The sequence below is a fragment of the Mirounga leonina genome, unplaced genomic scaffold (genome assembly GCF_011800145.1).
Source record: "Mirounga leonina isolate KUSES-001 unplaced genomic scaffold, KU_Mleo_1.0 Mir_204, whole genome shotgun sequence".
Taxonomy (NCBI): Eukaryota; Metazoa; Chordata; class Mammalia; order Carnivora; family Phocidae; genus Mirounga; species Mirounga leonina.
Window position 1 is genome coordinate 8,109,721 of NW_023270513.1, and position 72,089 is coordinate 8,181,809.

Below are 72,089 nucleotides of genomic sequence, written 5' to 3' on the forward strand. Positions count from 1 at the left end.
CAGGAACCAAACACAGCCCACAACAGGCAAAGAGAGTCATTGCAGACATCTGGACTGAATGAAAAAGTGGCTCAGCCACAATAGCAGGGCACATGCAAAACACATAGTAGACACTCCTGAAACACCAGGTTCTTGTGAACAGGGGATACTGCACTGCAGGGCAGTACGGGATCTCTTCACAAGGCCACTACTTTCAAGAGTAGGACATGTAGCTGACTTTCCTAAAACAAGAAAGAGACACAGAGAGTTAGACAAAATGGGTAGCCAGAGGAATATATCTCAAATGAAAGAACAGGACAAAATCACAGCAAATGATCTAAGCAGAATGGAGAAAAGTAATATGTCTGATAGAGAATTTAAAGTAATGATCACCAAGATACTCATTGGACTTGAAAAAAGAGTGCAGGACATCAGTGAGACCCTTAACAAAGAGACAAAAAGAACCAATCAGAGATGAAAACCACAATAAATGAAATTAAAAATACACTAGATGGAATAAATAGTAGACTAGAGGAAGCAGAAAAGCAGAAAAATGAGACAGCAACCTGAAAAACAGAGTAATCATAAGTAAACAAGCTGAGCACATGAAAGAAAAAAGTAATGCAAAGTAAGAATAGATCTAGGGAGCTCAGCACCACCATTAAGCATATTATAATTCACACTATAGGGATCCCAGAAGGACAAGAGAGAGAAAGGGGGAGGGGAGAAAATTTATTTGAAGAAATAATAGCTGAAAACTTCCTGAATCTGGGAAAGGAAAAAGAAATCCAGATCCAGGAGACATAGAGATCTCCCACAAAATCAACCAAAGTAGGCCCACACCAAGACACGTAGTAATTAAAATGGAAAAAAGTAGTGATGAAGACAAAAATTTAAAAGCAGCAAGAGAAAAAAAAAAAAACACACTTACATACAAGGGAAACCTAATAAGACTATCAGCACATTTTTTTTTTTTTTAGCAGAAACCTTGCAGGCCACAAAGGAGTGGCATGATATACTCAAAGTGATGAAAGGGGAAAATCTACAGCCAGGAATACTCTATCTAGCAAGGCTATGATTCAAAATAGAAGGAGAGATAGAGTTTCCTAGACAAAAAGGTTAAAGGAATTCATGACCACTAAACCAACCCTACAAGAAATGCTAAAGAGGACTCTATGAGTGGAAAGGAAAGACCAAATATAAGAGTATGAATAATAGGAAGCACAAAAGCAGAAAAATAAGTATATCTGTAAAAATCAGCCCAGGAACTCACAAAATAAAAGAATGTAAAGTATGACACCATATACCTAAAATATGTGGGGGAAAGGAATAAAAAATGTGTTCAAACTTAAGCGACCATCAACTTAACATTCACTGCTATATGCACAAGATGTTATATACAAAACTAACAGCAACCAGAAATCAAATACCTGTAATAAATATGCAAAAAAAAACCCAGAAAAGAATCCAAGTTTATCACTAAAGAAAGCCAACTAATCACAAGAGAAGGGGGCAAAGGAAGAAAGGAGCAGAGAGGAACTAAACAAACATAAACCAAGTAACAAAATGGCAATAGATACATCTCTATCAATAATTACTTTGAATCTAAATGGACTAAATGCTCCAATCAAAATACATAGTTTGAAAGAACAGATAAAAAAGCAAGACTCATCTGTATGCTGTCTATAACAGACTCACTTTAGACCTAAAGACACAGGCAGATTGAAAGTGAAGGGATGGAGAAGTATTTATCATGCAAATGGATGTGAAAAACCACTAGTATAGCAATAATTATTGCTACAGACAAAATGTAAAACATTTATCAAGCAAGTGGGTGTGAAAAGAAAGCTAGGGCAGTGATACTTATATAAGACAAAATAGACTTTAAACAAATACTGTAACTAGAGACAAAGAAGGACACAAAAATCATAAAATGAACAACCCAACATGAAGATATAATAATTGAAAATATTTATGCCCCCAACATGGAAGCAACCAAATACATAAAACAGTTAATAACAAACATAAAGGAACAAATCCATAGTAATCCAATAATAGTAAGGGACATTAACACCCCACTTATATCAATGGACAGATCATCTAAACAGAAAATCAATGTGGAAATGCTGGCTTTGAATTAGACTAAATGGACTTAACAGATACATTCAGAACATTCTATCCTGAAACAGCAGAATACTTATCCTTTTCAAGTGTATATGGAACATTCTCCAGAATAGATCACATATTAGGCCACAAAACTAGTCTAAACAAATTAAAAAAAGATCCAAGTCATACCAGGCATCTTTTCTGACCATGATGCTATGAAATTAAAAATCAACGAAGGAAAAAAATCTGGAAAGACCACAAATATATAGAGATTAAATAACATGCTACTAAACAATAAATGGGTCAGCCAAGAAGTGAGAAAGGAGATAAAAAAAAATATGTGTAGACATGGGGGGCCTGGCTAGCTCAGTCAGTAAAGCATGCAACTCTGGGTCTCGGGGTAGTGGGTTTGAGCCCCATGTTGGGTGTAGACATTACCTAAAAGTAAAATCTTTAAAAAAAAAAACATGGAAAAAATTATTTTCCAGTGAAAAAATATAAAAAAATACATAGAGACAAATGAAAATGAAAACACAATGGTCCAAAAATCTTTGGAATGCAGAAAAAGTGGTCCTGAGAGGGAAGTTTATAGCAATACAGGCCTACCTCAAGACAGGAAAAATCTCAAATAAATTAACCTAAACTTACACCTAATTGAGCTAGAAAAAGAACAAACAAAACCCCAGACCAGTAGAAGGAAGAAATTAATAAAGATTAGAGCAGAAATAAATGATATAGAAATAAAAAAAAACAAGAAAACAAACAAAAACAACAAATTAATGAAATCAGGGACTGGTTCCTTGAAAAGATTAACAAAATCAATAAACCTCTAGCCAGAGACATGAAAGGGGGGGAGGGGAGAGAGAATTCAAATAAGCAAATTCAAAAATGAAAGAGGAGAAATAACAACTGACACCACAGAAATAAAAAAGGATTGTAAGAGAATATTAAGACAAATTATATGCCATAATTTGGACAACCTAGAAGAAATGTATAGATTCCTAGAAACATATAACCTCCCAAAACCGAATCAGGAAGAAATAGAATATTTGAACAGAACAATTACCAGTAATGATATTGAATCACTAATGAACAAAATCCCAACAAACAAAAGTGCCAGACCAGATGGTTCCACAGGTTATTTCTAAAAAATATTTAAAGAAGAGTTAATACTTATTCTCCTCAAATTATCCCCAAAAAATAGAAGAGGAAGGAAAACTTCCAAGTCCATTCTATGAGGCCGGCATTACTCTGATACAAAAACAGATAAAGACACTACAAAAAAAGAACTACAGGCCAATATCTCTGATGAACACAGATGCAAAAATCGTCAACAAAATACTAGCAGGCTGAATCAAACAATATATTTAAAAAATTATTCACCATAATTAGTGGGATTTTTTTCCTGGGATGGAAGGGTGTTTTAATATTTGCAAATCAATCAATATGATAGATCATATCAAGAAGATAAAGGATAAAAAGTGATCATTTCAATAGATGCAGTAAAAGCATTTCACAATGTGCAACATCTATACAAGATAAAAGCCCACAACAAAGTATGGTTATAGGGAACTACCTCCACATAATAAAGGCCATATATGAAAAATCCACAGGTAACATCATCCTCAATAGGGAAAAACTGAGAGCTTTTCCCCTAAGGTCAGAAAAAATACAAGGATATCCACTCTCAGCAATTTTTAAATTTTTTGTGTGGAAGTAATTTTTAATGAGATTATAGTCCAAATAAAAATATCAAATTTAAATTTGAGTTTAAGAGAAATGAAATTGCTGGAATATTATAATCTAAAAGATTTCTCTAAGCTTAAAAGATAACAATACACATTAAAAACTTGGAGTTATTATTATTATTATTATTATTATTATTTTAGTTTCAGGTGTAGAATTTAGTGATTCATCACTTACAACATCCAGTGCTCATCTCAACAAGTGCCCTCGTTAATAGCCATCACCCATTTAACCCATCCCCTCACCCTCCATTCCTGTAACCCTCAGTTTGTTCTCCATAGTTAAGAGTCTGTTTTCTGGTTTGCCTCTCTTTTTTTACCCCTATGTTCATCTGCTTTGTTTCTTAAATTCCACCTATAAATTAAATCATATGGTATTTGTCTTTTTCTGACTTATTTCACTTAACATAATACACTCTAGCTCTATCCATGTTGCAAATGGCAAGATTCCATTCTTTTTGATGGCTGAGTAATATTCCATTGTAGATATACACCACGTCTTCTTTATCAATTCATCACTTGATGGGCTTTTGGGCTCTTTCAATAATGTGGACAATGCAGCTATGACATCAGGGTGCACATATCCCTTTTAATTAGTATTTTTGTATCCTTTGGGTGAATACCTAATAGTGCAATTGTTAGATCATAGGGTAGTTCTATATTTAACTTTCTGAGGAACTTCCATACTGTTTTCCAGAATGGCTGCACCAGTTTGCATTCCCACCAACAGTGTAAGAGTTTTCCTCTTCTCCACATCCTTGTCAATATCTGTTGTTTCCTGTGTTGTTAATTTTAGCCATTCTGACAGGTGTCAGGTGATATCTCATTGAAGTTTTGATTTGTATTTCCCTGATGATCAGTGATGTCAAGCATGTTTTCATGGGTCTGTTAGCCATTTGTATATCTTCTTTGGAAAAAAAAGGCTATTCATGTCCCCTGCCCATTTTTTTAAACTGGACTATTTGGTTTTTGGATATTGAGTTTCATAAGTTCTCTATGTATTTTGGATACTCACCCTTTATCAGATACATTATTTATAAATAGCTTCTCCCATTCCAAAGGTTGCCTTTTAGTTTTGTTGATTGTTTCCCTTGCTGTGCAGGTTTTTATCTTTTTGAAGTACCAATAGTTTGTTTTTGCTTTTGTTTCCCTTACCTCAGGAGACATATCTAGTAAGACTTTGTTACGGTTGATTTCAAAGATGTTGCTGCCTGTATTCTCCTCTAGGACTTTAATGGTTTCCTGTTTCACAGTTATGCATTTCATGTATTTTGAATTTAGTTTTGTGTATAGTGTAAGAAAGTGGACCAGTTTCATTCTGTGAATGTTGCCATCCAGTTTATTCAACACCATTTCTTGAAGAGACTGTCTTTTTCTATTGGATATTCTTTCCTGCTTTGTTGAAGATTAATTGACCATATAGTTGTGGGTCCATTTCTGGGTTTCCTATTCTGTTCCATTGATCTATGTGTCTGTTTTTGTGCCAGTACCATACTGTCTTGATGATTACAGCTTTATAATAAACTTCAAGTCTGGAATTGTGATGCCTCCAGCTTTGCTTTTCTTTTTCAAGGTTTCTTTGGGATTTGGGGTCTTTTATGGTTCCATACAAATTTTAGTATTGTTTGTTCTAGCTCTGTGAAAAATACTGATGGTATTTTGATAGGGATTGCATTAAATGTGTAGGTTGCTTTAGGTAATATAGATATTTTAACAACATTTGTTTTTCCAATCCAAGAGCAAGGAATGTTTTTCCATTTGTTTGTGTCATCTTCAATTTCTTTCATCAGTGTTTGGTAGTTATCAGAACACAGATATTTTACCTTTTTAGTTATGTTTATTCTAGGTATCTTATAGTTTTTGGTGTAATTGTAAATTGGATCAATTCCTTGATTTCTTTTCCTGCTGCTTCATTATTGGTGCATAGAAATGCAACAGATTTCTGCATGTTGATTCTGTATCTTGTGGCTTTACTGAGTTTGTGTATCAGTTCTACAAATTTTTGGTGGGGTCTTTTGGGTTTTCTACATAAAGTATCATGTCATCTGCAAATAGTAAAGTTTGACTTCTTCGTTGCTGATTTGGATGCATTTTATTTCTTTTGTTGATTGATTGCTGAGGTTAGCACTTCCAGTACTATGTTAAATAACAGTGGTGAGAATGGACATCTCTATCTTGTTCCTGACTGTAGAGGAAAAGCTCACATTGAGGATGATATTGGTTGTGGGTTTTTCATATATGGCCTTTATGATGTTGAGGTATGTTCCCTCAATCCCTACTTTGTTAAGGGTTTTTATCATAATGGGTGTTGTACTTTGTCAAATGATTTTTCTGTATCTATTGAGAGGTCATTGGTTCTTTTAAAATAGATTTTTATTTATTGATTTGAGAGAGAGAGAGCTGAATGAGAGAAAGACAGAGAAAGAGAGAGAGATAGAGACACACAGAAAGAGAGCACAAGCAGGGGGAGGGACAGAGGGAAAGAGAGAAGCAGACTCCCCGTTGAGTAAGGAGCCTGATTCAGAGCTCAGTCCCTGGACCCTGGGATAATGACCTGAGCCAAAGGCAGAAGCTTAACTGACTGAGCTACCCAGGCACCCTGAGAGGTCATATGGATCTTATCCTTTATTTTATTAATGTGGTGTATCATGTTGATTGATTTGTGAATATTAAACTATACTTGCATCCCAGCAATAAATTCTATTTGATCATGGTGAATGATTCTTTTAAATATTGTTGAATTCGATTGGCTGTCTTTTGTTGACAATTTTGCATCCATGCTCATCAAGGATATTGGCCTATAACTCTCTTTTAGTGGAGTCTTTGTCTGGTTTTGATATCAGGGTAATGATGGCCTCATAGAATGAGTTTGGAAGTTTTCCTCCCATTTTTATTTTTTGAAATAGTTTGAAAAAAAATGGGTATTATCTCATCTTTAAATGTTTGGTAGAAGTCACCTGTGAAGCCATCTGGCCCTGGACTTTTGTTTGTTAGGAGATTTTTGATTACTGATTCAATTTCCTTGCTGTTTATCAGTCTGTTCAAGTTTTATATTTCTTCCTGATTCAGTTTTGGTAGTTTATATGTTTCTAGGAATTTATCTAGTTTTTCAGATTGTCTGAGTTGTTAGAATATATTTTTTTTAATAATTTTCTCTTACAATTATATTTCTGTAGTGTTGGTTGGTTGTTAGTTCTCCTCTTGCATTTGTGATTTTATTCATTTCGGTCATTTCTCTTCTCTTTTTGAAACATCTGGCTAGGTGTTTATCAGTTTTATTAATTGTTGCAAAGAATAAGCTCCTGGTTTCCTTGATCTGTTCTTTTTTTTTTTTTTCTTTAGTTTCTATATCATCATTCCTGTTCTTATCTTTATTATTTCCCTTCTTCTACTGGCTTTAGGCTTCATTTCTTGTTCTTTTCCTAGGTCCTTTAGCTGTAATGTTGTGTATTTTCAGTTTTTTCTTGCTTCTTGAGGTAGGCCTATATTACTATATACTTCCCTCATAGGACCATGTTTACTACATCCCAAAGGTTTTGGACTGTCATGTTTTAATTTTCATTTGTTTCCATGTATATTTTTATTTCCTCTCTGATTTCCAGGTTGACCCATTCATTTTTTAGTAGGATGTTCTTTAACTTCCATGTATTTGTGGTCTTTCCAAATTTATATTGTGGGTGACTTCAAGTTTCATATCATTGTGGTCAGAAAAGATGCATTGTATGATCTCAATAGTTTTGTACTTGTTGAAGTCTGATTTGTGACCTAGTATGTGATCTATTCAGGAGAATATCCCATGTGCACTTTAATACTGCCTCTTTAGAATGAAATGTTCTGAATATATCTGTTAAATCCGTCTGTTCTAGTGTCATGCAAAGCCATTGTTTCCTTGTTATTTTCTGCCTAGATGATGTGTCCATTGATGTAAATGGAGTGTTAAGTTCCCCTACTATTATTGTATTATTATCAATGCATTCCTTTACGTTTTTTTTTCCTTTTTAAAATTTTTTATTGTTATGTTAATCACCATACATTACATCATTAGTTTTTGAGGTAGTGTTCCATGATTCATTGTTTGTGCATAACACTCAGTGCTTCATGCAGAACGTGCCCTCTTTAATACCCATCACCAGGCTAACCCATCCTCCCACCCCCCTCCCCTCTAGAAGGGGAGTTTGTTTTTTCAGAGTCCAATTTGTTTTTCAGAGTCCATAGTCTCTCATGGTTCGTCTCCCCCTCCGATTCCCCCTCTTCATTCTTCCCCTCCTATTTTTTTCTTTTTTTTTTTCTTAACATATATTGCATTATTTGTTTCAGAGGTACAGATCTGTAATTCAACAGTCTTGCACAATTCACAGTGCTCACCATAGCACATACCCTCCCCGATGTCTATCACCCAGCCACCCCATCCCTCCCACCCCCCCACACTCCAGCAACCCTCAGTTTGTTTCCTGAGATTAAGAATTCCTCATATCAGTGAGGTCATATGATACATGTCTTTCTCTGATTGACTTATTTCGCTCAGCATAACACCCTCCAGGTCCATCCACATTGTTGCAAATGGCAAGATCTCATGCCTTTTGATGGCTGCATAATATTCCATTGTATATATATACCACATCTTCTTTATCCATTCATCTGTCAATGGTCCTTTATGTTTTTTATTATTTTATATATTTGTGTGCTGCCAAGTTGGGGGCATAATTATTTACAATTGTTAAATCTTCTTGTTGGATAGTCCCCTTTATTATGATACAGTATCCTTCTTCATCTCTTGTTACAGTGTTTGGTTTAAAATACCACTTTCTGATATAAGTATTGATACTCCAGCTTTCTTTTGACATCCACTTGCATGATCAATGTTTCTCTATCCCCTCACTTTCAATCTGCAGGTGTCTTGAGGTCTAAAATGAGTCCCATGCAGCATATAGATGTGTCTTGTTTTTTTTTTTTATCCATTCTGACACACTATGTGTTTGGATTGGAGCATTTAGCCCATTTACATTCAGAGTACATTATTGATAGATATGAATTTAGTCCCATTTTGTTACTTGATTTGTCAGTGTTTCTGGAGAGTTTCTCCATTACTTTCAAGACTTTGTCACTTTTGATCTTTCTTTCTCACTCAAAGAGTCCCCTTTAATATTTCTTGCAGAGGTGGTTTAATTCTCATGAACTCCTTTAGTTTTTATTTGTTTGGGAAACTCTTCTCCTTCTATTCTGAATCACAGCCCTGCTGGATGGAATATTCGTGTCTGCAGACTTTTCCCATTAGGCACGTTGAATATATCATGCCACTTTCTTCTGGCTTGCTACATTTCTGTGGTAAGATATGCTGCAGTCCTTATGGGTCTTCCCTTGTAATTTAGGGACATTATTTGTCTTGCTGCATTTAGGATTTTTCTTTATCAGTATATTTTGCACATTTAAATACAATATATCTTTAAAATTCAAATTCCTTGCTGGTTATTGGTCTGTTCAGATTGTGTATTTCTTCCTGTTTCAGTCTTGGTAGTTTATAAGTGTCTTGGAATGCATCCATTTCTTCCAGATTGCCTAGTTTATTGGCATATAGGTAATAAGTTCTAAGTTCTAATAATTGTCTCCATTTCCTTGGTATTGGTTATGATTTCTCCCCTTTTATTCATGATTTTATTAATTTGGGTCCTTCTTTTTTGGGGGGTAAGTCTGCCTAGAAGTTTATCAATCTTATTAATTCTTTCCAAGAACCAGCTTCTAGTTTTGTTGATCTGTTCTACTGTTCTTCTAGTTTCTATTTCATTGATTTCTGCTCCAATTTTTATTATTTCTCTTCTCCTGCTTAGTTTAAGTCTTATTTGATGTTTTTTCCTCCAGGTCCTTTAGGTGTAAGGTTAGTTTGTGAATTTGGGATTTTTCTAATTTTTTGAAAGAAGCTTGGATAACTATGTACTTCCCTCTAAGGACCACCTTTGCAGTATTCCATAGGTTCTGAACAGATGTGTTTTCATTCTCATTGGTTTACATGAACTGCTTAAATTCCTCTTTACTTTCCTGATTGACCCATTCATTCTTTAGCAGGATGCTCTTTAACTTCCAAATGTTTGCATTCCTTCCAAATTTTTCCTTGTGGTTGAGTTCCAGTTTCAATACATTGTGGTTTGAAAATATGCAGGGAATAAATTCAATCTTTTGGTATCAGTTGAGATCTGATTTGTTTTCCAGTATGTGATCTTTTCTGGAGAAAGTTCCATGTGCACTTGAGACGAATGAGTATTCTGTTGTTTTAGGATGGAATGTTCAGCATATATCTGTGAAGCCCATCTGGTCCAATGTGTCCTTCAAAGCTCTTGTTTCTTTGTTGATTTTCTGCTTAGATGATCTGTCCATTTCTGTGAGTGGAAGGCTGAAGTCTCCTACTATTAATGTATTTTTATCAATATGATAAAAATATGATTATTTTTTCTTTATTCTTTATTTTGGTTAATAGTTGGTTTATTTATTTATTTTGTTGGATAGACCCTTTAAGTATGATATAGTGTCCCTCTACATCTCTTACTCCAGTCTTTGGTTTACAATCTAATTGGTCTGATATGAGAATTGCTACCCCAGCTTTCTTTTGAGGTCCGTTGGCATGGTAAATTGTTCTCCATACCCTCACTTTTAATCTGGAGGTGTCTTTAGGTTCAAAATGAATCTCTTGTAGACAACATATGGATGGGTCCTGCTTTTTCATCCAATCTGAAACACTGTGCCTTTTCATGGGAGCTTTCAACCCATTCACACTGAGTGTAACTAATGAAAGATATGAATTTAGTGACATTGTACTGCCTCTAAAGTCACTGTTTCTATAGATTGTCTCTGTTAATTTCTGGTTTGTATTACTCTTGGGGTCTTTCTTCCTTTATAGAATCCCCTTTAAAATTTCTTTCAGGGCTGGCTTGATGGTCACATGTTCTTTCAGTTTCTGCCTGTCCTGGAAGCTCTTTATCTCTCCATCCATTCTGAATGACAGCCTTGTTGGATGAAATATTCCCGGCTGCATGTTCTTCTCATTTAGTACACTATGTATTGCCAGCCCTTTCTCACTTGCCAGGTTTCTGTGGATAGGTCTGATGTTATCCTGATTTTCCTCCCTCCGTATGTAAGAAATCTCTTCTCCTTAGGTGCTCTCAGGATAGCTTCCTTGGCTCTAAGATTTGTAAATTTCACTATTATATGCTGGAGTGTTGGTCTATTTTTATTGATCTTGGAAGAGGTCCTCTCTGCCTCTTGGACATGAATGCTTGTTTCCTTCCCCAGATTAGGGAAGTTCTCAGCTATGATTTGCTCAAATATACCTCCTAGTCCTCTCTCTTTCTCCACCTCCTCAGGGATCCCAAGAATTCTGACATTGGAACGTGTCATGGCATCATTGATCTCTCGAGGTCTGTTCTCATGGGCTTCTATCTGCCCATCCCTATCTTCCTCAGCTTCCTTCCTATCTATCAGCTTATCTTCTAGATCAATGATTCATAGTTCTGCCTCATTTACTGTGGCTGTTAAAGAGTATCCATTTTAGACTGCATCTCATTCATAGCATTTTTAAGTTCTGCCTGATTAGATCTCATTTCTGCCCTTAGAGATTCTATATTGTTGCTAATGCTTTTCTCAAGCCTAGCTATTGACTTCATGACTGCTACCCTGAAGTCTATCTCTGATATCTTGCTTATATCCATATCCATTAGATCTGTGGCAGAGGCCATTGTTTCTGGTACTTTTCTTTGTTGGGAGTTCCTCCTCCTAGTCATTCTGTTGAGGGATGGTTGAGGGAATGGACAGAGTCCAAAATATCAACTACTACTCAAGCAAAATGCACCCTAGAAAAAATGCAAAGTGGTTGGAATCTACCACAGATACACCACCAAAGCCAAGATGATCCAAAACAATAAAAAAGAAAGAAAAAATAAAAGAGAAAAAAAAGGAAAAAAAGAGGGGTGCAGGGAGAAGGATTATAATCTCTCAGGGTGGACACAGCAGGGTGATCTGTCTGTTCCTGCTTGATTTTTGGTCTGTGTGTTTGAAGACAGTATATCCCAAAATTGCAAAGAAATCAGAACTTATATATATATCAAGATAAAATTGAATAGAGTGAAAAACGGGCTGGTATGAGGCATAAATCTGTAAAACATACATGTGAAAAAAAGTTAGGAAGAGACTTAAAAATGTAGGTTGGGAAATAAGAATCTATTTGAAATGGGAGCAGGGTTTAAAAAAAAAGAATAAGAAAAGAAACTAAAAAATAAATGTAAAATGTTAGCCTGAAGTATAAGCAATTCATGAGGGATCACCTGGAGCTCCCTATATGATTTTCCCCTTGCACTGGAGTTTTACAGTCCTGTGGGAAATAAGCTTGCCTTTTACCTGTTCTTCCAGTCTGTCTTCTGGGAGAGAGGCTTGTAACCCGACTTCTCAGGCATCTTTGCCTGGGTGAAGTTGCCCCACCCCTTGTCAGGGGGATGGACTTAATGTGAGCTGGTTGGCTGTGGGGCTTTTGTTCTCTGGCATCTTTCCACTTCTCTTTAGAGGGTCAGAGTAAACATGGCTGTGCAGGAATATTTGACACAGAGCCACAATGTCACCGTCCCCCCCCACCCCAACAAATCTTCCAGGTCAATCCATTTCTGTACTGAACTCTACAGACTCCTGTAATTCATGCCCACCACACCTCTCCTGGGGGAGTCACGGGGACCCACAAGCAACTCTGTGCTTTGTGACTTTGCAATTGCTAGAGGCTGTGGGCTTGCACGTGCACCCTCTTCTGCAGCTCCTAGATCATGCTGGGTGCTGCCCCAGCGTCTCTTCATGGGCCACACTGCCCTGAGAGCTGTCCTTCTTGTGGGTACAAGAAGTTTTATATCTCCCCTAAGATGTTAGACAGCCTGCGCCTTCTATTCCTTTTCAGGGTGGTCAGGCAGAGGGCGGTTTCCCTATGGGCTTGACTCAAGGTTTATAGTGTCTGGAGCTGAAAGTCCCCTCTGGGCTCACTGACCATAATCAGTCTCTCTGATCCACTGCTTGGACATTCTATTGGTTCATTCTCCCCTGTTCTTTCTAAGTCTCCTGGAATCCTGAGACCACAATGATCCACCTAGAATGCTGCCTTACTCTCCCCCTGTGCCCTCTCAAAGGGGGTGCCTCTCACTAGAGTAGATTTCTCAGGGTCCCAATTTTTTTTGCTCCAGTGTTATATCACTTTCCGGCAGTTGGCTTATGGAGTCTCCCTCCCCCCTCTGCTTATATTCAGATATTTCCCCAAAAGATTCAAGGTTCCGCACCTCCTATCTCACAAAAAGTAGTCATTTTTCTGCTTCTGGAGATCCAGATAAATCTTCTTACATCTCACGTTGAATTCCTGTGTGTTCAGAATGGTTTGATAGATATCCAGCTAAATTCGAGGGACCAGATGTAACAAGGTCTCCTATTCTGCCACCATCTTGCCCTCTGATCTATTAATTGATTTTTATATTTGGGTGCTCCCACATTGGGGCCATAAATATTTACAATTGTTAGATCTTCTTATTGGATAGTCCCCTTTACTGTGATATAATGCCCTTTTTCATCTCTTTTTACAGTCTTTGTTTTAAAATCTAGTTTGTCTGATATAAATATGGCTACTCTGGTTTTCTTTTGATGTGCATTACCATGATACATGGTTTTCTATCCTCTCACTTTCAATCTGCATATGTTTTTTAGGTCTCAAATGTGTCTCTTATGGACAGCATATAGATGGGTTTTGTTTTCTTATCCATTCTGTCACCCTATGTCTTTTGATTGCAGCATTTAGTCCATTTACATCCAGAGTGATTTTTGATAGATGTGAGTTTAGTGCCATTTTATTATTTCTTAAGTTGTTGTTTCTGGGGAATTTTCTGTTCCTTCCTAATGTTTGTCACTTTTGATATTTCTTTCCCAAAGCATTCCCTTTAATATTTTTTGAAGGGCTGGTTTAGTGGTCATGAAATCCTTTTTTGTTTGTTTGTTTGTGTGGGAAACACTTTATCTCTCCTATGATTCTGAATGACAGCCTTGTTGGAGAGAGTATTCCTGGTTGCATATTTTTGCCATATGGCATGTTGAATGTATCATGCCACCCCATCTGCCCTGTCAAGTTTATTTGGAGAGATCTGCTGCTCACTTTATTTGTCTTCCATTGTAAGTTAAGGATTTTCTTTTCCCTTGCTGCTTTAAGGATTTTTTTTCTTATGTCTGTATTTTGCAAATTTTACTCCATGTCTTGGTGTTGGCCTGCTTTTGGTGATTTTGATGGGAGTTCTCTGTGCCTTCTGGATTTGCATGTCTGTTTCAGTACCCAGATAAGGGAAGTTTTCAGCTATAATTTCCTAAAAAAAAAAAAAAAAAAAAACCCTTCTGGCCCCTTTTCCCTCTCTTCTTCTGGGACTCCTATGGTATGAATGTTATTATGTTTTATGGAGTTTCTGACTTCCCGAAGTCTACATTCATGATCCAATATTTTTCTTTCCTTCTTTTTAGCTTCATTATTTTCCATAATTTTTTGGTCTATATGACGGATTAATTCTTCTGACTCTTCCATCCTTGTGGTCATTACATCCAGTTGGTTTCACATCTCAGTTATAGCATTTTTCACTTTGGCCTGACTAGTTTCTAGGTCTTTTATCTCTGTGGCAAAGGACTCCCTGGTGTCTTCTGTGCTTTTCTCAAGCCCAGCTAGTATCCTTATGATTGTTGTTTTAAATTCTGGATCAGTCATATTACTTATATCTGTTTCAATTAGATCCCTGGACATGACTTTTTCTCCTTCTTTCTTTTGGGTTGAATTCCTCCATCTTGGCATTTTGTCTAGGTCTCTGTTTTCTTTGTGTGTTAAGAATGCCTGTTAGGTTTCTTGCTGCTAGGAGTAATGGCTTTATTCAGAAGAGGTCTTATACTGTCCAGGGCCTTGGTGCTTCAGGAAGTGTCTCTGGTGCATGCTGTGTGCACTCTGTTAATGTGATTTGGCTGCTCTTTCCCTCAGGTCAGTCCTCTGCAGAGTTTCTCCTTGCCTGAAGAGGTGAGTGTTTGGACCTTGGCCAGAGTGTGGCGAGTTTTAACTAGATGTGCTCTTGTCTGCTTGTTAAATGAGGCCTGATCTTATTTCCTCTAGACCTGAAGCTTGTAACACTCTTGGTCAGGATATGTGGTGCATACAGGGGGTTTGTGCCAGTCTTCTGAGTGAGAAGCCTGTTGCTCTTGTTCTCAGGTGCACTTGCCCTAGCAATGAAGCCCCTACCTAGTGCGGGGGTAGAGTCGGTATAAGCTTTTTAGGTCTCCACTGTTGGTGCTGTGCTGTTCACTGAAGTCAGCCTGTGTTGATGGGTGGGGGATAAAAATGATGTCAGCCCATTCTTTCATCCCCAGATATGGGATTTTGTACAACTGCTGTCTGGGAAGCCATCATAGAAGAGCAAACACTCTCCCCTCATGTGTCCCAAGCATCCCTCAGATACCTGCCTTTACCTAGTCTCTGTCCAGGTTGTCTGCCCACTGGACAGTGCAGTGTTCCTGGTTTTATCCCAGGCACACTGGCTGAGTTTCAAAACTCTAAGGTTAGGGACCCTGCAGGGTGCAGACCCATCCTGGTCCTCTGGGGGATGGTCTTGATGCATTGGGGCTGGTGCTGGTTTGTCCTAGAAGTGCAGTTGCACCAATGTGCAGGAGCTTGGAATTTAGAATACAGTACAGCAAAAACCCTGAGTCCAGTTTAGACACCTTCAGCAGGTGTCTCTGCCCCTGTGCATAAGGGGCAGGGGAGTGCAATTGTGTCCCCTGAGAGGCAATGTCACCTCCCCAGATGTACTCCAAGAAAGGGGAACTGTCTCTCCCAGTGCATCCCAAGGGATCCTCTGATTGCTCCGCCCACTCCCAGGCCTCAGCCTTCCTTCTACACAGGAGCACTGCAGTACCCACTGGGCTCAACACCAGCCATGGTGTGGACTTCTAAAACTCAGTATTTGAGCTCTACTGTTTGTAAGAACTCACGATAATTGACCCCTCTCATTTTCCTAGTGAATGGCTTTGGGGATGTGTTTTCCTTGTACAATCCCCCATGCTCTGCTCTCTCTCTCTCTTCTCTCTGTGATCAGGGCTCCCTTCCCTCCCCAGCACCCATGATCCTTTTCTGCCCCAAATCATGTCTCTGCACCTCCTACCATCCACAATGAAGCTTCTTCTCTCCCACTAGTTACATAGGTTTTTTTTTTGTCAGTCTTCAGATTGATTTATTGGGTGTTCAGAATGATTTGATAATTATTTAGCTGTGTTTAAGGGACAACACAAGCATAGGGTCCTCCTACTATTCTGCCATCCTCACTCTCCCCTGCCTACACTGTATGTTAACTGACTGGAATTTAAATATAAACTTAAAAAAATAAAATAAAAATGAAAGTAAATTAAAAATAGAATTACCATATGTTGTAGTAATCATACTATTGGGTATTTACAAAAAGAAAATTAAAACACTAATTCAAGGGGAGGAGCAAGATGGTGGAGGAGCAAGAGACCTAAATTTCGTCTGGTCCCAGGAATTCAACTAGATAGTTATCAAACCATTGAGAACACCTACAAACTAAACATGAGATTGAAGAAAAGAATTGCAGCAATTCTATGAACAGAAAAGCAACCACTTTCTGAAAGACAAAATGACAAGACAGAAAAATTCACCTCAAAGAAAAGAACAAGAGGCAGTACCGACTGCCAGGCACCTAATCAATACAGACATTAGTAAGATGTCAGAACTAGAGTTCACAATGATGATTATAAAGATACTAGCTGGGCTTGAAATAAGCATAGAAGATACTAAAGAATCCTTTTCTGGAGAAATAAAAGAACTAAAATCTAATCAGGTCAAAATCAAAAAGGCTATTAATGAGGTGCAATATAAAATGGAGGCTCTAACTGCTAGGATAAATGAGGTAGAAGAGAGAATTAGTGATATAGAAGACCAAATGATGGAGAATAGAGAAGCTGAGAAAAAGAGAGATAAACAACTACTGGATCACGAGGGCAGAATTTGAAAAATAAGTGATACCATAAGATGAAACAGTATTAGAATAATTGGGATCCCAGAAAAACAAGAAAGAGAGAGAGGGGCAGAAGGTATATTGGAGCAAATTATAGCAGAGAACGTCCCTAATTTGGGGAAAGAAACAGGCATCAAAATCCAGTAGGCACAGATAACCCCCTTCAAAATCAATAAAATTAGGTCAACACACTGACATCTAATAGTAAAATTCACAAGCCTCAGAGACAAAGAGAAAATCCTGAAAGCACCTCGGGAAAAGAGATCTGTAACCTACAACAGTAGAAACATTAGATTGGCAGCAGACCTATCCACAGGGACCTGGCAGGCCAGAAAGACTGGCATGATATATTCAGAGCACTAAATGAGAAAAATATGCAGCCAAGAATACTATATCCAGCTAGGCTGTCATTGAAAATAGAAGGAGAGATAAAAAGCTTCCGGGACAAACAAAAGTAAAAGAATTTGTGAACACTAAACCAGCCCTACAAGAAATATTGAAAGGGGTCTGGTAAGCAAAGAAAGAACTTAAAAGTAACATAGACCAGAATGGAGCACAGACAATATACAGTAACAGTCACCTTACAAGCAATACAATGGCACTAATTCATAGCTTTTAATAGTTACCCTGACTGTAAGTGAGCTAAATGCCCCAATCAAAAGACAGGGTATCAGATTGGATAAAAAAAACAAGACCCATCGATATGCTGTCTGCAAGAGACTCGTTTCAGACCCAAAGACACCTCCAGATTGAAAGTGAGGGTGTGGAAAATCACTTACCATGCTAATGGACACCAAAAGAAAGCTGGGGTGGCAATCCTTATATCAAACAAATTAGATTTTAAATCAATGACTATAATAAGAGATGAGGAAGGACACTACATCCTACTTAAAGGGTCTATCCAACAAGAAGATCTAACAATTGTAAATATCTATGCCTCTAACATGGGAGCAGCCAATTATATAAGGCAATTAAAACAAAATCAAAGAAACACATGACAATAATACAATAATACTAGGCGACTTTAATACTCCCCTCGCTGAAAAGGACAGATCATCTAAGCAAAAAATCAACAAGGAAATAAAGACTTTAAATGACACACTGGACCAAATGAACTTCACAGATATATTCAGAACATTCCATTTCAAAGCAACAGAATACACATTCTTCTCGAGTGCTCATGGAACATTCTCCAGGATAGGTCACATCCTAGGTCACAAATCAGGTCTCAACCACTACCAAAAGATTGGGATCATTCCCTGCATTATTTTCAGACCACAATGCTTTGAAACTAGAACTCAATCACAAGAGGGAAGTTGGAAAGAACTCAAATACATGGAGGCTAAAGAGCATCCTATTAAAGAATGAATGGGTCAACCAGGAAATTAAAGAAGAATTAAAAAAATTCATGGAAACAAATGAAAATGGAAACACAACTGTTCAAAATCTTTGGGATGCAGCAAAGGCGGTCCTAAAAGGAAAGTATATAGCAATACAAGCCTTTCTCAAAAAACAAGAAAGGTCTCAAATATACAATCTAACACTACACTTAAAGGAGCTGGAGAAAGAAGACCAAATAAAGCCTAAACCCAGCAGGAGAAGAGGAATAATACAGATCAGAGCAGAAATCAATGAAATAGAAACCAAAAGAACAGTAGAACAGATCAACGAAACTAGGACGTGGTTCTTTGAAAGAATTAACAAGATTGATAAACCCCTGGCCAGACTTATCAAAAAGAAAAGAGAAAGGACCCAAATAAATAAAATCATGAATGAAAGAGGAGAGATCACAACCAACACCAAAGAAATACAAACAATTATAAGAACATATTATGAGCAACTATATGCCACTGAATTAGATAATCTGGAAGAAATGGACGCATTCCTAGAGATGTATAAACTACCAAAACTGAACCAGGAAGAAATAGAAAACCTGAACAGATCCATAACCACTAAGGAAATTGAAGCAATCATCAAAAGTCTCCCAAAAAACAAGATCCCAGGGCCAGATGGCTTCCCAGAGGAATTCTACCAAACATTTCAAGAAGAATTAATACCTATTCTTCTGAAACTGTTCCAAAAAATAGAAATGGAAGGAAAACTTCCAAACTCATTTTATGAGACCAGAATTACCTTGTTTTCCAAACCAGACAAAGATCCCATCAAAAGGGAGAACTACAGACCAATATCCCTGATGAACTTGAATGCAAAAATTCTCAGCAAAATACTAGCCAATAGGATCCAACAGTACATTAAAAGGATTATTCACCACGATCAAGTGAGATTTATTCTTGGGCTGCAAGGTTGGTTCAACATTCACAAATCAATCAATGTGATACAATACATTAATGAAAGAAAGAACAAGAACCATATGATCCTCTCAATAGAAAAGTCATTTGACAGCGTACAGTACCCTTTCTTTATTAAAACTCTTCACAGTGTAGGGATAGAGGGTACATACCTCAATATCATAAAAGCCATCTATGAAAAACCCACAGCGAATATCATTCTCAATGGGGAAAAACTGTGAACTTTCTCCCTAAGGTCAGGAACACAGCAGAGATGCCCACTGTCACCACTGCTATTCAGCATAGTACTAGAAGTCCTAGCCACAGCAATCAGACAACAAAAAGAAATAAAATGCATCCGAATTGGCAAAGAAGTGAAACTCTCACTTTTTGCAGATGATATGATACTTTATGTGGAAAACCCCAAAGACTCCACCCCAAAACTGCTAGAACTCATACAGGAATTCAGTAAAGTGGCAGAGTATAAAATCAATGCACATAAATCAGGTGCATTTCTATACACCAACAACAAGACAGAAGAAAGAGAAATTAAGGAGTAAATCCCATTTACAACTGCACCCAAAGCCATAAGATACCTAGGAATAAATCTAACCAAAGAGGCAAAGATCTGTACTCATAAAACTATAGAATACATACTCATGAAAGAAATTGAGGAAGACACAAAGAAATGGAAAAATGTCCCATGCTCATGGATTGGAAGAACAAATTTTGTGAAAAAGGCCAAGCTACTTAGAGCAATCTACACATTTAATGAAATCCCTATCAAAATACCATCAACTTTTTTCAAAGAAATGGAACACATAATCCTAAAATTTGTATGGAACCCCAAACAGCCAGAGCAATGTTGAACAAGAAAAGCAAAGCTGGTGGCATCACAATTCCAAACTTCAAGCTCTATTACAAAGCTGTCATCATCAAGACAGTATGGTACTGGCATAAAAACAGACACATAGATCAATGGAACAGAATAGAGAGCTCAGAAATGGACCTTCAACTCTATGGTCAACTAATCTTCAACAAAGCAGGAAAGAATGTCTAATGGAAAGAAGACAGTCTCTTCAACAAATGGTGTTGGGAAAATTGGACAGCCACCTGCAGAAGAATGAAACTGGACCATTTCCTTACACCACACACAAAAGTAGACTCAAAATGGATGAAAGACCTAAATGTGAGATAGGAGTCCATCAAAATCCTTGAGGAGGACACAGGCAGCAACCTCTTTGACCTCAGTCACAGCAACTTCTTCTTAGACACATCGCGAAAGGAAGGGAAGCAAGGGTAAAAATGAACTATTGGGACTTCAAGATACAACACTTTTGCACAGCAAAGGAAATAGTCAACAAAAGCAAAAGACAACTGACGGAATGGGAGAAGATATTTGCAAATGACATATCAGATAAAAGGCTAGTTTCCAAAATCTATGACGAACTTATCAAACTCAACACCCAAAGAACAAATAATCCAATCAAGAAATGGGCAGAAGACATGAGCAGACATTTCTGCAAAGAAGACATCCAAATGGCCAACAGACACATGAAAAAGTGATCAACATCACTCAGCATCAGGGAAATACAAATCAAAACCTCAATGAGATACCATCTCACACCAGTCAGAATGGCTAAAATTAACAAGTCAGGAAATGACAGATGTTGGCAGGGATGCGGAGAAAGGGGAACCCTCCTACACTGTTGGTGGGAATGCAAGCTGGTGTAGCCACTCTGGAAAACAGTATGGACATTCCTCAAAAAGTTGAAAATAGAGCTAACATATGATCCAGCATTTGCACTACTGGATATTTACCCCCAAAATACAAATGTACGGATCCGAAGGTGCATGTGCACCCCTATGTTTATAGCAACAATGTCCACAATAGCCAAACAGTGGAAAGTGTCTAGATGTCCATCAACAGATGAATGGATAAGGAAGATGTGGTGTATACACACACACACACACACACACACACACGATGGAATAGTATGCAGCCATCAAAAAACCCCGAAATCTTGCCATTTGCAATGGTGTGGATGGAACTAGAGGGTATTATGCTAAGCGAAATAAGTCAAACAGAAAGACAAGTATCATATGATCTCATTGATATGAGGAATTCGAGAAATAAGACAGAGGATCATAGGGTAAAGGAGGGAAAAATGGAACAAGACAGAACCAGAGAGGGAGACAAACCATAAGAGACTCTTAATCTCAGGAAATAAACTGAGGGTTGCTGGAGTGGAGGGGGGTGGGAGGGATGGGGTGGCTGGGTGATGGACTTTGCGGAGGGTATGTACTATGGTGAGCACTGTGAATTGTGTAAGACTGATGAATCACAGACCTGTACCCCTGAAACAAATAATACATTATATGTTAATAAAAAACCAAACTCTAAAGCAAAATACAACTTGTTAATATTCTTATTTTTATTAAATTTTATCTGCTGTCTCTCAAAGGAAACACTAATTCAAAAACATATATTTACCCCTATGTTTATTGCAGTGTTATGTATAATAGCCATGATATGGAAGCCACCCACATGTCCATCAATAGATTAATGGAAAAAGAAGCCTCAGCCATAAAAAATGAATGTAATTTTGCCATTTGCAAGAACCTAGATGGATGTAGAGGGTATAACGTTAAGTGGAATGTCTGTCAGAAAGTCAAATATCATACAACCTCACTCATGTGGAATTTAAGTAACAAAGCAAACAAAGGAAGAAAGAGACAAACTGAAAAAGAGACTTTAAATGCAGAGAACAACCTGGTGGTTTCCTGGGTGGAGGTGGGTGGGAAGATGTGTGAAATAGATAAAGGGAATTCAGAGTATACTTATCTTGATGAACACGGAGCGATGTACAGAATTATTTAATCATTGTATTGTGTACCCGAAACTAATATAACACTGCATTTCAATTATACTTGTATAAAAAAGAGAAACCACATGGCAATTCCTATTCATGTTAAACTTTGAATAGCAGTGATTTTGTTGTGCATTTCAAGTAAATAATAGTTTTCACATAAATATGTACCTTATATATGCTAAAGGAATCTTTATTATTTATCTTAAATTCAAATTTAATTGGAAATCTTGTATTTTATCTGGCAACCCAAAACTTGTGTTTCTCTCAGTACATATCCTTTTGCAAAAGACCACAATATGGCAGCCTGTACTCCTTAGCTCCCTTGTTTTCATCCCCAGACTCAGCTACCACTTAAGACAGTAATAAGAAGCTCCAGTTGTCACATCTTCTGCATTTCATATAGTAGAATTAAATTACCTAATTTGCCCATAACTGCCCATGAACAATACTTAACAATAATTCTGAGGATCCTCAGATTTGTTTCACATTGTTTTTACTCTGATATTAGTGTCCTTTAAATCTGGGAGCTTTTTCACTAATGTCCCCTTTGGGAAACTTTAAATTTCTGAGATGCAGCCTCTTTCCTGGTAAACAAAGCCAAATGGGCCATTAATAAGGATTTTATTTTCAATTATAGGTGCAGTCCCAAGTCTAACTTTCTGAAGGCACGTGAACATTATGCAATTTGTTAAAAGCTATTATCTTTGGAAGTGGAACAGGAAGAAAATAATTCTCATTTGCATTTAGGTCTTCTAAAGTATCCTTGCCTTACTTTGGAAAGTTCTAGAATAATCTGTCACTTAAACGATGAAAAAACTCTATTTCTTAAATTTGAATTTGTGGGTTTTTTTAAATTTTGAATAGGTAAGAATTATTAAAAGTATGAGAAACAACAGGAGTGAGTTTCCTCCATTTTTTTCCTTTAGTAATCTAGGGTCCTCTGACTTAATTGTATTTTTTCCTATTGAAAAATACTCTCACAATATTCTAGCATGATTCACTCATTGTAAATAAGTGTAAGTCACAGTTCCCTAGGGTGGCTGGGGTCTGCATTCTAAGCCTGATCTTTTATTGTGGGATGAAAGCTGTCGTTGCTATTAAAGCACATGCCATTAATGAGCATGCAGAAAGGAGATATTGGGGTGATGGTGGTGGAGGGCTTCTCTGAGCTTCTAATATTATATTGGGCTGGTGCTACCTAGGCTACCTAAAGTACATTTGTCCTAGGACCACTTTTTTCTTTTTTTTTACTCCTCCATATATCTTTATTTTTCCTCAAATTGTATTTTGAAAACATTTCATCAAAAAGTTGCAAGAATAGCATAACAGACAGCTGTGTGTGTATACATGTGATTCTCATTATTTGAAGATTCTGTATTGGTAAAGTCACCTATTTGGTTTTTTTATTCAAGTAAATTAACACAGTATTATATTAGTTTCAAGTGTACAATATAAGGATTCAACAATTCTATACATTTCTCAGCGCTCATTAAGAGGAGTGTTCTCTTAATCCTCTTTATCTATTGCACCCATCCCGCCACTCACTTCCCCTTTGGCAGCCACCAGTTTGTTCTCTGTATTTGAGTCTGGTTTTTTTTGTTGTAGCTTTTTGTCTCTTTTCCTTCATTTGTTTTGTTTCCTAAATTCCATACTAGTGAAATCATATGGTATTTGTCTTTCTCTGGCTGACTTATTCCATTTAGTGTTATATGCTCTACATCCATCCAGGTTGCTGCAAATGGCAAGAGTTCATTCATTTTATGGCTGAGTAATATTCCATTATATTTATATATTGAATTATGTATATAGATAGATAGATGATAGATAGATATTATCTTCTTTATTCATTCATCTATTGATGGACACTTGGGTTGCTTCCATAACCTGGCTAATGTAAATAAAGCTGCAGTAAACATAGGGATGCATGTATCTTTTCAAATTAATGTTTTCATTTTCTTTGTATAAATACCTCATAATGGAATTACTGGGTCATATGATATTTCTATTTTTAATTTTTTTGAGGAAGCTCCATATTGTTTTCCACAATGGCTGAACCATCTTGCATTCCCACCAACAGTGCACATGGGTTCCTTTTTCTCCACATCCTTTCCAACATTTGTTATTTCTCGTCTTTTTGATTCTAGCCATTTGACAGGTGTAAGGTGATATCTCATTGTGGTTTTGATGTGAATTTCCTTGATGATTAGTGATGTTGAGCATCTTTTTATGTGTCTATCAGCCATCTGTGTTTTCTTTGTAAAAATGTCTACTCAATTTCTCTGCACATTGTTTTCTTTTTCAAGTTTTTTTTCAAATTCCAGTTAGTTGGGACACCTGGATGGCTCAGTTAGTTAAGTGTCTGACTTCAGCTCAGGTTATTATCTCAGGGTCCTGGGATCAAGCCCTACTTTGGGGGTCCCCTCTTAGTAGGGAGTGTGTTTGTCCCTCTCCCTCTTCCCTTCCCTCCACTGTGCTCACTCTCTCTCTCTCAAATAAATAAAAAAATCCAGATTTTGTTTATTTATTTGAGAGAGAGAGAGATAGTGAGAGAGAGAGCACAATCGGGGGAGGGGAAGAAGGAGAAGTAGGCTCCCTGCTAAGCAGGGAGCCCCATGTGGGGCTTGATTCCAGGACCCTGAGATCATGACCTGAACTGAAGGCAGACACTTAACCAACTGAGCCGCCCAGGTGTCCCTAAATAAATAAAATCTTTAAAAAAAATTCCAGTCAGTTAACATACAGTGTAATAATAGTTTCAGGTGTAGAATTTAGTGATTCATCACTTACATACAACACCCAATGCTTAGCACAACAAATGCCCTCCTTAATACCCATCACACATTTAACCAATCCTCCTGATAAATCACTAAATTCTACTCTTGAAACCAGTATTATACTATATGTTAACTAACTAGAATTTAAATAAAAATTTGAAAAAAATAAGAAAGGCTATATTAAATGTCATTAATTGTCTATATTTAGTATTCTATTTTTTTAATTTCAAGATCAAACAAGGAGTGTACATTGCATTTAACTGTCAAATCCCTTTAGTCTTCTTTACCTTAGAAGAGTTTCATAGCATTTTTTTTTTTTTGGAGGGAGTGTCTTCCATGACATATATGCTTTTGAGGATTCTAGGCCAGTTGTTTTGTAGAACACTTCCCATGATTTGAATCAGCTTATATATTTTTAACAAAAATTATACATGAGTGATGCTGTGTTTTTTTTCCCTGTGGAAGTTTCCTTAAATTTTTTTATATTGTGTTAAGAACACTTAATATGAGATCTACCTTTTTAGAAAAATTTTAAGTGTGCAATATACTTTTTGTTAACAATAGACACAAGTTTGTACAACAGATATCTACAGCTTATTTTTCTTGCTTACCTGAAACTTTATGCCTGTTGATTAACTCTCCATTTTCCCTATCCCCAGCCCCCAGAAACAAGCTTTCCACTCTGAGCCTATGAATTTGATTATTTTAAATGCCTCATAGAAGTAGACTCATGCAGTATTTGTCTTTCCATAACTGGCTAATTTCATTTAGCATAATGGTCTCAGAGTTCATTTATGTAGTTGCATATTGTAGAATTTCCTTCATTTTTAAGGCATAATTGTATTTTATTGTATATATGTATATACCACCTTTTCTTTATCTATCAATGGACATTTAGGTAGATTCCAGATATTAGCTACTGTGAATAGTGCTTCAATAAACAAAGGAACGCTAACAACATTTCAAGATTCTAATTTCAATTCTTTTGTATAAATAGCAAGACATAGGATTACTGTATCATATGGTAGTTCTATTTTTAGTTTTTGAAAAACTTCTGTACTGTTTTTCATAGTAGCTACACCATTTTGAATTCCCATGAACAGAGTGTGAGGGTTCTAGTCTTTCCACAGGGCTTCCTACCTCCTTGCCAACACTTGTTGTCTCTTTTATTGTTTTGATAATAGCCATCCTGACAGTTGTGTGGTGATATCTCATTGTGGTTTGATTTGCATTTTGTCATAGACATTGTGTATTTTTTCATATAGCTGTTGGAAATTTGTATGTTTTCTTTGGGGAAATGTCTATTCAAATCCTTAGCCCACTTAGAAAAAAAGAATCAGGTTATTAGTTTTTTAGTATTGAGGTAAGAGTTTCACATATTATTTTGGAGATTAACCCCTTATCAGATATAAGGTTTGCAAATATTTTCTCCCATTATGTAGGTTGCCTTTTCATTCACTTGATTTGTTTTCATTTGCTATAAGAAGCTTTTAGTTTGATATGTCCCACTTCTCTCTTTCTTTCTTTTTTTGCTGGTGTTTTTGGTGTCATATTCATTAAATCATTGCCAAGCCCAAAGTCATGAAGTATTCATTATGTTTTCTTCCAGAAATTTTAAGTTTCAGATCTCAGAGCTAAGTATTTAAGCCATTTTGAGTTGATTTTTGTGTATGATGTAAGATAAAGCTTAATTTTATTCCTTTGAATATGGATACTCAGTTTTCCTGGGAACATTTGTTGAAGAAATTATCTTTTCCCCACTGTGTCTTCTTGGCACTCTTGTCAAAGATCAATTGATCAACTGTGTGGATCAATTTCTGGTTTTCTATTTTGTTCCATTGGTCCACATGTCTGTCTTTATGCCAGTACCATACCATATAATTACCATAACTTTGAAATATAGTTTGAAACCAGGAATTGTGATGTTTACATCTTTCTTTTCCTTTCTCAAGATTGGTTTGGCTATCCATGGTCTTTTATAGTTCCATATGAAGTTTAGAATAGTCTTTTCTCTTTCTGTAAAAAAATTCCTTTGATATTTTGATAGAGATTGCATTGAATCTGTAGACTGCCTTCCAAAGTATAAGCATTTTAACAATATTAATTCTTGCAATCCATAATAAAGAATGTCTATTTTTGTGTATTTTAAAATTTATTTTATCAATATTTTCTGGTTTTCAGTACACAGTCTTTCACCCCCTTAGTTAAGTTTATTCCTAGATATTTTATTATTTTTGGTGGGAATGTTTTCCTTATTTCATTTTCAGATATTTGATTGTAGTGTATAGAAATGTAACTGATGGTCATATTTTCATTTTGTGTCTTGCAAGTGTACTGAATTTGTTTAGTGTTTCTATTTATGGCGTCTTTAGAATTTTCTATATATAAGAACAGGTCATCTGCAAACAGGGATACTTTTATTTTGCCCTTATGATTTGCATGTTTTTAATTTCTTTTTCTTGCCTAATTGCTTTGGCTGATTCCTGTCTACTTCTCTGGCTTGCCTAATTGCTCTTCTAGTACTATTTTGAATAGAAGTGGTGAGCATAGACACCCTTGCATTGTTCTTGATCTCAGAGGAAAAAATTTCAGTTATTCACTGCTGAGGATAATGTTAAATATGGGATTTACCTCTAAGAGCTTTATCATGTTAAGATCATTTTTTAAAATTTATTTTTTTATTATTATTTTATTTATTTTATTTTTTAAGGATCATTTCTTTTTAAAAAGGATGTCATTTATTTATATATTTGAGAGAGAGAGAGAATGGGGGGAAGGCAGAGGGAGAGGGGGAGGGAGAGAGAGAATCTCAAGCAGATTCCGTGTTAAGTATGGAGCCTAACGTGGGGCTCAATCTCATGACCCTGAGACCATGACCTGAGCTGAAACCAAGAGTTGGATGCTTAACTGACTGAGCCACCCAGGTGTCCCAAGATGATTTCTTTACATTTCTAGTTTGTTGGAAGTTTTTATAATGGAAGAGTGTTTAATTTTGTCAAATGCTTTTTCTGTATCTTTTGAGACTATCATATAATTTTTATTCTTAATTCTGTTAATGTGGTGAATCATTAATTGATTTTTGTATGTTGAACTATCCTTCTATTCCAGGAAGAAATCTCACTTGGTAATGGTGTAGCATCATTTTTATGTGCTGTTGTATTTGGTTTACTACTATTTTATTGAGCATATTTGCATCTATAATTATCCAAGATATTAGCCTGTAGTTTTCTTGTGTTATTTTTGTTTGGCTTTGGTATCAGGGTGATGCTGGCTTCATAAAAGTGTTCTATTTTCTTCAATTTTTTGAAAGAAACTGAAAAGATTTGGCACTAATTCTTCTTAAATGTTTGGTAGAATTCACCAGTGAAGCCATTTGGTCCTGGGATTTTTTTGTTGTTATTTTTGGTTACAGATACAATCTCCTTACTAGTTATATATCTGTTTAGACCCTTATTTCTTCCTAATTCAGTCCTGGTAGGTTGTGTGTTTCTAGGAGGTTATTAATTTTTTCGAGTTTGTCTAATTTATTAGAGTATAATTGTTCATAGTAACTTCTTATAATTCTTTGTATTTCTGTGGTATCATTTGTAATGTTTTCCAATTCATTTATTTTACTTAAGTATTCACTTTCTCCATCTTTTTTTGGTTAATCTAGTTAAAGATTTGCCAAATTTTTCTTTTCAAAAGCCAACCTAGTTTTATTGTTTTTTTTTAAAACCATTATTTTTCTATATTTTGTATTTCATTTGTTTCCTATATGTTCTTTACTTCAGCAAATTTTGAGGTCATTTAATTTTATTTCTAGTTTCTTCAGGTTTAAAGCTAGGTTGTTTATTTGAGATCTCTTTTCTTTTTATTAATGAAGGTATTTATCTCTATGAGCTTCTCTCTTAGTACTGTCTTTGCTGCATCCCAATGTTGTGATATGCGTTTTGTTTTGTTTTGCTTTTCTGAAGATATTTCCTAATTTCCCTTTTGATTTATTCTTTCACCCAATGGTTGGCCAAGACTGTGTTGTTTAAATTGCACCAAAAACTATAAGATACCTAGGAATAAACCTAACCAGAGAGGTAAAGGATCTGTACTCTAGAAATTACAGAACCCTTCAGAAAAAAATTGAGGAAGACACAAAGAGATGGAAAAACATTCCATGCTCATGGATTGGAAGAATAAACATTGTGAAAATGTCTATGCTGCCCAGAGCAATCTACACATCCAACACAATCCCTATCAAAATACCACGATGTTTTTCACAGAGCTGGAAAAAACAATCCTAAACTTTGTATGGAACCAAAAAAGACCCTTAATAGCCAGGGGAATGTTGAAAAAGAAACCAAAGCTGGGAGCATCACAATGCCTGACTTCAAGCTATATTACAAAGCTATAATCATAAAGATAGTATGGGACTGGCACAAAAACAGACACATAAATCAATGGAAAAGAATAGAGAGCCCAGAAGTGGACCCTTAACTCTATGGTCAAATAATCTTCCACAAATCAGGAAAAAACATCCAATGGAAAAAAGACAGTCTCTTCAATAAATGGTGCTGGGAAAATTGGAAAGCCACATGTAGAAGAATGAAACTGGACCACTTTCTTACACCATACACAAAGATAAACTCAAAATGGATGAAAGATCTAAATGTGAGACAGTAATCCTTTAAAATCCTAAAGGAGAAAACAGGCAGTAACCTTTTCAACTTCGGCACAGCAAGTTCTTCCAAGACACATCTCTAAAGGCAAGGGGAACAAAAGCAAAAATAAACTATTGAGACTTCATCAAGATAAAAAACTTCTGCACAGCAAAGGAAACAGTCAACAAAACAAAGAGGCAACCCACAGAATGGGAGAAGATATTTGCAAATGACATACCAGATAAAGGGCTGGTATCCAAGATGTATAAAGAACTCAAACTCAACTCCCCCGCCCCCCAAATAATCAAGTCAATAAATGGGCAGAAGACATGAACAGATACTCCTCCAAGGAAGACATACAGATGGCCCACAGACACATGAAAAAATGCTCAACATCACTCAGCATCAGGGAAATACAAATTAAAACCACAATGAGATACCACCTTACACCAAGTTAGAATGGCTAAAAATAACAAGACAGGGAAAGCAAATGGTAAGGATGCAGAGAAAGGAGAACCCTCCTACTCTCTTGGTGGGAATGCAAGCTGGTACAGCCACTTTGGAAGACAGTGCAGAGGTTCCTCAGGAAGTTAAAAATAGAGCTACCCTACAACCCAGCAATTGCATTACTGGGTACTTACTCCAAAGATAAAGATGTAATGAAAAGAAGGGACACCAACACCCCAATATTCATAGCAGCAATGTCTACAATAGCCAAACTGTGGAAGGAGCCAAGATGTCCTTCAACAGATGAGTGGATAAAGAAACGTGGTTCATATATACAATGGAATATTACTCAGCCATCAGTAAGGATGAATACCTACCATTTACTTTAGTGTGGATCTAACTGGAGGGCATTATGCTAAGTGAAATAAGTCTATGAGAGAAAGACAATTATCATATGGTTTCACTCATATGTGGAATATAAGAAATAGTGGAGAGGAACATAGGGGAAGGGAGGAAAAACTGAATGGGAAGAAATTAGAGAGGGAGCCAAACCATGAGAGAATCTTGACTCCAGGAAATAAATTGAGGGTTGTGGGAGGGAGGAGGGTGGTGTAATTGGATGATGGGTATTAAGGAGGGCACGTGATGTGATGAGCACTGGGTATTATATGCAACTAATGAATCATTGAACACTACACCAAAAACTAATGATGTAGTATATGTTGGTTAACTGAATTTAAATTTTAAAAAAGTTTGTGTTGTTTAATTTCCACATGTTCGTGAGATTTCTTCTTTTCCTTCTGCTATTGATTTCTAGTTTCAATCCACTATTGTCAGAAAAAATACTTAGTATGATTCAAATCTTAAATTTGTTAAGGCCTTTTTTTGATCCAACATGTGATCTGTCTTTGATAAATTTCTGTATGCGCTGGAGAAAATATGTGTATTCCGCTGCTATTAGGTGGAGTGTATATGTCTGTTAGTTCCATTTGGTGTATGGTGTTATTAATGTGCTCTGTGTTTTTATTTGATCTTTTGGCTGGATGTTGTGTCTATTCTTGAAAGTGAAGTATTTATGTTATCTACTATTAAGGTGTTGTCTACTTCTCCCTTCAGTTCTGTCAATGTTTGCTTTATATATTTAGTTGCTCTAATGTTGGGTGCATATAATTTATATGCATGATTTATAAATGTTATATCTTTCTGATGGATTGATATTTTTATCATTATATAATGCTTTCTTTGTCTATTATAACAATTTTTAAAAGATTTTATTTATTTATTTGAGAGAGAGAGAATGAGAGAGAGAGAACACATGAGAGGGGGGGAGGGTCAGAGGGAGAATCAGACTCCCTGCTGAGCAGGGAGCCTGATGAGGGACTCGATCCTGGGACTCCAGGATCATGACCTGAGATGAAGGCTGTCGCCCAACCAACTGAGCCACCCAGGCACCCTATTATAACAATTTATAAACTAAAATCTATTTTGTAAAATATAAGTATAGCCACACCTGCTAACTTTTCTTTATCATTTTCATGAAATATCTTTATCCGTTCACTTTCAATCTATGTGTGTCACTAATAAAAATTTAGGTTCTTATACATAGCATATAGTTTGTTATACCCCTCCATTTAGTCATTTGATGTCATTTGATTAGGAGTTTAATCCACTTATATTTAAAGTAATTACTTATATGCAAGAATTTACTCTTGCTTTTTCTAAGTTGGTTTCTATCTTGTAGCTCTAATTTAAAGTTTTAGTTTTAATTCCAGTTAGTTAACATACACTGTTATATTAGTTTCAGGCATAGAATGCAGTAATTTAACACTTCCATACATCACCCTGTGCTCTCTCAACAAGTTCACTCCTTAATCTCCATCACCTATTTAATACAACCCCCCCACCTCTCTCATGACTTGTTCTCTATAGTTAAGAGTCTGTTTCTTGGTTTGCTTCTCTTTTTCTTTTTTTCCCTATGCTCATTTATTTTGTTTCATAAATTCCACATGAGTGAAATCATTAGGCATTTCTCTTTCACTGACTGACTTATTTTACTTAGCATAAATACCTTCTAGCTCCATCCATGTCATTGCAAATGGCAAGATTTCATTCATTTTTATGGCTGAGTAATATTCCATTGTATATTTATATGCACCACATTTTTTTCTTTTTTTAAAAATTTTTTAATTGTTATGTTAATCCCCACACATTACATCATTAGTTTTAGATGTAGTGTTCCATGATTCATTGTTCGTGCATAACACCCAGTGCTCCATTTTTTATATTTTAATTTTTAAATTAAGTTTTTAATTTTAATTACAGTATGGTTAACATACAGTGTTAGATTCAGGCGTGCAATATAGTGATTCAACAATTTTATACATCATTACTCAGTGCTCATCAGGATAAGTATACTCTTAATCCCCTCATGTATTTCACCCATTCACCCCCCTACCCACCTCCTCTCTGATATGCTTTATTTTAAATGAGTACCCTCAATTAAAGTAATTACTTTCAACAAGTACATTTTTATTTGAAGTATACTTCAAAATACATGAATCTAAAAATATATGTAAAACATTCCATCCAAGAAAAATAGAATACACATTTTCTTTAAGTACAAACAGATTTAAATGAAATAAAAAGAAAAATAACAAATAAAAAAATAAAGAAGACTGAAATTGGGGGATAAAAAGGTTGGTGGAGGAGTAGGGGACCCTATTTCAACTGGTCCCCTGAATTGAGTTGGATATCTACCAGACCACTCTGAATGCCCATGAAATCAGCCTGAGCTGTAAGAAGATAGATCTGGGTCTCTACAAACAGAATATCACAGGCAGTTGGTTTTGAGGTATGAAGCAGGGAGCCATGATTCCACAGGCACATATCTGAAGATAAACGGAAGGGGGAGGGAGCTATGGGGATCCTACATCACTGGTGAGTGATAGCTTCCCACCTGGGGACAAGGCACAGACTCGCAAACTGGTAGTGGCAGGGAAAGGACTTTAGGGCAGCTCCCAGACTGAAACCTGGAGAGGCAGGGCTATGCGTGCAATCTGGGGGAGGCTGGTGGTTTTAGAAGCACAAAGGGCAGAGACTTGCCCCCATGCACTGACCAGGAGGTGAGGACTGGCAGCCCCACTGAGGGACTCACAAACCAGGACGCTGCTGTTTATAGCAGCACAGACAGAAATGGAGATAGTGTGGCATGCAGAACTCACTGAAGAACAGACGGTGATCTCTCTGCTCTGAGGCAGAGGGTTGAAAACAATCTCTCCTGCTCTGACTCTTGGAAGAGGGGTGGAAAGCCACCAGGGAAAGCCGCCAAAGAACAAAAGTCCCCAAAACCGCTTTTCACTGAGCCCATCGCCCCCAGAGGGGGCAGGTCAACTGCCTAAACAGGGTTGCCTGAGTAACAGCATGGCAAGCCCCTCCCCAAGAAGACAGGCTGGGAGAACAAGACCCCGACAACCCTACAGTCCCTATAAAACAGGTGCATCTTGCTTGTGGTCAATAATTTGGACTGTGTACATTCCTTCAACCACCCCTCAACAGAATGACTAGGAGGAGGAACTCGCAAATAGGAAAGACTCAGTGACTGTGACTTCTGCCACAGATTTACAAATGGATGCAGATATAACCAAGATGTCAGAAATGGAATTCAGGGTAGCAATTGTGAAGAAAATAGCTAGAATGGAGAAATCGAATAATGGCAACATAGAGTCTCTAAGGGCAGAAATGAAAGCTGAACTGGCAGAATTTAAAAATGCTATCAATGAGATCCTATCTAATCTAGATTATCTAACGGCTAGGGTAAGCAAGGCAGAAGAACAAATTAGTGATCTAGAAGACCAGTTGATAGAAAAGAGGGAAAAACAGGAGGCCGGGGAAAAACAACTCAAAATCCATGAAAATAGAATCAGAGAAATAAGTGACACCATGAAACGTTCCAATGTCAGAATCATTGGGTTCCCTGAGAGGGTAGAGAGAGAGAGAGGACTAGAAGATATATTTGAGCAAATCATAGCTGAGAACTTCCCTAATCTGGGAATGAAACAAACATTTGTGTCCTAGAGGCAGGGAGGAACCCTCCCAAAACCAAGGAAAACAAGCCAACACCCCAACATGTAATAGTAAAACTCACAAAACTTAGAACCAAGGAAACCATCTTAAGGGCAGTTAGGGGGAAGAGATTCCTTATGTACAGAGGGAGGAACATCAGAATAATGTCAGACCTATCCACAGAGACCTGACAAGCCAGAAAGGGCTGGCAAGACATATTCAGTGTACTCAATGAGAACAACATGCAGCCAAGAGTATTTAATCTGGCAAGGCTGTCATTTAGAATGGATGGAGAGATGAAGAGCTTCCAAGACTGTCAGAAACTGAAAGAATATGTAACTACTAAGCTGGCCCTGAAAGAAATATTAAGAGGGGGGGTCTATAAAAGGAGAAAGACCCCAAGAGTGAGATACAACAGAAATTTACAATCTATAAAAACAAGGTCTTCACAGGCAACATAAATATAAATTCATATCTTTCAATAATCACTCTCATCGTGAACAGCCTAAATGCTCCCATTAAATGGCACAGGGTTGCAGATTGGATAAATAGACAGGATCCATCCATATGCTCCTTACAAGAGACTCATTTGGAACCTAAAGATACATCCAGACTGAAAGTGAAGGGATGGAGATCCATCGTCCATGCCAGCGGACCTCAAAAGAAAGCTGGAGTAGCAATTCTTATATCAGACAAGTTAGATTTTAAGCTAAATACTGTAGTTAGAGACACAGAAGGACACTATATCATTCTTAAAGGGTCTATCCAACAAGAAGACCTAACAACTGTAAATATCTACACCCCAACATGGGAGCAGCCATCTACATAAGCCAAATGTTAAGCAAAATAAAAAGTCATATTGATAACAATACATTAATTGTAGGAGACCTCAGTACTCCACTCTCAGCAATGGACAGATCTTCTAGGCAGAAAATCAACAAAGACACAAGAGCTTTGAATGACACACTGGACCAGATGGACCTCATAGATATATACAGAACATTCCACCTTAAAACAACAGAATACTCATCCTTCTCGAGCACACATGGAACTTTCTCCAGAATAGACCACATACTTGGTCACAAATCAGGTCTCAACCGATACCAAAAGATTGAGATTATTCCCTGCATATTCTCAGACCATAATGCTTTAAAACTGGAACTCAATCACAAGAAAAAATTTGGAATAAATTCAAGCACTTGGACGCTAAAGACCACTCTGCTCAAGAATGTTTGGGTCAACCAGGAAATCAAAGAAGAACGTAAACAATTCATGGAAACAAGTGAGAACAAAAACACATCGGTCCAAAACCTATGGGATACTGCAAAGGCGGCCCTAAGGGGGAAATACATAGCCATCCAAGCCTCACTCAAAAAAAAAAATAGAAAAATCCCGAATTCACCAACTAACTTTACACGTTAAAGAACTGGAGAAAAAGCAACAAACGATGCCTAAGCCATGCATTAGAAGAGAAATAATAAGATTAGAGCAGATTTCAAAAAATTTGAAACCAGAAACATAGTAGATGATCAACAAAACTAGAAGTTGGTTCTTTGAAAGAATTAATAAGATCGATAAACCACTGGCCAGATTTATCCAAAAGAAAGGAGAAAGGACTCAAATTAATAAAATTATGAATGGAAGGGGAGAGATCATGACTATCACCAACGAAATAGAAACAATTATTAGAAATTATTATCAACAACTATATGCCAATAAATTAAGCAACCTGGAAGACATGGATGCCTTCCTGGAAACCTATAGAGTACCAAGACTGAAACAGGAAGAAATTGACAACTTGAATAGGCCAATAACCAGCAACGAGATTGAAGCTGTGATCAAAAACCTCCCCCTAAAAAAGTCCAGGGCCAGCTGGATTCCCTGGGAAATTCTACCAAACATTCAAAGTGGAAATAATACCTATTGTCCTGAAGATGTTTCAAAAAATAGAAACAGAGGGAAAGCTTCCAGACTCATTCTATGAGGCCAGCATTATCTTAATCCCCAAACCAGGCTAAGACCCAACAAAAAAGGAGAATTTCAGATCAACATCCCAAAATATGGATTCCAATATTCTCAACAAAATCCTAACTAATGGGATCCATCAATATATTAAAAGGATTATCCACCACAACCAAGTGGGATTTATCCCCGGGATGCAAGGGTGGTTCAACATTAGCAAATCAATCAGTGTGATAGAACACATTATAAGAGGAGGGAGAAGAACCATATGGTCCTCTCAATTGATGCAGAAAAAGCATTTGACAAAATACAGCATCCTTTCCTGATTAAAACTCTTCAGAGCATAAGGATAGAGGGAACATTCCTCAAGTTCATAAAATCCATCTATGAAAAACCCACAGTGAATATCAACCTCAATGGGGAAAAGCTGAGAGCCTTTCCCTTAAAATCAGGAACACGACAAGCATGCCCCCTCTCGCCACTACTGTTCAACATAGTACCAGAAGTCCTAGCAACAGCAATCAGACAACAAAAAGAAATAAATGGTATTCAAATTGACAAAGAAGAAGTCAAACTTTCTGTCTTCACAGATGACATGATACTTTATGTGGAAAATCCAAAAGACTCCACCCCCAAATTACTAGAACTCATATAGCAATTCAGTAATGTGGCAGATACAAAATCAATGCACAGAAATCAGTTGCTTTCTTATACACTAACAATGCCAGTGTAGAAAGAGAAATTAAGAGAAACAATTCCATTTACAATAGCACCAAAAACTATAAGATACCTCAGAATAAGCCTAACCAAAGAGGTAAAGGATCTATACTCTAGGAACTATAAAACACTCATGAAAGAAATTGAAGAAGACACAAAAAGATGGAAAATTATTCCATGCTCATAGGTCGGAAGAATAAACATTGTTAAAATGTCTATGCTACCCAGAGCAATCTATACCTTCAATGCCATCCCAATCAAAATTCCAATGACATTTTTCAAAGTGGTGGAACAATCTTAAAATTTGTATGGAATCAGAAAAGACCCCGAATCACCAAGGAAATGTTGAAAATGAAAACAAAGCTGGGGCATCACATTGCCTGATTTTAAGCTATATTACAAAGCCGTGATCACCAAGATAGCATGGTACTGGCACAAAAACAGACATATAGACCAATGGAACAAAATAGAAAGCCCAGATTTGGACCCTCAACTCTATGGTCAAATAATCTTTGATAAAGCAGGAAAAAACATGCAATGGAAAAAAGACAGTCTCGTCCATAAATGGTGCTGGGAAAATTGGACAGCTATATACAGAAGAATGAAACTCGGCCATTCCCTAACACCATACACAAAGATAAACTCAAAATGGATGAAAGACCTCAATGTGAGACAGGAATCCATGAAAATCCTAGAGGAGAAAATAGGCAGTAACCTCTTTGACATCAGCAACAGCAACTTCCTTGTAGATATATCTCCAAAGGCCGGTAAAACAAAAGCGAAAATGAACTTTTGGGACTTCATCAAGATAAAATCTTCTGCACAGCATAAGGAAACAGTCAACAAAACAAAGAGGCAACCCACAGAATGGGAGAAGATATTTGCAAATGACACTTCAGATAAAGGGCTGGTGTCCAAGATCTATAAAGAACTTCTCAAACTCAACATCCAAAACAAATAATCCCGTCAAAAAATGGGCAGAAGACATGAACAGACACTTCTCCAAAGAAGACATACAAATGGCTAACAGACATATGAAAAAATGTTCATCATTAGCCATCAGGGAAATTCAAATGAAAACCACATTGAGATACCACCTTACACCAGTTAGAATGGCAAAAATTGACAAGGCAAGAAACAACAAATGTTGGAGAAGTTGTGGAGAAAGGGGAACCCTGTTACGCTATTGGTGGGAATGCAAGTTGGTACAGCCACTTTGGAAAACAGTGTGGATGTTCTTCAAAAAATTAAAAATAGAGCTACCCTATGACCCAGCAGTTGCACTCCTGGGCATTTACCCCAAAGACACAGATGTAGTGAAAAGAAGGGCCATATGCACCCCAATGTTCATAGCAGCAATGTCTGCAATAGCCATACTGTGGAAAGAGCCAAGATGCCCTTCAATGGACGAATGGATAAAGAAGATGTGGTCCATATATACAATGGAATATTATTCAGCCAGCAGAAAGGATGAATACCCAACTTTTACGTTAACGTGGATGGGACTGGAGGAGATTATGGTAAGTGAAATAAGTCAAGCAGAGAAAGTCAATTATCATATGGTTTCACTTACTTGTGAAATATAAAGAATAGCATGGATGACATTAAGAGAAGGAAGGGAAAAATGTAGAGTGGAAAATCAGAGGGAGAGATGAACCATGAAGGACTATGGACTCTGGGAAACAAACTGAGGGTTTTAGAGGGAAGGGAGTGGGGGGATGGGTTAGCTCAGTGATGGGTATTAAGGAGAGCACGTATTGCATGGAGCACTCGGTGTTATACTCAAACAATGAATCATGGAACACTACATCAAAAACTAATAATGTACTGTATGGTGACTAACATATAAAATAAAATAAAATAATAAAATAAAATTAATAAAATAAAATAATAAAATAATAAAATAAAATAAAATAAAATAAAAAAGAAGACTGAAATCATTCCAAGTATATTTTCTAACCACAGTGGTACAAAACTAAACATCAACAATGAAATGAAACAAAGATGGAAAATCTACAATGTAAATATTAAAAATAATATGTAAATTTAAACAACACACTACTGCACATGCAATGGCCCAAATAAGAAATTCAACATAAAATCAAAATCTATCTCAAAGAAAAAGAAAGCATAATATTTTAAAACCTGTGGGATAACACCCAGTGTTCCATGCAATACATGCCCTCCTTAGTATCCATCACTGGTCTCCCTCATCCCACCACACCCCTCCCCTCTAAAGCTCTCGGTTTGTTTCCTGGAGTTCATAGTCTCTCATGGTTCATCTCCCCCTCTGATTTCCCCCTCTTCATTTTTCCCTTCCTTCTCCTAGTGTCCTCCATGCTATACCTTATGTTCCACAAATAAGTGAAACCATATGATAATTGTCTTTCTCTGTTTGACTTATTTCAGTTAGCATAATCTCCTCCAGTTCCATCCATGTTGATGCAAATGTTGAGTATTGATGTACTGTATGGTGACTAACAAAACATAATAATAAGAAAAAAACTGTGGGATGCAGCAAAAGCAGATGTTAGAGTGAAATTTATGCTATACATGCTTGTATTAAGAAAAAAAGTTCAAATGAACAAATTAACATTACACCACAAGGAACTAGACAAAGAAGAAACTTAGCTGAAATTTAGTAGAGGAGGAAATAACAAAAAAATATGAATAAACATATTTGAATATTCATATTCAAATAAAAATATGAATAACAAAAAATGAATAAAATAGAGGCCAAAATAAACAATAACATAGCATTGAAAGTAATTAACAGTTTTTCCAAAAAATGAAATTTGCAATGCTTTACCTACATTAACTAAGGAAAAAAAAAGAGACGACTCAAAAACCAAAATGAGAAATGGAAGAGAAATCAATACAACAGATAATCATAGAAATACATAGTATGATAACTGATTACTATAAACAATTACATACTAGCATATCAGATAACTTATGAAAAGAACAGATAATTCCTAAAAATGCACAAGTCACCAAGATTGAATCATGAATCTTGAATCCAAGAAGTAGAAAATTTTAATACACTCAAAATCATTCTATGAGGCCAGTATTACCCTGATACCAAAGCAGGACTAAAACAATTAAGAACAAAAAGCCTACTTTGTCAGATATAAGTAGTGGTACTCCAACGTTCTTTTGACATCCATTTGCATGATAAATGTTTCTGCAACCCCTTACTTTCAATCCCCAATTGTCTTTATGTCGTATAGATGATTCTTGTTTTTTATTTTTATCTATTCTGACACCTTATGTCTTTTGATTGGAGCATTTAGTCCATTTACATTCAAAGTAATTATTAATAGATATGTATATATTACCATTTTATTACTTTCTGTCAGTTTCTGGAGATTTTCTGTGGTCCTTTCTTGCCTTTGTCACTATTGATCTCTCCTTTTTACTCAAAAGTCCCCTTTAATATTTCTTGCAAGGCTGGTTTAATGGTCATGAACTCCTTTGGTTTTTGTTTGGGAAATTCTCTGTCTCTCCTTCTATTCTGAATAATAGCCTTGCTGGATGGAGTATTCTTTGCTGCAGATTTTCCCCATTCAACGCAATGAATATATCATGCCACTCCCTTCTGGCTTGCCAAGTCTCTTTGAGAAGTCTCTAGCTAGCCTTATGGGTCTTCCCTTGTAAGTAAGGACATCTTTTGTCTTGCTTCTTTTAAGATTTTTTCCTTATCAGTATATTTTAGAATTTAATTAAAATATGTCTTGGCATTGACCTGCTTTTGTTGATTTTGATGAGAATTCTCTTTGCCTCCTGAATCTGATGTCTGTTTCCTTCCCCAGATTAGGGTTTTTGCTATTATTTCTTGAAATAAACTTTCTGCCCCCATTTCTCTCTCTTCTTTTTTTGGGACTCCAAAATATGAATGTTATTACATTTGGTGGAGTCACTGAGTTCCCTGTCTTTACTCACATTGCTTAATTCTTCTGTCTCTCTTTTGTTCAGCTTAATTATTTCCCATTATTTTGTTTTCTAGATCACTAGTTCATTCCTCTGCTTTTTCCAGCCTGCTGTTCATTGCATCAAACCTGTTTCCAATCTCATTTATTGCACTCTTTATCTCATTGATTCTTTAAATCTTTTATCTCTGTTGTAAGGGTCTCCCTGATGTCTTCTTTTCTCAAGCAGGGTGAGTATCCTTATGATTGTTGCCTTAAATTCTCCATCAGGAATGTTACTTATAACTGTTTAACTTAGATATTTGGTTATGGCATTATCTTGTTCTTACATTTGGGACAAATCCCTCCATCTTTGCATTTTTTTCCTAAGCTTCTGCCTTCTTCTCTGTGTTAGAAAAGCCGGTTATTTCTCCTGCTCCTGAAAGTAATGGCATTATGAAGAAGATGTCATATAATGACAAGGGTCTGGCACTTCATAGAGTGTCTCTGATGTGTACTGTGTGTGCTTCACTATTGTGTTTTGGCTGCTCTAGCCTTCAGTACAGTCATGTGCAGAGCCTCTCCTTGACTGCTGTGGGCAGTGTTTGATCCCTGGCCTAAATATGGTGAGTTTTAACTATGTGTGCTCTGATCTGCTTGTGAAATGAGACCTAACACCAGCTCTATCAGAACTGAGACCCTGGAGAACTCTCTAGTCAGGAGATGTGTTGTGGATAGGGTTTTCTGCTGGTCTTCCGGGGGAGGGCCCTGCCACACTGGAACTGAGGCAAGCTTGACCCACATCTTCTTTATCCATTCATCAGTCAGTGGACACTTGGGCTCTTTCCATACTTAGGCTATTGATAATGCTGTTATAAACACTGGGGTACATGCATCCCTTTAAATTAGTATTTTTTTAATTCTTTGTGTAAATACATAGTAGTACAATTTCTGGATTGTAGGATAATCTATTTTTAAATTTTTGAGGAAACTCCATACTGTTTTCCAGAGTGGCTGCCCCAATTTGCATTCTCACCAACGTGCATTATGGTTCAAACTTCTCCGCATCCTTGCCAACACCTGTTGTTTCTTGTGCTGTTGATTTAGGCCATTCTGATGTGTGTGAGATGATATCTCATTGTGGTTTTGATTTGTATTTCCCTGATGATGAGTGATGTTGAGCATCTTTTCATTTGCTTGTTAGCCATCTGTATGCCTTTTTTGGAAAAATATTTATGATTTCTGCCCAGTTTTCATTGGATTATTCATATTTTGCTTGTGATTCTTACAAGTTCTTATTTATTTTGGATACTAACCCTTTGTCAGATATGTCATTTACAAATATCTTCTCCCATACCATTGGATGTCTTTGAGTTTTGTTCATTGTTTCCTTCATTGTGCAGAAGCTTTTTATTTTGATGAAGTCCCAATAATTTATTTTTGCTTTTGTTTCCCCTGCCTCAGGAGACATATTTAGAAAGAAGTTGCTATGGCTGATGTCCAAGAGGTTACTGGCTGTGTTCTCCTCTAGCATTTTTATGGTTTCATGTCTCACATTTAGGTCCTCAATCCATTTTGAATTTATTTTTGTGTATGGTGTAAGAAAGTGGTGCAATTTCATATTTTGCATGTTCCTGTGCTGTTTTCCCAAATCCATTTGTTAGAGACTGTCTTTTTCCATTGAATATTCTTTCCTACAAAGATGAATTGACTATATAGTTGTGGGTTCATTTCTGGGTTTTCTATTCTGTTCCATTGATCTATGTATCTGTTTTTGTACCAGTACCACACTGTTTTGATTACTATAGCTTTGTAATATACTTGAAGCCCAGAATTGTGATGCCTGCAGTTTTGCTTTACTTTTTCAAGATTGCTTTGGCTATTTGGGTTCTTATGTGGTTCCATGCAAATCTTAGGATTGTTTTTCTAGCTCTGTGAAAAATTCTGGTTCTATTTTTATAGGGATTGCATTTAATGTGTAGATTACTTTTGGCAGTATAGACATTTTAACAATATTTTTTCTTGTGATTAAGGAGCATGGAATGTCTTTCCATTTCTTTGTGTCCTCTTCAATTTCTTTCACCAATCTTTTATGTTTTCAGAGTACAGGTCTTTCATCTCTTTGGTTAGGTTTATTCCTAGGTATCTTATTGTTTTTGGTTTAATTGTAAATGGGATTTTTTTCTTAATTTCTCTTTCTGCTGCTTTGTTATTGGTGCATAGAAATGTGGCAGTTTTCTGTCCATTGATTTTGTATCCTGCGACTTTACTGAATTCTTGTATCAGTTCTAGCAGTTCTTTGGTGGAGTCTTCCAGGTTTTCTATGTAGAGTATCATGTCATCTGCAAATGGGAATTTTTTTTAACTTCTTCCTTGCCGATTTGGACACATTTTGTTTCTTTTTGTTGTCTGATTGCTGTGGCTAGGGCTTCCAATACTATGTTGAATAAAAGTGGTGAGAGTGGACATCTCTGTCTTGTTCCTGACCATAGAGGAAAAGTTCTCAAATTTTCCTCATTGAGGGTGATATTAGCTGTGGTTTTTTCATATATGGCCTTTATTGTGTTGAGATATGTTTCTTCTCAGCCTACTTTGTTGAGAGTTTTTATCATTAATGGATGTTGTACTTTGTCAAATGTTTTTTCTACATCTATTGAAATGATCATATGGTTCTTATACTTCCTTTTATTAATGTGGTGTATCACGTTGTTTGACTTGCAAATATCAACCCTTGCAATCATAAAATAATCTCACTTGATCATGGTGAATGATTTTTAAAATATATTGTTAGATTCAGTTTGCTAGTTTATATTGAGGATTTTTGAATGCATGTTCATCAGGGATATTGACCTGTAGTTCTCTTTTTAGGTGATGTCTTTACCTCGTTTTGGTGTCAGGGCAATGCTGGCCTCATAGAATGAGTTTGAAAGATTTCCTTCCTCTTCTATTTTTTGGAATAGGTTGAGAAGAATAGGTATTAACTCTTTAAATATTTGGTAGAAATCACCTATGAAGCCATCAGACCATACAGTTTTGCTTTTTAGGTGTTTATTGATTACTGATTCAATTTCTCTGCTGGTTGTTTAATATGTTCAAGTTTTCTATTTCTTCTTGTTTCAGTTTTGGTAGTTTGTATGTTTCCAGGAATTTATCCATTTCTTCCCAGTTATCTAATTTGTTTGCATATAGTTTTTCATAATATTGTCTTATAATTTTTTGTATTTCTGTGGGTTGGTTGTTGTTTCTCCTCTCTCATTTGTGATTTTATTTATTTGAGTCTTTTTTCTTTTTGATTAGCCTGTCTAGAGGTTTATTATTTTTATTGATTTTTTTTTCAAAGAACCACTTCCTGGTTTCATTGATCTGTTCTATTGTTCTTTTAGATTCTATATTACTTATTTTTGCCCTAATCCTTATTATTTCCTTCTTTTTGCTGGATCTACTTTTTTTTTTCAAGGTTCTTTATGTGTAAGGTTAGGCTGTTTATTTGAGATTTTTCTTGCTTCTTAAGGTTGGTCTGTATTGCTATATACTTCCTCCTAGGACCACATTTGCTGCACCCCAAATGTTTTGGACCATCATGTTTTCATTGTCCTTGGTTTCCATGTTTATTTCTTCTTCGATTTCTTGGTTGACCCATTCATTGTTTCATAGCATGTTGTTTAACCTCCATGCATTTGTGGCCTTTCCAAATATTTTTTTATGTTTGACTTCATGTTTCATGTTGTGGTCAGAAAAGATACATAATATGATCTCAATCTTTTTGTACTTGTTGAGGCCTGATATCTGATCCAAAAGTGATCTATTCTAGAGGATATTCCATATGCACTTGAAAAGAATGTGTATTTTGCTGTCTTAGGTTGGAATATTCTGAATATATCTCTTAAGTCCATCTGATGCAGTGTGTCATCCAAAGCCATTGTTTCCTTGTTCATTTTCTGTTTAGATGATCTGTCCATTGATGTAAGTGGGATGTTAAAGTCTGCTATTATTTTTGCATTATTCGGAATCAGTTCCTTTACATTTGCTATTAACTGTTGTATATATTTGGGTGTTTCAATGTTGTGACAGAAATATTTACAATTGTTACATCTTTTTGTTGGATTGTTCCACTCATTTTGCTCTAGTGCTCTTCTTTATCTCCTCCTACACTCTTTATTTTAAAGTTTAGTTTGTCTGATGTAAGTATTGCTACTCTGGTTTTATTTTGGTATTCATTTATGTGATGAATGTTTCTCCAATCCCTCACATTCAATCTGCAAGTGTCTTTAGGTCTAAAATGAGTCTCTTGTAGGCAGAATATAGATGGTCTTGCTTTCTCATCCATTCTGACACCCTATGTCTTTTGACTGGATCATTTAGTCCATTTATATTCCAAGTAATTATTGACAAATATGTATTTATTTCCATGTTATTACTTGTTTTGTCTTTGTTTCTGGAGATTTTCTTTGATCCTTTCTTTTCTCTGTCACTTTTGGTCTTTCCTTTCCACTGAAAGACTCTCCTTTAATATTTCTTGCAGGGCTGGTTTAATGGTCACAAACCCCTTTAGTTTTTGTTTGTCTGGGACACTCTATCTCTCCTATTCTGAATGATAGCTTTACTGGATACAGTATTCTTGGCTTCAGTTTTATCCCATTCAGTACTTTGAATATATCATGCCACTCCCTTCTGGCTTGTCAAGTTTCTTTTGAGATATCTCAAGCTAGCCTTATGGGTTTTCCCTTGTAAGCTAAGGTCTTCTTTTGTCTTGCTTTTAAGATTTTTTTCTTTATCACTATATTTTGCAAATTTAATTACAATATGTCTTGGTGTTGACCTGTTTTTGTTGATTTTGGTGGGAGTTCTCTGTGCCTCCTGGATCTGGATGTCTTTTTTTCTTCCCCAGGTTAGGGATGCTTTCTGCTATTATTTCTTGAAATAAACTTTCTGTCCCCTTTTCTCTCTCTTCTTCTTCTTGGACTCCTATAATGCTAATGTTACTATGTTTGGTGGAGTCACTGATTTCCCTAAGTCTGTTCTCATGCTGCTTAATTCTTCTTTTGTTCAACTTCACTATTTTCCATATTTTGTCTTCTATGTCACTAATTCATTCCTCTGCTTCTTCCACCTTGCTGTTCATTGCATCAAGCCTGTTTCCAATCTTGTTTTTTGCACTCTTCATCTCTGATTTATTCTTTTTTAACTCTTTTATCTCTGTGGTAAGGGTCTACCTAATAGTGTCTTCTATTGTTGGCTCAAGCCCAATTAGTGTCATTATGATTTTTGCTTTAAATTCTCCATCAGGCATGTTACTTAGATCTGTTTTGCTTAGCTCTCTGGCTGTGGCCTTATCTTGTTCTTTCATTTGGAATAAATTCCTCCATCTTGGCATTTTGTCTAAGTCTCTGCCTTCTTCTCTGTGTTAGGAAAGCCAGTTATGCTTTCTGCTCATGAAAGTAATAGCTTTATGAAGAAGAGGTCATGTAGTGTCCAGGGCCTGACACTTCAGTGAATATCTCTGGTGTGGGCTGTGTGTGCTCTGCTGTTGGGTTCTGGCTGCTCTATCCTTCACCAGTCATCTGCAGTGGATCTCCTTCCCTGCTGTGGGCAGTGTTTTGTCCTTGACCAGGGTGTGGCAAGTTTTAACTAGTTGTGCTCTTGTCTGCTTGTCAAATGAGACCTGATACTATTTCCACAAGAATGGGCCTGTGGAACACTCTGGTCAGGAGAAGTGGTATGGGCAGCAGTTTGTGTTGGTGTCCTGGGTAAGTGGTTTTCCATACTGGGTCTGAGGCAAGCTTGACCAAGAGGATCTGTCCCAACAGTATGCAGGGCTGTGGGGCATGGTGTATGCAAGTTAGGTAGCCATTGCCAGTGCTACAAAGTTTACCAGAGTTACTCAATATTTATGCTAAGGGAAGGGGGAGAGAAATGTCACCAGCCACCTCCTTTGTTCTCAGAGAGCCTCTCTGTGAATGCTGCCTCTTGGGGACTAGCTCTAAGTAGAGGGAATAATCTCCCTGCTGTAGCCCCAGGCATTCTTCAAATTGATGTTTCCACACTGTCTGCCCCCAAGTTGTTTGCTTGCCTTCTCTCCAGGAGCAGGGTAGTACCCTTTGGGCTTTATTTCAGCCAAGTCTGCTGACCTTTAAAACTCCAGGCTTTAAGCCCCACTGGTAGCAAGAACTCATAAAATTCAGCCCTCTATGTTTTTCAAGCCAACAGCTTTGGGGAAATGCTCTCCTTGTGCATTCCCTTATGTGCTCCTCTCTTGCATGCTTTTCTGTGACCAGGGCTCTGCCCTTCTATAGCACCCGTGATCCGTTTCTCTCCTAAATCACATCTCCACACTTCTGATCTTCTTTGATGTGGTCTCTTCTCCCCCTTTAGTTGTAGAGTTTGTTCTGTCAGTCTTTAAGTTGATTTCTGGTGTATTTAGGATGATTTGATAATTATCTAGTTATGTTTGTGGACAAGAAGCCTAGGGTACTCCTACTCTTCCACCATTTTCCTTCTCCTGTCTTGTATCTTTGTTGTCTGTCTTTTCCTGTATTGTCATCTTCCTCTGGGTTTTATTATTTTTTTGCATTAATATACTTTGATTTATTTCTTTTTCTTTTGTGTAGCTACTATAGATATATCTGACTGTTATAGTGGTGTATTTTAAGCTGAAATCAACTTAAGTTCAATTGCAAACAAAACTCTATTCTTTAATACCCACCCTCTTTGTTATTGTTGTCACCAACTTAAGTGTATTCATACTGTTTATCTTGTAACATTTTAGTTATATCTATTTTTAATACTTTTAGTTTTAGCTTCTGTGCTAGAACTTAAAGGAATTTTCCCACAGCCATTATAGTAATAGAGTAATCTGTATTTGTCTATATGATGTTGTGTTGGTAAGGTTTTTTTAAATTGTTATTTATAATTTATTGTCTGTTAGTTCCACAGAAATTGCATTGAGTAGGGAAGGATAATCTTCATATCTCACAATCATTCAATAATCATTTAAACACTATGAAATTTGTCTCCAAATATCTTTGTCCCTCCTTGCCCCCATATACACTATTTATCCTCCAATCTATTCTCAGTTATGAAGGGTTGGTCTCTGGCTAATGGTAGAATTTTGGAAACATCCAGTATAAATTTAGAAAATGAAAATCAATTTCAAATTGATATTACAAGTTTTGCAGAGCTGCAAAGTGATGTTTCATGGATCACTGGAAAACCTGAGAAAATCAGCACTGATTTGTTGTTCATTGTAAAAATTATTGTAATATTGTCATATAACCTAAATTTTATTAAATATAATATAATATGAACTTATTTTTATAACTGCTAGTTTGTTTTTTCTTTTTAAAAAAGATTTTATTTATTTATTTCACAGAGAGAGTGATAGTGAGAGCAGGAACACAAGCAGGGGGAGTGGGAGAGGGAGAAGCTGGCTTCCCGCTGAGCAGGGAGCCCGATGTGGGACTTGATTCCAGGACCCTGGGATCATGACCTGAGCTGAAGACAGATGCTTAATGACTGAGCCACGCAGGTGCCGTTTTTTCTTTTATTTTAAAAATATTTTTATTCGAGTATAGTTGACACATAATGTTACATTAGTTTCAGGTGTATAATATGGTGATTCAGCTTCTCTATACATTATGCTATGCTCTCAAGTGTAACTACCATCTGTCACCATACAACACAATTACAATATCATTGACTATATTCCCTATGCTGTGTCTTTATTTCCATGACTTATTCATTCTGTTGCTACAAGCATGTACCTCTCACTCCCCTTCACCCATTTTGCCCATTCCCCCCACCACACCACCCTCCCCTCTGGCAACCATGAGTTTGTTCTTTGCATTTATGCATCTGATTCTGCTTTTTGTTTGTTTATTCATTTGTTTTGGTTTTTAGATTCCACATATGAATGAAATCATATGGTACTGTGTTGCTGTTTAATGTCCCTTTAGTTCAACTTCAAGAACTCCCTTTAGCATTTATTATAGGGCAAGACTAGTGATCTTGGTCAACTTTTGTCTGGGAAAGTTGTTTCTCTACTTCATTTTAGAAGATAGAACTTTAAGACTTTCTAGAGAGATGTTAATTTTGTGGGGAGCCCTGGAGAAGTTGGGGCACTGGTACATGGGTCAACTGTTTCTCTACTCATGAGGAAACAGATCTTGAATTTTTTATCTATTTTCTCTGTGCTGAATAGGGGGAGGACCCAGATTGCCTACCAGCCCAAGCTGCCATCTTTGTCTAACCCTGAGTGGCTGGATGGTGCTCTATCTGCCAGAACTCCAATACTGGCAAATCACAAGTCACTCCTCTGGAAAGCTCCCTTGAAAAGTTGGGGTATTGGATACATAAACCAATTTCTTCCCTTCCTTGGGTGAATCTGGGACTAGGAGGTCTCTTGCTGATCATATGGCACTGTGTTGGGAGCAGAGATTCCAGTGAGAGGGTGTCCTAACTCTTCCTACTGGCTTCAGTGAGTCTGATTTTACAATCTCCCAGGGTGCAAGAGCCATTCCATTGGTTTCTGGATTTCTCACAGAGGGAATTTGCCTATGAATTGTTGCTGAATTGGTGTGTTTATGGGAGAAAAGTGGGTTCAGAGCTTCCTATTCTACCATCTTGTTGATGTCACTTCTGATGTGTCTTTCTCAATGAGTTTTCAAATTATTGACACTGTTTTCTAACTTTGTTTTGGATTACTATTTTTTTTAAATTGCTGTATTGAGATATATTTCACATATCATAAAATTCAGCCTTTAAAGTACAGTTACTTTTTTTTGGTATATTCACAAAGTTGTTCATCACCACCACCAATTTTATGAATTTTATCACCCCTAAAGATACTGTATAGCTATTATGAGTTACTCATTTAAACCCCTGGAAGCCATTAACCTAATTTCTGTCTCTATAGATTTGCCTATTCTGATCATTGTATGTAAGTGGATACATATAATTTGTGGCTTTTTCTGTTTGGCTACTTTCAGTTTAACCTGGTAAGGAACTGACCAACTGTTTTCCAAAGTGGCTGCATCATTTTATATTTCCACCAGCAATGTATGAGGGTTTCAATTTCTCCATATCATCACCAACACTTGTTATTGTCTGTCTCTTTTATTATGGCTATTTAGTGGGTGTGAAGTGTTATCATACTGTGGTTTTGATTTCCATTTCCCTGATGACTAATGATGCTGAGCATTGTTTTTTCAGTGTTAATTGGCAATCTGTACATCTTCTTTGGAGAAATGTCTGTTAAGACTGGTTTTGACTATTTTTGAGTTGGGTTTTATTAGTTATCAAGTTGTTAGACTTCCTTATATAGTCTAGATACAAATCCTGGATAGGATATATGTATTGCAAAGATTTTATCCCATTCTGTGGACTGTATTTTTGCTTTTTTGAAGATGTGATATGCTGCACAGAATTTTAAATTTTGATCTAATTCACTTTATCTTTTTCTTTTGTTGCTTGTATTTTTTTCATATTTAAAAAAAAAAAAACATTGACAGGGGCACCTGGGTGGTACTGTCGGTTAAGTGTCCAACTCCTGGTTTTGGCTCACGTTGTGATTTCAGGGTCATGAGATAGAGCCCCGTGTCAGGCTCCATACTCAGCATGGAGTCTACTTGAGATTCTCTCTCCCTCTCTTTCTGCACCTCCCATTCGTGCTCTTTCTATCTAAAATAAATAAATAAATCGTTAAAAAAACCACTGATGAAACCAAGCTTATGAATTTTTTTCTTATGGTTTCTGCTAAAACTGTTTATAATTTTAGCTCTTATATTTAATGCTTTGATTATTTTTGAATTAATTTTTATATATAGTATGAGGTAAGAATACTTTATTCTTTCTTTGAATTTTTAAAAAAAGTTTTTATTTAAATTCCAGTTAATTAACATACAGTGTAATGCTAGTTTCAGGTATAAAATAGAGAGATTCAACACTTCCATACATCACCCTGTGCTCATTACAACAAGTGTACTCCTTATTCCCCATCACCTATTTAACCCATTCCACCATCCCCCTCCCCTCTGGTAACCATCAGTTTGTTCTCTATAGTTAAGAATCTGCCTGTTGGTTTGCCTCTCTCTCTCTTTTTTCCCTTTGCTAATTTGTTTCTTAAATTCCACATATGAGGGAAATCATATGGTATTTGTTTTTCTCTGATTGGCTTATTTCATTTAGCATAATACCCTCTAGTTCCATCCATGTCACTGCAAATAGCAAGATTTCATTAGTTTTTATGGCTGAGTAATATTCCATGATATATATATATCCCACATCTTCCTTATCTATTCATCAGTTGATGGACACTTGCACTGTTTCCATAATTAGGCTGTTGTAGATAATGTTGCTATAAACATTGGGGTGCACGTATCTCTTTGCATTAGTATTTTTTATTCTTTGGGTACACATCTGGTAGTGCAAATGCTGGATTATAGGGTACTTCTATTATTAACTTTTTGGAGAACCTCCATACTGTTTTCCAGAGTGACTGCATGATTTTGCATTCCCACCAAAAGAGCAAGAGGGTTCCCCTTTCTCCATATCCTTGCCAACATCTGTCATTTCTAGTGTTGATTTTAGCCATTCTGACAGTTGTGAGGTTATATCTCATTGTAGTTTTGATTTGTATTTCCCTGATGATCAGTGATGTTGAACCTGTCTGTACTCTGTAAACTATAAAACACCAATGAAAGAAATTGAAGAGGACACAAATAAATGAAAAGACATTCCATGCTCATGGATTGGAAGAACAAATATTGTTAAAATGTCTATGCTACCCAAAGCAATCTACACGTTTAATGCAATCCCTATCAAAATACCAACAACATTTCTCACAGAGCTAGAATGAACAAACAATTCTAGAATTTGTGTGGAAACACAAAAGACCCCAAATAGCCAAAGCAACCTTGGAAAAGAAAAAGCAAAGCTGGAGGCATCACAATTCCAGACTTGAAGTTATATTGCAAACCTGTAGTGATCAAGACAGTATGTTACTGGCACAAAAAGTGACATATAGATCAATGGAACAAAATAAAAAACCCAGGAATGGACCATAACTCTATGGTCAACTAATCTTCAACAAAGCAGGAAAGAATATCCAATGGAAGAAAAGACAGTATCTTTAAGAAGTGGTGTTTGGAAAACTGGACAGCAACAGGCAAAAAATGAAACTGGACCACTTTTTTTACACTACAGAGAAAAATAAATTCAAAATGGATAAAAGATCTAAATGTAAGATATGAAACCATAAAAATCCTAGAGGAGAACACAACCAGTAACCTCTGACATCAGCCATAGCAACTTCTTTCTAGAGAGATATCTCCCGAGGCAGCAGAAATAAAAGCAAAAATAAACTATTGGGACTTCATTGAAATAAAAAACTTCTGCTTAGGGAAGAAACCATTCAACAACACTAAAAGGCAACCAATGGAATGGGAGAAGATATTTGCAAATGACATACCTGATAAAGGATTAGTATCCAAAATATGTAAAGAACTTGTACAACTAAACACCCAATATGAATAATCCAATTAAAAAATGGGCAGAAAACATGCATAGACAGTGTTCCAAAGAAGACATCCAGATGGTCAAGAGATACATGAAAAGACAACTTCATTCTTTTGCATATGAATATTCAGTTGTTTCAACACATTTGTTGGAAAGACTATTCTTTCCCAATTGCATTTTTTTGGTATGCTTGTCAATAACCAATTGAACATAAATATATGGGCTTATTTCTGGACTCTCAATTTTATTCTTTTGGTTTATATGTCTATCCTTATTCCAGTACCACAGTCATGATTACTGTAGCTTTGTAGTAAGTTTTGATATTGACACATGTGAGTTCTTTGACTCTGTACTTTTCCAAGATTGTTTTGGTTTTTCCAGATCCCTGCTTTTCCATCTGAATTTTAGGATCAAATTGTCAATTTCTGCAAAAAAACCATCTGGTGCCTTTGATAGAGATTTTATTGAATCTGTAGGTCTTTTTAGGAAGTTCCATTTTGCCATCTTAATAATATTAAATCTTCTGATCTATGAACACAGAATGTGTTTCTACTCATTTAGGTCTCTAATTTCCTTCAGTGATTTTTTTGAAGTTTTTAGGGTATATGTTTTACACTTCTTTTGTTAAATTTATTCATAAGTATTTGGATTTTTTGATGCTACTTTATATGGAATTGTCTTAATTTTGTTTTGGATAGTTTATTGATCATGTATAGAATTACAGTAAATTTTTGTATACTGATGTATCCTGCTACTTAGCTGACTTCATTTATTATTTCTAATAACTTGGGGAAGATTCCTTAAGATTATGTATATGATTATATTATTTGCAAATGTAGATATTTTGACTTCTTCTTTTCCATTCTGGTGGCTTTTTTTTTTTCTTTCATTTTCTTACTTATTTGCTCATGGCTAGAACTTCCAGTAAAATGATGAATAAAAGTTAGGAGAATAAACATGCTTGTCTTATTCCTGATTTTAGGGGTAAAGCTTTCAGGCTTTTACCAGCAAGTATGATGTTAGTTGTGGGGTTTTTCTATATATATATATTTCCCTAAACAGGTTGAGGAAATTTTCTTCTATTTCTAGTTTGTTAAGTGTTTCTATCATGAAATCATGGTAGATTTAGTGAAATGCCTTTTCTACATCTATTGAGAGGATCATATGGTTTGGCCTTTATTCAGTTAATATGGTGTGTTACATTAATTGGTTTTTAAGTGTTGAACCAAATTCACATTCCCAGGATAAATCCCACTTGTTAATGTTATATAATTCTTTTTATGTATGACTAGACTTTGTTTGTTAGTATTTTGCTGAGGAACTTTACATCTATATTCATAAGGGATATTAGTGAGCAGTTTTCTTGTGATATCTTCATTTGGCTTTGGTATTAGGGTAATATTGAATTCATATAATGAGTTGAAAAGTGTTCCTTCTTTTTCTAGTTTTGAGAGTGTGTGAAGAATTCTTTAAACATTTGGTAAAATTCACCAGTGGAACTATCTGGTCCTGGGTTAATTCTTTGTGAGAAGTTGTGAAAATTACTAATTTTTATCTCATTATTATAGGCTCATTCATATTTTCTATTTCTTCTTGAGTCAGTTTTAGTTGTTTGTATCTTTTCAGGTATTCATTTTATCCATATTATCTAATTTGTTGGATTATAGTTGTTTACACTATTCCTCTATCATCATCTTTATTTCTGTAGGATCAGTAGTAATGTTCCCTCTTTTATTCTTAATTTTAATAAGTTGAGTCTTCTCTCTTTTTTCTTGATCAGTATGGCTTAAGGTTTGTCAGTTTTTTTGATCTTTTAAAAGGACCACCTTTGGTTCCATTGATTTTCTCTATTGTTTTCTGTTCTCTCTTTCATTTATTTCTGATATAATGTTTATGTTTTATTCCTTTCTGCTTGTTTTGGGTTTAGTTTTCTCTTCTTCTAGTGTCTTCAGGTGTTAGGTTAGATTACTGATTTACTCCTCTGTTTTTTGTATAGGCATTTATTTTTATTTTTATTTATTTTTATATTTACCTACAAATCTTATTTTATTTATTATTTAAATTCAATTAGCCAACATATAGCACATCATTAATTTCAGATGTAGTGTTCAATAATTTATCAGTTGCATATAACACCCAGTGTTCATCATATCATGTGCTATTAGAACTACTGTCATCTTATTTATATATACACTTACCTTTACTGGTGCTCTGTATTTCTTTATGTGGATTGGAATTACTGTTCAGTGTCTTTTCACTTTAGCCTGAAAGACTACATTTCATATTTATAGAGGGGAAGAACTGCTAATGATGATTCTCTCAGGTTTGATTGCATTGAAAGCCCTTATTTTTTTTTTAACTTGAGTGTACTTGACACACAATGTTACATTAGTTTCAGGTGTACAACTTGAACCATGTTCACAAGTGTAGCTACCGTCTGTCCTGGCACATTACTGTTGCAATATCATTGACTATACTCCTTATGCTGTGCTTTTATTCCTCTGACCTATTCACTACATAACTGGAAGCCTGTATCTCACACTCCTCTTCACCCATTTTGCCCAGTCCCCAGGTATGACAATTTGTTCTTTGTATTTGCAGGTATGATTCTGTTTTTTATTTGTTTATTCATGTGTTTTGTTTTTTTTTTTTAGATTCCACTTAAGAATGTAATCATGTGGTATTTGTCTTTCTCACTCTGAATTATTTCACTTACCATAATACCCTCTAGATCCATCTATGTTGTCACAAATGGTACAATCTCATCCTTTTTATGGCTGCATAACATAGCATTGCATATATTTATATACCACATCTTCCTTACCCATTCATCTATTGAGGGGACACATAGGTTGCTTCCACATCTTGGCTATTATAAATAAAGCTGCAATAAACATAGGGGTGCAGATATCTTTTTGAATTACTGTTTATATTTTCTTTGGGTAAATACCCAATAGTGGAATTATTGGATCATATGGTATTCCTATTTTTAATTTTTTGAGGAACTTCCATACTGTTTTCCACAGTGGTTGCACTAATTTACAATCCCACCAATAGTCCACAAAGGTTCCCTTTCCACCACATGCTCACCAACACTTGTTATTTCTTGTCTTTTTGATTCCAGTCATTTTGACTGGTATGAGCTACCATCTAATTATGGTTTTGATTTGCATTTTTCTGATGATTAGTGATGTTGAGCATCTTTTCATGTCTCTGTTGGCCATCTGCATGTCTTCTACTCAGGTCCTTTCCTATTTTTTATTTGGATTGTTCATATTTTTTGGTGTTGAGTTATATAAGGTTTTATATATTTTGTATATTAACTCCTTATTGGACACATCATTTACAAATATCTTCTCCCATTCAGTAAGCTGTCTTTTTGTTTTGGTGATTGTTTTCTATGCTGTGCAATAGATTTTGGTGTAGTCCCAGTAGTTTATTTTTGCTTTTGTTTCCCTTGCCTGCGGAGACATATCTAGAAATATGTTGCTACAGCTGATGTCAAAGAAATTACTGCCAGTTTTCTTCTAGGAGTTTTATGGTTTCAAGTCTCACATTTAGGTCTTTAATCTATTTTGACTTTAATTTTATGTATGGTCTAAAGAAAGTGGTACAGTTTTGCTCTTGTACATGTAGCTGTCCAGTTCTCCCAGCATTATTTATTAAAGAGACTGTCTTTTCCTTATTGTATATTCTTGCCTCCTTTGTCATAGATTAATTGATCACATAATCCTGGGTTCATTTCTGGGTTGTCTATTCTGTTCTATTGATCTATGTGCCTATTTTTGTGCCAGTACCATACTGTTTTAATCACTACAGCTTTGTAATTTATCTTCAAATCTGGGATTGTGATACTTCCAGTTTTGTTCTTTTTTTTTTTTTTCAAGATTTCTTTGGCTATTAGGGGTCTTTGGGGATTCCATACAAATTTAAAAATTGTTTGTTCTAGTTCTGTGAAAAATGTTGTTGGTGTTTTGATAAGGATTGCATTAAACATGTAGGTTGCTTTGGATAGTATTGTCCTGTTAACCATATTTTTTTCTTCCAACCCATGAGCATGGAATGTCTTTCCATTTCTTTGTGTCATCTTCAATTTCTTTCACCAGCGTTTTATATTTTTCAGTATATATATCCTTCGTCTCTTTGGTTAGGCTTTTTCTTAGGTATCTTATTACTTTTGTTGCAATTGTAGATGGTATTGCTTTCTTAATTTCTCTTTTTGCAGTTTCATTATTCATTGTATATAAATGCAAGATTTCTGTACATTGATTTTGTATCCTGTGACTTTACTGAATTTGTTTACTAGTTCTATCATTTTTTTGGTGGAGTCTTTTGTGTTTTCTACATATAGTATCATGTCATCTGTAGAGAATGAAAGTTTTACTTCTTCCTTACCAATTTGGATGCCTTTTTTCCCTTTTTGTTGTCTGATTGTTGTGCTGCTTCTAGTACTATGTTAAATAAAAGCAGTGAGAGTAGACATCTTTGTCTTATTCCTGATCTTAGAGGAAAAGCTCTCAGTATTTCCTCATTAAGGATGATGTTAGCTGTGGGTTTTTCATATATAGCATTTATTATGTTGAGGTATGTTCTTCTAAACCTACTTTGATGAGGGTTTTTATCATGAATGGATGTTGTACTTTGTCAAATGCTTTTTCTGCATCTATTGAAATGATCATATGGTTCTTATTCTTTTCCTTACTGATGTGATGTATCACATTGTTTGATTTGCAAATATTGAACTACTCTTTCAACCCAGGAATAAATCCCACTTGATTATGGTGAATGGTTATTTAAAGTATAGTTGAATTCCGTTTGCTAGTATTTTGTTGAGGACTTGTCCATCTATGGTCATCAGGGTTATTGGTCTGTAGTTCTCTTTTTTTGTGGTGCCTTTTTTTTTTTTTTCAAGGTAATGCTAGCCTCATAGAATGAGTTTGGAAGGTTTTTTTTCCTTTCTAGTTTTTGGAATAGTTTGAGAAGAATAAGTATTACCTCTTCTTTAAATATTTGGTAGAATTTGCATGTGAAGCCATCTGGTCCTGAACTTTTGTTTGTTGGGAGTTTTTGGATTACTGATTCAATTCCTTCTCTGGTTATCTGTCGATTCAAATTTTGTATTTCTTCCCATTTCAGTTTTGGTAGTGTATATATTCCTAGAAATATATAAATTTCTTCCATACATATCCAATTCTTCCAGGTTTTGCAATTTGTTGGTATACAGTTTTACATAATATTCTCTTATAACAGTTTGTATTTCTGTGGTGTCGTTTTTTCTCCTCTCTCATTTGTGACTTTATTTATTTGAGTCCTTTCTCTTTTTTTCTTGATAATTCTGTTTAGAGGTTGATCAATTTTATTGATTTTTTTCCAAGGAAGCAGCTCCTGTTTTTTTGATCTGTTCTATTGCTTTTAAGTCCATATCATTTATTTCTGCTCTAATCTTTATTTCCTTCCTTCTTTTGGCTTTAGGTTTTGTTTGCTGTTCTTTTTCTAGCTCCTTTAAGTGTAAAGTTAGGTTGTTTATTTGAGATTTTTCTTTCTTCTTGAAGTAGTTGGCCTATATTGCTATCAACTTCCCTCTTTTATCCAGCAAGACTTTTGCTACATCCCAAAGGTTGTGAACCATTGTGTTTTCACACATTTCATTTTTATTTGTTTCCATGTGTTTTTTATTTCTTTTTTTATTTCCTGGTTGACTCATTCATTGTTTGGTAGTATGTTATTTAACCTCCATGTATTTTGGCCTTTCCATATTTTTTCCTGACTTCTTGCTTCATATCATTGTGGTCAGAAATGATGCATGGGGGGTGACTGAGTGGCTCAGTCAGTTAAGCCTCTGACTCTTGGTTTTGGTTCAGGTCATGATCTCATGGATTGTGAGATCAAACTCTGTATTGGTCTCCACAGTCAGCAGAGAGTGTGCTTGAAGATTCTCTCCCTCTGCCTCTCCTCTCACTCTTGGTCTTTCTCTCTCTCTCAAATAAATAAATCTTAAAAAAAAAAAAGAAATGATGCATGGTATGAGTTCGATATTTCTGAATTATAGAGGCTTGTTTTGTGGGCTAATATGTGGTGTGTTCTGGAGAATGTTCCACGTGCACTTGAGAAGAAGGTGTATTCTGCTGTTTTAGGATGGAATGTGTGATTATATCTCTTAAGTTCATCTGGTGTAGTGTGTCATGCAAAGCCATTGTTTCCTTGTTGATTTTCTGTTTAGATAATTTGTCCATTGTTGTAAGTGGGGTGTTAAAGTCCCCTATTACTCTATTATCAATTAGATCTTTATGTTTGTTATTAATTGTTTTGTATATTTCAGTGCTCTCATGTTGAGTCCTAAATATTTATAGTTGTTATGTCTTCTTGTTGGATTGTCCCCTTTGTTACTACATAGTTTCCTTCTTTGTCTCTTGTTACAATCTTTGTTTTAAAATCTATTTTTTTGGATGTGAGTATTGCTACTTCAGCTTTCTTTTGACATTCATTTGCATGATAGATATTTTCCCCTTCCCTCACTTTCAATCTGCAGGTGTCTTTAGGTCTAAAATGATTCTCTTGTAGGCAGCATATAGAAGGCTTTAGTTTTTTTATCCACCTAATCACCCTCTGTCTTTTGACTGCAGTGACATTTACATTCAAAGTAATTATTGGTAGTATTTACTGTCATTTTATTATTTGTTTTGTGGTTGTTTCTGAAGATTTTTTCTCATCCATTCTTGTCTTTCTCTTTTATGGTTTGCTGATTTTCTTTAGTGATATATTTCGATTTCTCTCTTTAATCTTTGCATGTTTATTAGTGGCTTTTGATATATGGTTACTATTAGATTTGTATATAACCTTCTCTACAAATAGCAGTATATATTAATTTGATGGTTGTTTAAGTTTGAACCTATTCTTTTCTCCTCTCCTCCCTATGTTTTATGTATATGTTATTATGTTTTATATCCTTTTTCATGAATTCTTTGACTTTTTACAGAAATATTCATTTTTACTGCTTTTGCTTTTCCTGCCTTTATTCTGTTGCTTTTGATCTCTCCTTTCCACTCAAGGAATCCTCTCTAATATTTCTTGTAGCATCCCCTTGAATATTTCCTATAGAGTTTTGTTTGTCTGAGAAACTCTTTATCTTTCCTTCCATCCTGAATGATAGTCTTGCTGGATAAAAGATTCTTGGCTGAAGATCTTTCCCATTCAACATGTTGAATATATCATGCCACTCCCTTCTGGCTTGCCATGTTTCTGTTGAGAAATCTCCAGCTGGCCTTATGGGTCTTTCCTTGTAAGTTAAGGACTTCTTTCATCTTGCTGCTTTTAATTTTTTTCTTTATCACTATATTTTGACAATTTAATTACAGTTTCTCTTGATGTGGATCTACTTTTGTTGATTTTGATGGGACTTCTCTGTTTCTCCTGGATCTGAATGTATGTTTCCTTCCCCAGATTAGGGAAGTTTTCAGCTATTCTCTCTTCTCATAAATTTTCTGCCCTTTTTTCTCTCTTCTTCTGGGACTCCTATAACGTGAATGTTATTATGTTTGATGGAGTCACTGAGTTCCCCAAGTCTATTATCGAGTTCTTTAATTGTTCTTTCTCTATTTTAGCTTTATTCCTTTCCAATACTTGGTCTTCTAGGTCATTAATTCATTCCTCTCCTTCTTCCAGCCAGCCACTCATTGTATCAGGTGTGTTTTTAATCTCATTTATTGCACTCTTCATTTCTGATTGATGCTTTTTTAACTCTTTTATCTCTATGGTAAAGGTCTTACTGATGTTTTCCATTCTTTCCTCAAGCCCAGTGAGTACACTTATGATTGTTGGTTTAAATTCTCCATCAGCCATGTTGTTCATATTTGTTTTGCTTAGATCTCTGACTGTGATCTTATCTTGTTCTTTTATTTGGGATAAATTCCTCTGGTTTCTCATTTTGTCTAAGTCTCTGCTTTCTCTGTGTTAGAAAAGCTAGTTATGTCTCCTGCTCCTGAAAGTATTGGCCTTATGAGAAAGAGGTCATGTAGTGCCCAGGGCCTGGTGCTACAGGAAGTTCCTCCAGTGTGTTCTATGTGCTTTGATGTGCTGTTCTGGCTGCTCTGTCCTTCAGGCCAGTCATCTGCAGAGGTTCTCTTTGCCTGCTGTGGGCATTGTTTGGTTTCTGGCCCCACTGTGGTGCATTCTAACTAAGTGTGTTTTTCTGCCTGTGAAATGAGACCTGTCACCACCTTCATTGAAACTGAAGCCTTGCAAAACTCTCTGGTTGAGAGATGTGGTGTGGTAGGGGTTTGTGCTGGTCTTCCAGGGGAAGGGCCCACTGTGCTGGAATTGAAGCAAGCTTGACTGAGAAGGGCAGTCCCGCCAGAATGCAGGGGTGTGGGGCTTGGTGTAAGCAATTTAGGCAGCCAGTGTCCTTGCTCAGCTGCTTCCTGCAGGCATCTCTCTTTGTGCTGAGGGGCCAGGGAGGGAAACGGCACTGGCCAGCTCTTTTGATCCTGAAGAGGTATCTCCACCTATGATGCCTTTATGGAACATACTCCAAGAAGAGCAAATAATCTCCACACTATCTGCTCCAAGCATTCTTCAGATTGCTGTTTCCACACTGTATGCCCAGGTTGTTTGCCTTCCTTCTCTCCAAGAGCAACACAGTGCCCTCCAGGCTCTATCTCAGCCAAGCCTGCTGCCCTTTAAAATCTCAGGCTTTAAGCCCCACTTGTCTCGAGAACCCATTAAATTCAGCCCCTCTCATTTTCGAAACCAGTGGCTATGGGGATACACTCTCCTTGTGCATTTCCCTGTGTGCTCCTCTTTCTCTCTCCCCCTTCTCAGCGACCACTGCTCCCTTCCCTCCAAAGCAGTTAGGATACAGTTTCTTTCCTAAACCATGACTTCACACTTCCTACCTTCTGTAACATGGCATCTTCTCTCCCTTTAATTGTGGAGTTTGTTCTGTCAGTCCTCCGGTTCTGAAGGGTATTTAGGATGATTGGATAGTTACCTAGTTTTATTCTTAGGATGAGGTGAGCCTAGGATCCTTCTATTCTGCTGCCATATTCCTGTCTTCTTTATTTTTAATTTTTTTGAGGAAGCTACATACTTTTCCACAGTGGCTACACCAGCTTGCATTACCCCCAACAGTGTGCAAGGGTTCTTTTTTCTCCACATCCTTGCAAACACTTCTTATTTCTTGTGTTTTTTATTATAGCCATTCTGACAGGTGTAAAGTGATATTCATTGTGGTTTTGAGTTGCATTTCACTGATGATTAGTGATGTTGAGCATCTTTTCCTATGTGTATAGGCCATTTGAATGTCTTCTTTGGAAAAATGTCTATTCAGTTTCTCTGCTCATTTTTAAATAGGATTATGTGTTGTTCTGGTGTTGAGTTGTATATGTTCTTTCTATATCTTGGATATTAACTTCTTTTTTTTTAAGATTTTATTTATTTATTTGACAGAGAGAGACACAGCGAGAGAGGGAACACAAGCAGTGGGAGTGGGAGAGGGAGAAGCAGGCTTCCCGCGGAGCAGGGAGCCCGATGTGGGGCTCGATCCCAGGACCCTGGGATCATGACCTGAGCTGAAGGCAGACACTTAATGACTGAGCCACCCAGGTGCCCTGGATATTAACTTCTTATTGGATACATAAGTTGCAAATATCTTCTCCCATTCATTAGGTTGACTTTTTGTTTTGTTGATGGTTTTCTTTGCTGTGCAAAACTTTATTTTGATGTAGTCTAATAGTTTATTTTGGCTTTTGTTTCCCTTGCCTCAGGAAAAATATCTAGAAAAATATTTGTACAGCTTATGTCAAAGAAATTACTGCCTGTATCTTTTTCTAGGAGTTTTGTTTTTAGTTCCCACATTTAGGTCTTTAATCTGTTTTGAGTTTACTTTTGTGTATGGTGTAAGAATGTGGTCCAGTTTTATTCTTTTGCACATACCTGTCCAGTTTTCCCAACACTACTTGTTGAAAAAAACTTTCTTCTGTATTGCATATTCTTGCCAACTTTGTCATTGATCAATAGATTAATCAATTGTCATTGATCAATAATATAATTGTGGGTTTGTTTCTGGGCTCTCTATTCTGTTCCATTGATCTACATGTCTATCTTTGTGTGAGTACCATATTGTTTCGATTTCTACAGCCTTTAGTATATCTTAAAATCTGGGATTGTGATGCTTCCACCTTTGCTCTTTTTGCAAGATCGCCTTGCCTATTCAGGGTCTTTTGCAGTTTCTTTTTTTAAAAAAGATTTTATTTATTTATTTGTCAGAGAGAAAGAGAGAGCACAAGCAGGGGGAGTGGGAGGCAGAGGGAGAAACAGGCTCCCTACTGAGCAAGGAGCCTGACGTGGGACTCAATCCCAGGACCCTGGGATTATGACCTGAGCTGAAGACAAATGCTTAGCTGACTGAGCCAGCCAGGTGTCCCTCTTTTGCAGTTTCATACAAATTTTAGCATTATTTATTCTAGTTCTGTGAAAAATGTTAGTATTTTCATAGAAGTTGTACTAAATCTATAGATTGCTTTGTGTAGTATAGACGTTTTAACAGTATTTGTTCTTCCAATCCATGTGTGTGGAATACCTTTCCATTTCTTTCTGTAAACTTCAATTTATTTCATCAGTGTTTTATAGTTTTCAGAGTACGTCTTTCACCTTCTTGGTTATGTTTATTCCTAGGTATTTTATTCTTTTGGTGCAATTATACATGGGATAGTTTTCTTAATATCTTTTCCTGCTACTTTATTATGAATGTATAGAAATGCAACAGATTTCAACATATATGTTTTGTATCCTGAGACTTTAATGAATTCGTTTATCACTTCTAGTATTTTTCTTTTTTTGTTGGAGTCTTTAGGGTTTTTTTATAGCCATCTGTAAATAGTGGAAGTTTTACTTCTTCCTTACCAATTTGAATGTCTTTTATTTCTTTTTCTTGTTTGATTGCTGTGGCTAGGACTTCTAGCCCTACATTGAATAAAACACCCTTGTCTGTTCCTAAACTAAGAGTAAAAGCTCTTAGTTTTTCAGCATTAAGTATGATGTTAGCTTTGAGTTTTTCTTTTCTTTTTTTTAATTTAATTTTATTATGTTATGTTAGTCACCATACAATACATCATTAGTTTTTGATGAGTTCCATGATTCATTGTTTGCATATAACACCCAGTGTTCCATTCAATACGTGCCTTCCTTAATACCCATCACCCGGCTAACCCATCCCCCACTCCCTCCCCTATAGAACCCTCAGTTTGTTTCTCAGAGTCCATAGTCGCTCATGGTTCGTCTCCCCTTCCGATTCCCCCCCTTCATTTTTCCCTTCCTACTATCTTCTTCTTCATCATCTTCTTTTTTAACATATAATGTATTATTTGTTTCAGAGGTCCAGGTCTGTGATTCATCAGTCTTACACAATTCACAGCACTCACCATACCACATACGCTCCCCAATGTCTATCACCTAACCACCCCATCCCTCCCATCCCCACCACTCCAGCAACTCTCAGTTTGTTTCCTGAGATTAAGAATTCCTCATTTCAGTGAGATCATATGATACTTGTCTTTCTCTGACTGACTTAATTCGCTTAGCATAGTACCCTCTTGTTCCATCCATGTTGTTGCAAATGGAAAGATTTTTTTTTCTGATGGCTGCATAATATTCCATTGTATATATATACCACTTCCTCTTTATCCATTCATCTGTTGATGGACACCTAGGCTCTTTCCATAGTTTTGTTATTGTGGACATTGCTGCTATAAACACTGGGGTGCATGTATGCTTTCGGATCACTACATTTGTATCTTTGGGGTAAATACCCAGTAGTGCAATTCCTGGGTCATAGGGGAGCTCTATTTTCAACTTTTTGAGGAACGTCCATACTGTTTTCCAGAGTGGCTGCACCAGCTTGCATTCCCACCAACAGCATAGGAGGGTTCCCCTTTCTCCGCATCCTCACCAACATCTGTCGTTTCCCGACTTGTTAATTTTAGCCATTCTGACTGGTGTGAGGTGTTATCTCATTGAGGTTTTGATTGGGATTTTGCTGATGCCGAGTGATGTTGAGCACTTTTTCATGTGTCTGTTGGCCATTTGGGTGTCTTCTTTGCAGAAATGTCTGCTCATGTCTTTGGTCCATTTCTTGATTGGATTATTTGTTCTTTGGGTTTTGAGTTTGATAAGTTCTTTATAGATTTTGGATACTAGCCCTTTATCTGATATGTCATTTGCAAATATCTTCTCCCATTCTGTCAGTTGTCTTTTGGTTTTGTTGACTGTTTCTTTTGCTGTGCAAAAGCTTTTTATCTTGATGAAGTCCCAATAGTTCATTTTTGCCCTTGCTTCCCTTGCCTTTGGCGATGTTTCTAGGAAGAAATAGCTGTGGCTGAGGTTGAAGAGGTTGCTGCCTGTGTTCTCCTTTAGGATTTTGATGGACTCCTGTCTCACATTTAGGTCTTTCAACCATTTTGAGTCTATTTCTGTGTGTGGTGTAAGGAAATGGCCCAGTTTCATTCTTCTGCATGTGGCTGTCCAATTTTCCCAACACCATTTGTTGAAGAGACTGTCTTTTTTCCATTGGGCATTCTTTCCTGCTTTGTCTAAGATTAGTGGACTGTAGATTTGAGGGTCCATTTCTGGGCTCTCTATTCTGTTACATTGATCTATGTGTCTGTTTCTGTGCCTGTACCATACTGTATTTTTTTTTAATTTTTTTAAATTTTAAATTTTATTATGTTATGTTAGTCACCATACAATACATTAGTTTTTGATGTGGTGATCCATGATCCATTGTTTTTGTATAACACTCAGTGTTCCATGCAGCACATGCCTTCCTTAATACCCATCACCGGGCTAACCAATCTCCCCTCCCCCATCCCCTCTAAAACCCTGTTTGTTTCTCAGAATTCATAGTCTCTCATGGTTCGTCTCTCCCTCAAAAATCCCCCCCTTTCATTTTTCTCTTCCTTCTAATAATGTCCTCCATGCTATTCCTTATGTTCCACAAATAAGTGAAACCATATGGTAATTGACTTTCTCTGCTTGACTTATTTCACTTAGCATAATCTCCTCCAGTCCCATCCATGTTGATTTAAAGTTGAGTATTCATCATTTCTGATGGCTGAGTAATATTCCATTGTATATATGAACCACATCTTCTTTATCCATTCATCTGTTGAAGGACATCGCAGCTCTTTCCACAGTTTGGCTATTGCGGACATTGCTGCTATGAATATTGGGGAGCATATGGCCCTTCTTTTCACTACATCTGTGTCTTTGGGGTAAATATCCAGGAGTGCAATTGCTGGGTCATATGGCAGCTCTATTTTTAAATTTTTGAGGAATCTCCACACTGTTTTCTAAAGTGGCTGTACCAACTTGCATTCCCACCAACAATATAAGAGGGTTCCGTTTTCTCCACAACTTCTCCAACATTTCTTGTTTCTTTCCCTGTCCATTTTTGCCATTCTAACTGGTGTAAGGTGGTATCTCAATGTGGTTTTGATTTGAATTTCTCTGATGGCTAATGATGATGAACATTTTTTCATGTGTCTGTTAGCCATTTGTATGTCTTCTTCAGAGAAGTGTCTTTTCATATTTTCTGCCCATTTCTTGATTGATTATTGTTTTTTTGGGTGTTGAGTTTGAGAAGTACTTTATAGATCTTGGATACCAGCCCTTTATCTGTGGTGTCATTTGCAAATATCTTCTCCTATTCTGTGGGTTGCCTCTTTGTTTTGTTGACTGTTTCCTTTGCTGTGCAGAAGCTTTTTATCTTGATGAAGCCCCAAAAGTTCATTTCTGCTTTTGTTTCACTGGTCTTTGGAGATGTATCTTGAAAGAATTTGCTGTGGGTGATGTCAAAGAGGTTACTGCCTATGTTCTCCTCTAAGATTTTGATGGATTCCTGTCTCACATTGAGGTCTTTCATCCATTTTGAGTTTATCTTTGTGTATGGTGTTAGAGAATGGTCCAGTTTCATTCTTCTGCATGTGGCTGTCCAATTTTCCCAGCACCATTTATTGAAGAGACTGTCTTTTTTCCATTATATGTTTTTTCCTGTTTTGTGGAAGATTATTTGACCATAGAGTTGAGAGTCCATATCTGGGTTCTCTATTTTGTTCCATTGGTTTATATGTCTGTTTTTGTGCCAGTACCATGCTGTCTTGGTGATCAAAGCTTTGAAATATAGCTTGAAATAGGGCAACTGAAAGCCCCCAGCTTGGTTTTTCTTTTTCAACATTTCCTTGGTGATTCAGGGTCTTTTCTGATTCCATACAAATTTTAGGATTGTTTGTTCCAGCACTTTGAATAATGTCATTGGAATTTTGATCGGGAAGGTGTTGAAGGTATAGATTGCTCTGGGTAGCATAGACATTTTAACAATGTTTATTCTTCCGATCCATGAGCATGGAAAGTTTTTCCATCTTTTTTGTCTTCTTCCATTTCGTTCAGGAGTGTTCTGTAGTTCCTAGAGTATAGATCCTTTACCTCTTTGGTTAGGTTTGTTCCGAGGTATCTTATGGTTTTTGGTGCTATTGTAAATGGAATCGTTTCTTTAATTTCTCTTTCTACAGTTGCATTGTTAGTCTGTAAGAAAGCAACTGATTTCTGTGCATTGATTTTGTATCCTGCCACATTACTGAATTGCTAGATGAGTTCTAGGTATTTGGTGGTGGAGTCTTTTGGGTTTTCCACATAAATTATCATGTCATTTGTGAAAAGAGAGTGTTTGACTTCTTCTTTCCAATTTGAATACCTTTCATTACTTTTTGTTGTCTGATTGCTGTTGTTAGGACTTCTAGTACTATGTTGAACAATAGTGGTGAGAGTGGGCATCCTTAATGTCTTCCTGATCTTAAGGGAAAGGCTATCATCTTTTCCCCATTGAGGATGATATTCGTTGTGGGTTTTTCCTAGATGGATTTTATGAACTTAAGGAATGGTCTCTCTATGCCTATACTCTGAAGAGTTTTAATCAGGAAAGGATGCTGTATTTTGTCAGATGCCTTTTCTGCATCAATTGAGAGGACCATATGGTTCTTCTCCCTCCTCTTATTAATGTGTTCTATCACACTGATTTACGAAAGTTGAACTACCCTTGCATCCCAGGGATAAAACCCCCTTGGTCGTGGTGGATGATCCTTTTAATGTATTGCTAGATCCTATTAGCTGGGATTTTGTTGAGGATTTTGGAATCCATAGTCATCAGGGATATCAGTCTGAAATTCTCCTTTTTGATGGGGTCTTTGCCTGGTTTGGGGATTAAGGTAATGCTGGCCTCATAGAATAAGTTTGGAAGTTTTCCTTCTGTTTCTATTTTTTGAAACAGCTTCAGTAGAATAGGTATTACTTCTCTGAATGTTTGGTAGAATTCCCCAGGAAATACATCAGGCCCTGGACCTTTGTTTTTTGGGAGGTTTCTGATCACTGCTTCAATCTCGTTACTGGTTATTGGCCTATTCAGGTTGTCAATTTCTTCCTGTTTCAGTCTTGGCCGCTTATAGGTTTCCAGGAAGGCATCCATTCCATCCAGATTGCTCATTTTATTGGCATATAGTTGTTGATAATAATTTCTAATAATTGTTTCTATTTCCTTGGTGTTGGTCGTGATCTCTCCCCTTTCATTCATAATTTTATTAATTTGCATCCTTTCTCTTTTCTTTTGGATAAGTCTGGCTGGTGGTTTATCAATCTTATTAGTTGTTTCAAAGAACCAACTTCTAGTTTCATTGATCTGATCTACTGTGTTTCTGGTTTCTAATTCATTGATCTCTGCTCTAATTTTAATTATTTCTCTTCTAATGCGTGGTTAGGTGTCGTTTGTTGCTTTTTCTCTAGTTCTTTAAGGTGTAGAGTTAGTTGGTGAATTTGGGATTTTTCTATTTTATTGAGTGAGGCTTGGATGGCTATGTATTTCCCCTTTAGGACCGCCTTTGCAGTATCCCATAGGTTCTGGACTGATGTGTTTTCATTCTCATTGATTTCCATGAATTGTTTAAGTTCTTCTTTGATTTCATGGTTGACCCAAACAGTTTTAAGCAGTGTGGTCTTTAGCTTCCAAGTGTTTGAATTTCTGCCCAATTTTTTCTTGTGATTGAGTTCCAGGTTTAAAGTACTGTGGTCTGAGAAGATGCAGGGAATAATCTCAGTCTTTTGTTATCAGTTGAGACCTGATTTGTGACCCAGTATGTGGTCTATTCTGGAGAAAGTTTCATGTGCGCTCGAAAAGAATGAGTATTCTGTTGTTTTAAGGTGGAATGTTCTGCATATATCTACGAGGTCCATCTGGTCCAGTGTGTCATTCAAAGCTCTTGTTTCTTTGTTGATTTTCTGCTTAGATGATCTGTCTATTGCTAGAGTAGAGTACTGAGGTCTCCTACAATTAATGTATTGTTATCAATATGACTATTTTGGTTAACAGTTGGCTTATGTAGATGGATGCTCCCATGTTGGGGGCATAGATATTTACAGTTGTTACGTCTTCTTGTTGGATAGACCCTTTAAGAATGATATAGTGTCCTTCTGTGTCTCTAATTACAGACTTTAGTTTAAAATCTAATTTTTCTTTTTTTTTTTAACGATTTTATTTATTTATTTGAGAGAGAGAATGAGAGACGGAGAGCATGAGAGGGAGGAGTGTCAGAGGGAGAAGCAGACTCCCTGCCGAGCAGAGAGCCTGATGCTGGACTCGATCCCGGGACTCCAGGATCATGACCTGAGCCAAAGGCAGTTGCTTAACCAACTGAGCCACCCAGGTGCCCCTAAAATCTAATTTTTCTGATATAAGAATTGCTACCCCAGCTTTCTTTTGAGGTCCGCTGGCATGGAAGATGGATCTCCATCCCTTCACTTTCAGTCTGGATGTATCTTTAGGTTCCAAATGAGTCTCTTGTAGACAGCATATGGGTGGGTCCTGTCTTTTTATCCAATCTGCAAACCTGTGCCATTTAATGGTAGCATATAGGCCATTGACGTTGAGAGTGATTATTGAAAGACATGAATCAATTGTCATCATGTTGTCTGTGAAGACATTGTTTTTATGGATTTTCCCCGTAAATTTCTGTTGTAGATCACTCTTGGGGTCTTTCTCCTTTTATAGAACTGCCTTCATTTTTCTTGGAGGGCTGGCTTAGTGGTCACATATTCTTTCAGTTTCTGCCAGTTGTGGAAGTTCTGTATCCTCCATCCATTCTAAATGACAGCCTTGCCGGATAAAGTATTCTTGGTTGCATGTTCTTCTTGTTAGTACCCTGAATTTGTCTTGCCAGCCCTTTCTGGCTTGCCAGGTCTCTGTGGATAGGTCTGACATTATTCTGATGTTCCTCCCTCTGTACATAAGGAATCTCTTCCCCTCTAACTGCCCTGAAGATGGTTTCCTTGGTTCTAAGATTTGCAAGTTTTACTATTACATGACAGGGTGTTGGCCTATTTTCCTTGATCTTGGGAAGGGTCCTCTCTGCCTCTAGGACACAAATGTTTGTTTTGTTCCCCAAATTTGGTAAGTTCTCAGCTACGATTTGCTCAAATACATCTTCTAGTCCTCTCTCTCTCTCTACTCTCTCTGGGATTCCAAGTATTCTGATATTGGAACGCTTCATGGTGTCACTTGTTTGTGTGATTCTATTTTCATGGATTCTGAGTTGTTTTTCCCTGGTCTCCTGTTTTCCCTTTTTATCTATTAAACTGTCTTCCAGGTCACTTATTCGCTCTTCTGCCTCACTTACCCTAGCTGTTAGATTATCTTGATTGGATTGGATCTCATTGATAGCATTTTTAATTTCTGCCAATTCAGCTTTCATTTCTGCCCTTAGAGACTCTATGTTGCCATTAATAGATTTCTCCAACCTAGCTATTGTCTTCACAATTGCTAGCCTGAATTCCATCTCTGACATCTTGGTTATATCTGCATCCATTTGTAAACCTGAAGCATAAGTCATAATCTCTGAGTCTTTTCTATTTTGGGGGCTCCTCCTCCTAGTCATTCTGTTGATGGGTGTTTGAGGGAATGTATAGAGTCCAAATTATTGACCAGAACCCAAGCAAGATGCACCTGTTTTCTAGGGACCTTAGGGTTGCTGGCCTCTTGTTTCCCCAGCCTGTCTTCTGGGGGAGGGGCCTGCCCCGCTGTTGTGCAGGCAACCCTGTTTGGGCCGAGTTGCCCTGACCCCCGTGGCGGGGGCTGGGCTTAGTGGGAACCAGTTTTGGGGGCTTTTGTTCTCTGGTCGCTTTCCCTGGCAGCTTTCTGCATCTCTTCCAAGAGTAATAGCAGAAGAGACTGTTTCCAACCCTCTGCCACAGAGCAGAGAGATCACACTCTGTTCTTCAGTGAGCTCTTGAAGCCACATTGTCTCCTTTTCTGTTTGTGCTGCTATAAACTGCAGTGTCCTGGATTGTGTGCCTCTCTGCAGTGCTCCCTGTCCTGCCTCCTGGTCAAGGCACATCTCTGCCCTTTGTGCTTCTAAAACCACCAGGCACTCACAGTTAGCACACGCAGCCCCGCCGCTCTGGGTTTCCCTCCCGGTAGCTGCCCTAATGTCCTTTCCCTGCCACTACCGGTCTGCGAGTCTGTGTCTGTCCCCAGCGCAGGAGGCTATCGCTCACCAGCGTTGTAGGATCCCGACGGCCAGGCTCCTTCCTGCTGCCATTTATCTTCCGAAATCTGCCCGCAGAATCACAGCTCCTGGCTTCATAACTTGAAAACAACCGCCCGCAATATTCTGTTTGTAGAGATCCAGATCTATTTTCTTACATATCAGACTGATTTCATGGGTGCTGAGAGTGGTCTGGTAGATATCCAGCTCAATTCCGGGGACCAGTTGGAATAGGGTCCCCTACTTATCTGCCATCTTTTCTCTCTCTCCGGTACCATACTGCCTTGATGATGATAGCTTTGTAATAGAGCTTGAAGTCCGGAATTGTGATGCCACCAGCTTTGCTTTTCTTTTTCAACATTCCTCTGGCTATTTGGGGTCTTTTCTGGTTCCATATGAATTTTAGGATTATTTGTTCCATTTCTTTGAAAAAAGTGGATGGTATTTTGATAGGGATTGCATTAAATGTGTAGATTGCTCTAGGTAGCATTGACATCTTCACAATATTGGTTCTTCCAATCCATGAGCATGGAACTATTTTCCATTTCTTTGTGTCTTCCTCAATTTCTTTCATGAGTATTTTATAGTTTTCTGAGTACAGATTCTATGCCTTTTGGCTAGATTTATTCCTAGGTATCTTAAGGTTTTGGGTTCAATTGTAAATGGGATCGACTCCTTAATTTCTCTTTCTTCTGTCTTGTTGTTGTTGTATAGGGATGCCACTGATTTCTGTGCATTGATTTTCTATCCTGCCACTTTACTGAATTCCTTTATGAGTTCTAGCAGTTTTGGGGTGGAGTCTTTGGGGTTTTCCACATAAAGTATCATATCATCTGCAAACTGTGAGAGTTTGACTTCTTTGCCAGTTTGGATGGCTTTATTTCTTTTTGTTGTCTGATTGCTGTGGCTAGGACTTCTAATACTATGTTGAAGAGCAGTGGTGATAGTGGACATCGCTGCCGTGTTCCTGACCTTAGGGGGAAAGCTCTCAGTTTTTCCCCATTGAGAATGATATTTGCTGTGGTTTTTCTTAGATGGCTTTTTGATATTGAGGTATGTACCCTCTATCCCTATACTCTGAAGAGTTTTGATCAAGAAAGGATGCTGTACTTTGTCAAATGCTTTTTCTGCATCTGTTGAGAGGATCATATGGTTCTTGTTCTTTCTTTTATTAATGTATTGTAGCACATTGATTGATTTGCAGATGTTGAACCAACCTTGCAGCCCAGGGATAAATCCGACTTGATTGTGGTGAATAATCCTTTTAATGTACTGTTGGATCCTATTGGCTAGTATTTTGGTGAGAATTTTTGCATCCATGTTCATCAACGATATTGGTCTGTAAATCTCCTTTTTGATCGGGTCTTTGGTTTTGGGACCAAGGTAACAGTGGCCTCATAAAACGAGTTTGGAAGTTTTCCTTCCATTTCTATTTTTCGGAACAGTT